Source organism: Telmatherina bonti (assembly GCF_933228915.1).
Source record: "Telmatherina bonti genome assembly, chromosome: 24".
NCBI classification, from domain to species: Eukaryota; Metazoa; Chordata; class Actinopteri; order Atheriniformes; family Telmatherinidae; genus Telmatherina; species Telmatherina bonti.
The window spans coordinates 20,495,625-20,556,572 of record NC_136633.1 but is presented as its reverse complement, the minus strand read 5'-3'; the positions used below and the strand labels follow the sequence as shown (position 1 = coordinate 20,556,572).

Genomic DNA, 60,948 nt, shown 5'->3' with positions numbered 1-60,948 from the left:
AGTAAAATAGTAAGCATGAATGTATATATTCTGACAAGTAATACAGAAGTGCTTATTTAAATAAACATAATGCAGAAATGTGCAAGGAAAGGTGGTAAGGACGATTTCAAATGAGCGGATGTGAACGAGATTCAGCTGCGGCTGGAAAGATACAGATTTGTAAAGTTGGCAAGAATTGGATTAGCTGCAACCGGAAGTTGTATCGCTCGGTGCTTTAAATCTAAGATACCTCTGAAATTGACAAATGAGATAAAATGGATTTATTAAAAGATAAAATAATAACAGAAACATAATTTCAGTTTATGGTAAATATTTTGAATGGCATTACAACGTAACATTCCAGTTTTACCCCGCAAAGATAATTTCCGTGAACCTTAATGTGAAAGCGTCCACCGGAAGTTTTAGCTTTAGTTCGCGCTGCTTTGACGGACGTCTGGAGAGCGACCAGATGGAATTCTGCACTGCCTTGTTAGCAGATTCCACACATTATAAATTGTATCTCTCACATCTTTAGCTGACTTTCCTGCTAACAAACAGCCCTGGCGCAAACACAGACGCCTTCCTGAGAGGCTTGGCTCTTCTCTGAACCGGGACAGCAGCGGTGAAGACATTTAAAGACACCAAATATCTTCTGACTGTAAGTATCATTTCTAGCTAATACTGTCGAAGAGCAATAGCTTCAAGTTAACCTTATGGTGTGATATTATTGCCCTTGACAGTCTTTGTAACTACAGCTAGGGGTTGAAGTTTCTGCTTTGTTTATACATGAGACATCTCTTCAGCTGTTGTTTCTATAATGATGCAGACAAGTGTGGTTAGCTTTGGAAATCTGTCAAACAAAAAGGGAGTTTGGCCGGAGGCTAGAGGGGTGTAGCCTTGTTAAATCACATTGTCTGGGACACTTAATGCGGCCTTATGCGCTATTTTACTGCCGTTTGCGTTGTTAGCTCTCGTTCTTCCTAACACATACATCCGTGGTATCTTTTATTCTTCAACAGCACGTACAAAGAAGATGTATTTTATGCTTGGTTTTTTTTTTTGTTTTTTTGTCCTCCTCCCTCTTATGTTACTTATGTTGCGAGCAGCGCCAGGCTAGCCTGAAGGAGTCTGTTCCGCTTCCGGTGATGCCTTTCAAAACAATATAGTTGAAAATTCGAAGAAAATATGTATTTATTTATTTATTTACCAACTTTATTGATGCTGTCAACTTTTGAAATTAAATTATTGTCATACAGGCTATGATTCATATATGTACTACGTATCTAATCTGAAAGATATATTTCTAAGTCCAAAACTGTAATTTTAAAAGCTTTTTTTTTTCTTTTACAAGTCATTTTTTAACTAAAATTGAAATTTTTTAAATTTAATTTTAAATTAATTTTTTTATTTAATTAAATTTTAATTTTTTAAATAAAATTAAAAAAAAATTACTTATTCAATCAAATGAGTCATAATAAAATTTGTCATAATTATATTCTTAGCCCTATGATAAAATATTGATCAGATATTCTAATAAATAAATATCCTGTTAAGATATTTCTGGATATCTTTGTCTCATATCCTTAACTTTTAACCAAATAGTTAATACTTAATAGTTTACTTTCAATGGAAATAGTAGATTTAAGAGACATCACCTCTTCTCCCATAACAGTGTTATTTCAGCTATCCCAAAAAGAATGACAACACCTATTCATGCTTAAAGCCTTAGTCCAGTGGACTATAGACAATGGTCACTAACGAGACCTCATGTGAATCATGACTCTTTCATCACAGCCGAAGAATCTCAAAATGTCTTCTGAACACCAAACCCAGTCTAGTTGACTTAACTAACTAATGTTGGATAACTTTTAAGTCCAATATGATGGCATAAACTTTTAAAAGATGAAAACTTGTAAAATGTTTATCAGAAAATAGCCTCAGTGAACATTCAGATTACAAAATGTTTAGTGACCCTCTGGTTTCATTTCAACAGTAAAACTACCCTACAACCCCTTGTTCTTGTAGTTACCTCATTTCGCCTTCATATATAGGCAAACCGGGATAAATACAGCAAGATTTATTATCCTAGTTTGATAAGCTCATCTCACGTTAGTTAAGAATATCAACTATGACGGCCCTGCACATAACTGCAACAATACACCAACGCTCATATGAGTAACTGTGTGTTTTGGCGAGTAAGGTCAATACCCTATTCTTCTGTTCAAACTTACTTTTGTCTCATATTACCTTTCAGTAGTAATTAAGTTGTATGTCTGTTGAATACCTATGAAGTGGCGAAACACTCATTTTTAATCCTATATGTGCAGGATTAAAAGCTTGGTTGGAGGTAATGGCTGCCACCTGTAACAAAGATGTGATTTTGAAAGAGAAGCCTGTTTGGCAGGATAAACTACAGCGCCAAAAGTCTACAGTACAAAAAAAAACGAAAATCAGAGCTGTTACTGAAATGATATGGAGGTGATTGTGCTTCAATAACAACTGTGCATAAAGCCACACTGCTAAACTTTGGCAGATTTTATTACTGAGACGCCCTCCAACTACTGCTATTTTGGCATGTCGCTTGCGTCCGGTCTCTTCTCTGACCTCTCTCCAGCACTGAGAAGTCAGTCTAATATAGACTTTTTTTCTTATGACTGGCTCTCTCCCTTTCTTGATCTGTTTTCGTCTTTCTTCAGTCATGTCCTCTTTGGGTTTTTTTTCCTGAATTAGCCATGGTGTTTGGTAACAATGGCCACTATGTAGATGTACAGTTGTTAGCATGTGGCATGATGATGTAAAAAATGGAAATGTTGCTGTGAAGTGATGTTCCCGGATGGAACAATAAGTTCAGGAAAGAATGTAATAAATGCCTCTTTGCCATCAAAACGAGTCAGAAATGCAGAGTTTTAAAGTCTGAAAGTTATGTACTGGTATTTTTAGTCATGCTGCTCTGCTGAGGCGTTTATGGTATTATTGCTTTCCATCAAAGTGAAAAAGGAGAACATTATGACCAATCTCAACAAATGAGCATGCTTAGGTGACATAAAAGTCTGTAGTGTAAACATTTCCACCTTGACAAAGTAGAATAAAAAAAAAACAAAGGTGTTTTCAGGACTTAAAACACCTCAATGCCCTGCTGCTATAAAGTACAACCAATATATTTTTGGTTATTATTACTGTTGTACATTTTTTTTTAGGACAATTCTCAGAAGTCATCCTAATCTTCAGCACAGATGACATCAAAAGGTTTCACTCTTTAAGGAGAGTTTTGATTTATTTATCATCATATTGGAAGTTACAGATACATGTGGAGAAGAATCTAGGACAGTAATGTGTTAAGGGGCCCCTCAAAAGCTTGAATGTTAGTTGCTTTTTGTCTGGAGCTGCAATTCTGTTGTTAAATTCTGTCTACAGGTAGACGTAGTACTCAAAACTGCCGTTGTGGTATACAAGGAGACATTTAGCCATGATAGAACACCAACCATGCAGTTGTTGGAGAGTAAATAACTTTTTTTATTTAGATGTTTCTAACAACTAAAGTCATGTTTACTTGTTTTTTTAAAAAAATGTTCCAGTAGCTATGTGCAAAAGTGCACGATGGGTCACTTCCCATCGCAATATGACCCTTGTTCTCACCGCAATCTCTTCAGCACACTGCTCGTGGATGAAATGTTATAGAACATGGGATTTTTCCAGACCTGACCATAATCTCACCTGCTCCTGCCTTAGATCACTACCTTTGAAAGTCATTGATTAGTCATCTGAGCCACCCACTTGCGTGCAGTTTGTGTGCATGTTTTAATCTGATGCTGCAGCTGGCAGCTGTGCTATTCGATGAGGTCAGAGCCAGGAGAGACACGACACATCTAACTGCATTAGTCAAAGATCAAAATACAAAGTAATACGATTAAATGATCAGTTAATGCTTGATGTTGTGAATGAGGAATGCATTTTAAACCATGGAGACAGAAAGGTAATCTGCAAGGAAACGGCTGTAGTGTGAAGAAGAAGCCTAAAAGCAGTGCTCCAATAGCAGTAGAGGAAATCGAAATAAGTTAAAAGATAATGAACAAAAAACTTGTGTATGTTTTGTAGAATGACCTTATGTAGATAAACCGTGCTCATTATTCTGCTGGTAAAGCTGAAAAATCAAAAGGTATTTTCTTTCTTTGTCTGATTATACATCAAGTTCATATGTCAGCAGTGGAGGTCATGGTGACAGATAATCCAGGAAAAATCTGCTTATGCATGGTTTCTGGTCCGTCTACGCTGCTGGGGTCAAGGAAGTTTTCCTGCTGGTGTTTTGACAGCAAGGCCTGGGTCAAGTCCCAGCATAATGAAGTTATCGATACACCACAAAATGTCACAAGACAAACAGCACCCAGGCTGGAAAAAACTTTTTTGTTATGCTCAGAAGAATGAGAAGAAATACCAATATCTGGTGGATAGTTTTCATACTTTACTGACATTTTATGTGAGAAATAATTAACTAGGGTTATACTTCAGATTGTTTTTCACTTGTTTAGTTAATTATTAATTAAGCACAATTGATTGTAATTTTCACATGTTGCATGTATTTATTTTCAGTGATTTATTTAAATGTGTTTACATGACATTTTTCACTATCGAACAACAGGAAGTCTCGCATTAGACCTGAATTAATCAGATTATCACCAGTTTCTAACTCATTCTGTATTTACATGATTTTCATCAAGTATGGCTGAGAAAGAAATGATTTCCTCAACCATTTCTGTTTGTGGCAACATTTAGTCTTTGCTCTTTATATCTTTTCTTTTAAAGCTAATTGAAAAATATGAGGAGCAACGTTGTAGCTTTCCAGTGTGATTACACTAAAACAGAACAGCTGGCTGTGGGTTCAGGCTCAGTGGGCTTCAGATTAATTCTTTTACATAACATTTAGTCAATCTTAAATAGGCTACAACTGGAGATGAAGGTTTCACAGTAACCAGCTGCTTAAGCTTTAGGGAATTAAAATGGCCCTTTTGGACCTTTTATTCTTTAATGATCACTAACATTTAGTGAAAATGGCAGCAGTATGGACAAGTTAGAAATACTGAAGTCCTGGACTGTTCGTGATCTGATATGTTCGGATTGTAGGGAAACTATTTCATGTTTTTTTTTTGTTACTGTTTAAAGAAATGTTTTGGATTAGTTTTCAAGGCACAGTAGCTTCAGGTGAACTTATTGCTGTTTTTTTTTTCTTTAATTGGTGCGTTAATGCAGATGACACAAGGGGTGGGAAAGTCGAATGGAAAAATAAAAAATCAGGATTTTTTTGCTTCACAATTTTAAAATAGATTTTTTTTGTTAAAAATCTATTTGTTTCTTCAAATAAAAATAATCCATAACATTTTTTCTTCATTTTTATTGCTTTTATTGATCTATTTACTTCTTCTTGGGCATTATAATAGCAGAATGATGGTCTGGCTGCTGTGTTGTTTTTTTCCTAATTTAAATCAAGAAAAATGACAAGTAAAAAAAAAAAAAGTTTTGTACATTTTTTTTTTTGTTTTGTTTTTAATCTACAAAAATCAGCAGTATCGGGGAATCATGAGAATCGCAATTTAAATCGAATCGGCACCCAAAAAAATCGGAATTGAGTTGGGACAAAAACATTTCATTACAGCTTGAATAAACACACGACTTCAACATCTGATCCACATCCACAGTTTGTAAATGGATAAAGTAAAGTAAAGTCCTGAACCACTCCTTATTTCCTCATGTATCAACAGTGAATAAAAAAAGAAAAGGGTGCAGTTATTTACTGAAATGTGTGAACATAAATGGAAATGCATTATATACAGTATACACAAAGTTATTTACAATTTTAACCGCTTGAATTCAGTATTTAGTGTGAGCCTCTTTAATTTTATTGTAATTTCTTCCAGAAGAAGTAGACTTCAAGAATAGTTCTTTCCCATGCTCTTTTGTGCATGTTGGCTGCTTTTTTCGTTCTGTTTTCTGTCAAGATGACCCCACTCTGCTTCAGTATTGTTAAGGTCCGGAGCGCCGAGGAGAATTCGTCACTCCGTAAGACCTGTTGCTGCTGCCTTTCAGCCCAGTGGAAAGATAGAAACAAGAAAGAAATGTTTAGAGACACAATGAAAAATGGAGGAAGAAGGCAGGAGAGTGGAAAAGGAGAAACTACTGAGTTGTAGAAACTAGAATGTCTGTCTGAATGCAGATGTCTGCCAAGGTATTGTCAGTGTCAGCAATTGCAGGCATTACTTTTTAGTTAAGACATCTAATGGCCATTTTATTCCTATGTCCCCATTGTATAGAATCCTTTAAAAAATTCCTGGATCCAGGCAGTGATATCGATAATCCCCAATATTGAATCACGTGTTTGTGACTGCATTCTATTTCTGAGTTTTCTGGAGAATGTAATCAAACCTCATTCCTAACCTTTTGAGTTATGTTGCTAACAAACAGAAAAGCCAACACCTCCTCCACCAAGACGGTAGTAATGACAAGGAACAAGACAAAATCATGCCAGAGGAGGAGAAAATAGATCTGCAGGAAAAGAAACAGGAAGTGGAGGATGTTCCTCATTGTTGCATCTTCACTCTCCCTCAGTACACATCAGATATTCCCCAGCTAGAACCACAAACATCCCTCCATTTCTTTTCTGACGCTTCTGATGTTTCCTTTACACTCTGCTCCCACTACAGCAGGGATCCTCAGTCCTGGTTCTTGAGGGCCAGTGTCTTGCAGGTTTTATAAGTTTCCCTGCTGCTACACACCTGACTCAGACTGCTGCTAATATCTCGTTTAAGTCAGGTGTTGCAGCAGGGAATTTTTAAAACCTGTAGAACAGGGATCCCCAATCCAGGTCCTCAGGGCCGGTGTCCTGCAGGTTTTCCAAGCGTCCCAGAGCAGAGCTCGTCTGAGTCTGGTGTGTTCCAGCCAAGCGGCAACCTCCATGGGTTAAAAGTGAAGCCTATGCAGAAGTGCATAAAACTGCAGTTCCCCCTTCATCCACTGCAGGCTCCAAAACGGAGCGAATCTCCATAGACTCCCATGTTAAAAAGACCCAACTTCACAGCAGAAATAAACATGTTTACAGCCTGGTTCAAAAATCCATTTTCGGTTTAATATGTCAGGTTTACCTTCATGACAACTGTGGGGGGAGTGATTTTTTTTTTTCTAACTTGCCCGTTTAAAAGTAATTTAATCTCGAAGTTTGACATATTTAGGGGCGTGTCCTTTTGAATGACAGGTACCCAATCTCCCGCTTTGAGTAAGAAGAACGCAGAACAACCGTGGTTTTTAGCCGGTTAACAACATGTCTTGGCTTTAGCCCGCTTACCTCCGTTAGCTGGTTAGCTCCTTTTATCTCCAGGTTAGCTCTTAGCTACAGAAACCTCAGAGTCTGCTCAATGTCAATCATCCACCATGACTCTCACAGTCCCCCTCTTAGCTCCACCTCTTTGCCCATATTTGTATTTTCTGGACGAGACGACACGCATGCCCCTGCCAAGATGGCAATTTTAGGAACCGCCCACTGAGCTTCAATTCAGCTCTTCAGAGACCTGGGTGACGTCACGGAGGCTCCGTCCATCTTTTTATATACAGTCTATGGTTCCAGCAGAGACACTAGAAGAATCTGCAAGACACCGGGCCTTGAGGACCAGGATTGAGGATCCCAGCTGTAGAACACTGGCCCTTGAAGACCACTATTGAGGGTTCCTGCACCAGAGCATCCTTCAGATTAACTAGCATCTGATCCCCACTCTTTCTCTGACACTTTAGTCTGTCGACTGTCTCTTAAATAGCCCTTTGACCTTTTGGAAACATTATAAAGTCCTCCCTTCTCATCATCTTTACATCTTCCCTCCAATATCCCTGTTTTCAGACCCGCTGCTCTGATCCTTCCTTCATCTCTGCCTCTCCACCCTTCATCAAATGTCCCTCTGACATTTGTTGTAATGACAAACCTGCGAACCTCCACCTCTCTAGGGAACATTCCTGTTGCCCTTCAGTTTTCCTTTGACTTTTATGTTTTAATCCATACACATCCTTCCACCTTCCTTGGAATCTTTTCTGGACCTTTTTTGTACATGATGCTGATCAATCTTCCACCCCGCACCCATGAGGACCTTCTTATTTAAATTGGGAACATATCATGTGTCTTTGCAACAGGCTATTAGTAACAAGAAGCCTAAAGATAATTTTAAATTAGATATAATGCAAACAATGCCTTTTGCTCTGTTTGTGTGACGTCCACTTAGATATGGTTGTTACCGGAACTGCAGAAATGTATCACTGTTACTCAGGATCATAAAGAACTGGGTCAGTGTGTACCAGATGGAAGAAGAACAATGCACAGACAGCTGATAATGTAAATATTGATAACTGTCTATGCATATTCTGAGACATTCATGCATTTATGATGTGACAGATTCATTAATACTGAACTGATGTTTTTGTCTTATTTGCTTAACTTAAAACTAAATTCATCACGGCTTGTTTTCCTCCACAAGAAACTATTTGAAACAGGTTCTTTCTAAGTTTTCTGAAACTTGTTAATGGCCAAATGGTCTTTTCTCCTCTTACCAAAATTTGACCCTCCAGTGACGTGTGAACAAAATATTTTCCGCCCTAAGCTACTTGCTGGCCACATATTTAAAAGTTTTCTCATCTTATGAGGCATCTTGCTTGTGATTTAATTTGTTAAACAAACATATTGCTCAGCCAGTAGACTTAGTCATGTAATTAAAAGCTAGAAGTCGGTGTTTATTCCCAAACTACCGGCCTGAACACTGCTAGTCTGTGGAGAAAAGTGAATACACTCAGCTGAGATTTTTTTCTTTGTCAGGTGAAAACCTTGTGATACTAATTTAGGCCATTTTCTTGTTTTTGCGGGTGTTGAACCCCCATGTTTACTCAAGAGTATTTACTTATTTTGAAGTAGCTTAGTTTTATAACGGCTGTAAGGTCACATCCTGCTCTTCATGGTACAGAAACATGTAAAGCCAGCTGTCTTGTAGTGTTTTTGTTCTCTCAATAATAATCATATTATTCTGGCTTTCAGGAAGCCAGTCAGCATGTGCGCACGTTGTAACTGGGGCTTGAGTCCAGTCCCAGTTAAGGCATAATTGTTTATGTAGAGCACTTTCCTCATAAAGCAGTGACTTAGGAGGCAGAGAAAAGAGAGTTAAGAGAAGAAGTAGATTAAATTCATTTAAGATTTAAGGATGGAGAGAAAAGAGGAGTGTAGCAGAGATGGATGGAGAGGATTGAAGGTGGGAGTTGAGGTGAAAGGGGAGGGGGGGGTGGGGGGGGGGGGGGAAGTAATGCCCTTTTACATTCCCATTCAGGATTAGCAGTCACAAGTTCTCTGGCTGTTCCTGACCTGACCTGATTTGTGAGGTTTTGAAGTTTATCAAAATGCCCCCCCCCCCCCCCCCCCCCCCCCCCCCCCCCGTTGTCAAACTTTTGTGCTCTGCATACTGCAATTCCCTTCTGACAGGCCGGCCTGCATGCTCTGTTAAACCTCTGCAGATGATCCAGAACGCTGCAGCACGTCTGGTCTTCAGTCAACCCAAACGGGCTCGTGTCACTCCGCTGCTAATCACTCTTCACTGGCTTCTGGTTGCAGCACGCATCAAATTCAAAGCTTTGCTTCTGGGTTACAAAACAATAACTCAAACAGCTTCTGTCTACCTTCACTACTTAATCCAGACCTACACTCCCTATCGACAGCTACGTTCCACCAGTGAAAGACGCCTCGTGTTACCACCACTAACATGAGGGACTAAATCACTAGCCAGACTCTTTCCCTCTGTTGCGCCATGATGTTGGGATGACCGCCCAAACTCTGTCCGCTCTGCAGAGTCCCTGTCTACTTTTAGGAGCAAGCTGAAGACTCAGCTCTTCAAGGAGCACTTAAACTCTTAGTTTAGCTATATTTGTTGGAAAAGTTGGAGAACTTAGTCCAGTTCTTTGCAATCAGAAGAATTGCAATTTAAATCGAATCGTTGCCCAAAAAAATTTGTAATTGCATCGGGACAAAAGCATCTCATCACAGCCCCAGACAGACAGAATCTTCCCATTAAAACTAGAGACAATTAATTATAAGGTCCTTGTTGTATCCCATTATTTTGTTTGAATCTGAATTTTAATAATGAAAAATAATAAATTTCTCATTCCTGCATCCAGCTTTTCACTGACTGCACTCTTTTGTGTGTGTGTGTTCACAGGTCCCAAGACGTTTCTGTTTGTGCTCATCATGCCGCTGTTTGGTAAATCGCATAAGAGTCCTGCAGACATAGTCAGGACCTTGAAGGAAAACCTGGCCATCCTGGTCAAACAGGACAAGAAGACAGACAAGGTAGGCAAGACCAAGACAAGACCTTTTGTACATCTGTAAACGTCTGGGTGTCCAGCAACGTCAAGGTGACAGCCCTCTGTGAAATTAGAGCATAGAACAGGCTGGCCCTGTCATCTCCTGACACTTTGCTGTCAAGATGGTTGGCTCTCTCTCCCACACTGACACAAAGACATAAAATCAGCCTCCATTTAAAACCCCGTTTATCTCCTTGCCTCCATCGTCTTTTCTTCAGGCATCTGAGGAGGTGTCAAAGTGCTTGGTGTCCATGAAGGAGATTCTGTATGGGAGCAATGATAAGGAGCCCCACACTGAGACTGTGGCCCAGCTGGCCCAGGAGCTGTACAACAGCGGTCTGCTGATATCGCTGGTAGAAAACCTGCAGGTTATAGACTTTGAGGTGAGCAGAAATATACTAAAAGATGCTGCAGTGCTGCTGGAAAACTAGTGAAACCCACAACTGAAGTCGTCTCATTTATCTCTGTGTGCTTCCAGGGTAAGAAGGACGTGTGTCAGATCTTTAACAACATCCTCAGGAGGCAGATCGGGACGAGGAGCCCCACTGTGGAATACTTCTGCTCCCACCAAGAGGTCCTCTTCATATTGCTGAAAGGGTGAGAGAAACACGCGTACCGCACACTGTTTGCAACATGATAACAAGAAGGTGACGCAACAACCCTCTCTGTGTGGATCTGAAGCTACGAGATGCCCCAGGTCGCGCTGAACTGCGGGATCATGCTGAGGGAGTGCATCCGCCACGAGCCGCTCGCCAAGATAGTTCTTCATTCCGATCATTTCCACAGCTTCTTCAACTATGTGGAAATGTCTACTTTCGACATCGCCTCTGACGCCTTTGCTACCTTTAAGGTGAGTCGGCGTTATTGATCTAAGCTGTGAAGTCATGCTGGAAATATGAGGGCTACAACTGCTCGTCTGACTTTGATGGATGTCGCCTAAGTACTTCTAGCTGAACGTTTTCTTCTTCATGAGCTTTGTGAAGGTGTCACCTGAGAGACAAGTCAACGTGTTCTTTGTTTTCAGGATCTGCTGACAAGGCATAAAGTTCTCGTGGCGGAGTACCTCGAACAGAACTACGATGCTGTGAGTTATTTATGTACTGGGATCAATATCTTTTATTGCTAACAAGTGGTTAAAACAGTGAATCTGATGAAACGACAAAAGAAAAGAGACAAACAGAAACAGAAGAATCGCAACTCAGAGAAAAAAAAAGGAGCAAAATGTCCAAAAATCAGTAGAAAAACTTATTAAATCCCTTTTTTTAAAATTCATTGTTGTGTGTGTGTGTGTGTGTGTGTGTGTGTGTGTGTGTGTGTGTGTGTGTGTGTGTGTGTGTGTGACACAATTAATATATATTTTCTGTTCATATATACATATTATCAATATATACACATCTGTATATAGTTCTGCTGTTAGTTACACATGGTAAAGGAATGTACTGCTAATACAGACAATATACTCGTATTATATTGGATACACATTATAATACATGGGAAATCGGGAAAAAAATTGTCTATTTGTAAATGAATTGATGGCTTTAGATTGTTTCAGCTATACATTTAGTCACACTTTACTTATGAATATGCTCAATATCAAATGTACACTGGGTCAAACTTTAAAATTGAACAAACTTGTGACGCCAACATTGATATTTATTGGAAACTCTCCCAGATATGACGACGAACCTCGTACATTGGTGGTAAATCACGTGCGTTCAGCTGCTGTGTTTCTTCTAAGGCTCTCCTTTGTGTTTTCTCTCTGCTCACGAGCTCACAAACTTTCATCACGCTGTTTTTCACAAACACTCCTTCATCGAAGGGCCGGGCTTGTTTTACTGTCTCTGCTGCAGTAACTTGAAGTTGCCATGACTACGGTCAACAGCGGAGAAGGTCCTGTCCTTTCCTGATTGACGCACCAAACCACCACCAGAGCAGTCTGGTGTTTGTAGTATAGGCAGTACATGTGCTGTATAATACCGGTGGGCCGGCTCTAGTACAGGTGGTCCTCAGGTTACGTTGTTTCAACTTTACGACGCTCATTAAATAAATGTAAATGGAAGAACTATCGAAGTTGCGAGGTTCCGTATAAGTTCTTGCGATGTGTGACGCGGAGGCTGAGTGTGTGTGTGTGTGTGTATTTATTTTGTGTTATTTGAAATGTATATTTTAATTGTCTGTTCTGTTTTTCCATTCATATGATGTGTGATACATGTATTTAGATGGTTATTAAGTGATTTAGAGGATATTTAAGGGTAAAAATTACTTATGTGGTTACACTGTGGCGTAGGAATGGAACTCATATGTAAACCGAAAATTACCTGTAATTGTTTGCAGTGTAATTATATTAAATATTACACAAGGCCATACAGAGTTTGACGCCTGTGCAGTAACTCCTTTCTTTTTTTTTTTTTTTTGTTTTTGTTCCATATCTCTTCATTTTAAATGCTACTCTTCCTCTGAGATGACACTTCTTTTCAAAAACATTTATAAGTGACATGATAATAAATTGTTCCTGACTTTATATGTAGAAATTCTGCTGGTTGAAATTCTACAATGTCACATAATTTGGTTATCTTGTAGCATGTGTACATGCCAGTTTGCCTTTGATGCGTGTTTTATCGGGTGAAACCTTCCCTCACAACTCCGTATGACTCCAAATAAGGAAAAATAACTATATCAGGGATCAGTCATGTCAAATACATTCCTTCACATGACTCGGAGGAAGATGATTCAATAGACGGGAAAAGAACAAAAAAAGTATGTTTTTTTTTGTTGTAAATGCACTTAAAATTCCAGTGAAGATGAATCAGTTGAAATCCCTCCTAATGTCATGCCGACTCTGGATACAAAGCAGTGCTTATGCAGTCAGCTTCCCCAGGCAGAGGGGCCCTTTCACTCAGAGGACCCCCACACAGAACAGCCTTCTTACCAGCTATGTTAACAGATGTCTGCGTGTTACTGGGGAGCCAACTAGGAGATGTTGCTATGGGCTCACCAGAGTGTCAGACCGAGCCAAAATACTTTGCTTACACTGCTTTCTGATGGTCTAAACCAGCGGTCACCAACTGTGATCTTCGAGGGCCACCATCTTGCAGGTATTAGTGCTGTCCCTCTGCAACACACTTCACTCAAATCAATGGCTCTTTAACAGGCTAGATGACATGGGATCAAGTTGCACCAGGGAGTCACTAAAACCTGCAGGATAGTAGCTCCCGAGGTACGGAACTGTCTGAACAGATAGTTATCTTGTGTGATATGCTATAAAATAAACCAAACATAACCCTCTCATTATGGCACTTCTGAGCCTGATGTACTGGTTTCAGAATTTGAAGCCATGTTGACATACACGCAGACGTTAGCAAGAAACTGACCTCTTTAAAATAAGATGTTGCAAGTTTGGAGGAAGTGGAAAAACCAGACGACAGGTCCCAACTCCTTCATTTCCTCTTTTATACAAGTTCATCTTGCGCACATCAAGGCAGCTTCAGATGGCCTCCGGAGTTATAAAATCGCTCATTTAATATCTATTATTATCTTAAAGTGTATATTGTTTTATTGCAGGTTTTTGCAGACTATGAGAAGCTGCTCCACTCTGAGAACTATGTCACCAAACGGCAGTCTCTGAAGGTTGGACCTTTACTTGGATATATAATTAAGTTACTGCAGATACTGTTCTTTTTTTTTTTTTTTTGCTAACAAAACATTAGTCTTCCAGACTTCCTCTAAGCTTAACTTCTTTCTCATGTTGTTCCAAATAATGTCATCCAGCTTCTGGGCGAGCTGTTGTTGGACAGACACAACTTCACGGTGATGACGCGCTACATCAGCAAACCTGAGAATCTCAAGCTAATGATGAATCTGCTCAGAGACAAGAGTCCCAACATCCAGTTTGAGGCCTTCCATGTTTTCAAGGTAAAAAAAAAAAAGTCATTATTGAATGAGGAGGTGGAGGATCAATGCAGATGCTAACTGATATCAGATTGAGTTATCTTCTTCTATGGTATTGGGCATTTTAAGTAAATGCATCAGTTAGCATCTTAGCAAAGTGGGTAACTTAAATAATTCATGCTCTGATATCAGTTAATATTTCATTAATCTTAATAAAATTAGTGTTTAGATCATTTTAATTGATCAGATCTCATGGATAATCTTAGTTTCCTTTGGTCTTTGTCTTAATTTATTTGATTTACGGCTACAATTACAAAGTTTAACTAATTGTAGATTATTATAATTCTTTCTACATGGATGTAGAGCAGATATCTCGCTCGTCTGCTGGTACAAAATCCAGACACATACTTTAACAGCAGTATAATTGGCCCCTTTTCACCAGCTTCCTGTATGTTTCAGGATTAGTTTTTACATTTTGTTACTGGTTTTTAGTACACCTGAAGATTTGGTGCTATGCTATGCTATGCTATGCTATGCTGTTATGCTATGTTATGCTATGCTATGCAAATATTGACATTATTATGATCCAGCTAGAACTATAAGGTTAACAAAATATACTTGTGCATATTCCAAGATCAAAATAAAACAAGGAGTGAATGTGCATTTGCAGCTTTGTACTTTTATCTTTTGTTTTATTGTTTTTGTTAACTTTTTTGACTATTTTTGAGTATGTTTATAAATGACATGGACCGATGGCGATGGAGTTTAACTTGCCTGTTTCCTACTACTCCTGTGTTTTAGGTGTTTGTTGCAAACCCCAACAAAACGCAGCCCATCATTGACATCCTGCTCAAGAACCAGACCAAACTAATCGACTTCTTGAGCAACTTTCAGAAGGATCGCACGGATGACGAGCAGTTTAACGACGAGAAGACATACCTAATCAAACAGATCAGGGATCTGAAGAAACCAGCCTCATAGAGACGCATCTCTCCCCACCCTTTACCCCCAACTTTTTTATCAATAGGAAGACATAGAAAAAAAAAAACACACATTAACAATAATGGTTATTCTGTTGAAAAGAGATTAAAAAGAAAAGAAAAAAAAATCAAGATTTTATTTTATTTTTTTTTTTTTTGTTGGTTCATTAAAAACTTGTGCAAGAGTAGTTTTTAATCACTGATCCTTCTTTCTAAAATTTTGCCATGAATTTTTTTTCTCTTCATCTGTAGCATGTAGTGCCACAACTTGTAACGTTGGAGGCAGCTGATTTGCTTTGTTCGGAGAACCAGTGCTTTAAAAAGAAAGAAGAAGAAGAAAAAAAAAGCCAAAATGGTCCAGTGGCTGATGGTTATTTTTGCTATTTTAATCAGCATTTCCAGACGCTCCATTAGCCGGACAGTTTAAATGAAGTAGCTACACATCAGACAAATGAAGATTTTTTTGTTTTCAAGGCATGTGGTCAACTGATTGCAGGGAAAGCTTTTGCAGAAGTCGAGCGGTCGCCCTCTGGTAGCCAAATGTCTCGTTAGCCATCACACTGCCAAAGCTGCGAATTACTTTTCTCTAACTCACTCTGAAAATCATCCTGAAATGCCTTCATGGCAGATTTTCTGGCGCCTGTTTTTCCCTCAGATTGAGCAGCTGAAGATTGATGCAAAACATCTGAAAGTAATATCGTTTGTAGCTCAACGAGGAAAAAGCTGAGCGTCGACCTGTGCCATTTGATTAAATCCGTAAGCTTTAGCGACAGAATTTTGTCACTCTTGACCAAAATTATGCCAGTATAACTATTAATTATCAATATAATCCATCAAATGAAGGGCCTTTTTTTGGATTTATTTGTGACACTGGGCTGCTGTCGGTACATAAAGCTTCAACCATAATGATCACTGGTTCTCTGCTGGTGGCTAATAGCACTTTGTGTATGATAAAAATATGATCAAGATATTTTAAGCTGATCAGTTTTCACACTGTTTTTTTTTTTATTTTTTTTTATTTTATTATATATAGTTTAATTTCTTTCCATGTACAGTTTCTGGTTTATACACCTGAAGTGAGTGCCATCGTGAGTGAGAACTTGGAGGTAACTTGCTGCGTGGAGAGCAGCAGTAAAAATGGCCGTTTTGTGGTTTTGTTTCACTCCATTTTCTTTTCTGTATTGTAACATTTTTTTTGCTCTGATTTCATTCTTATGTTGTATTAGGAAGGAGAGTCAGAGGTGCCTTTTTCTTTTGGTGTGCTTTCTCTTCTGAGTTTCCTATATCTTATTAGGGGAGCTTAATTAATATGTTGATAAAAATATGCTCTGGATAGAACATATTTGTTCTGATTAAGCGGTGAACCTCTTAACTCACTATATTTGAGTTACGCTGTCATTCAGTATGTTTTAAACTTTTTTTTTTTCCCATTGCTACAACGAAATAGATTCAACATGTAAATTACAAACTGTTGACAATAAACTTGCAGTAAAGCTAAAAGAAATCAAAGGAAATGAAAGTCCACATGTAGTTAAAGGACCATAAAATGGGGAAAGTCAATGCAGATAAAAGCACAGCTGAAGCAGGATTGTTGTTGCTTTTTCTTTTTCTTTTTTTTATATAAATATTACAAAGAAAATGTGACCACGTTTTTTTTCCCCTTTAAAAAAAAAAAAAAAAAAAAAAAGAGACCAAGAAGTTTGCAAATCATTTAGTTTATTTTCCAATAAATATGATTTTCCTTTGAAAACTTCTAGCTTTCACTCAAACTTCACCATTTACTTCCATCAGAGTTGTGATTCATAGTCTCCTAAAGCTGAATTCTTGCTTAACGTCACATGAAAAGAATAAATCCATCCAAGAAACGAAAGCAGCAGTGACAGTAACGGCTATAAACCCATGAACCTTTCTGCTCTGGCAGGAGAAAAGAAAATAACTGTTTTCTGTGTTTGTTTTGGGTGAGAAATGAGTACACCAGCTAGTTTAAACCTAAACTGTGACAGTGCTTTACCATATCAGATGCAAGTGTAAACCAACCAGCTTTAGTCTGTTGAGGCAAAATCAAGCAACTTCGGTCACTAAAATCTCCTGAAAACAGCCTCTTTGTTTCGACATTGATGCAAATGTACCATATTCACTAAAAATAAAAGGATGGAAATGCATGTTGTGTGTCTTTGCATCTTTAATTACATACCTGCTTCAAGAAAAAAATGATAAAGATGGAAGTTTATTTTTCAGCACTTTGCATAAATAACTACTTTTATGACACCAAAGCACAGCAGTTTAAGACAAACACTGTTAGACGGAGCATTTCCTGTGGTTTCTTACAGATGTTCTCCTACCAGTCTTACTGAGGTTGCATCTTATTTCCGGCATAAATGGAATGGAAAAAAAAAAACTTTAAAAAAACAAACCACATTTCATTTTATTGGAATTAACTTCAGTTAAGGTGAAATTAAAACGATTCCTTCTGAAGTGTAGAAGACATTTAAAAATTCCCACAAGCTGCACAAATACGTCATTAAAATGACGTGTAACTATTAAACCTTATTCAACTCTGAGGAACAAAACACGCCTCTTCCTCTTAATTTAACAAAACAATTTCCACATGCTTCCAGTATTTTTGTCTTCTTACCCCACCAGTCCTCGCATACATAGAAAAATAAACAGCTACATCACAGTTCATATAACTACTTGCAATATATTATTTTTTAGGGTATTGATTTCTTACCTTCTTTCTGTAAATAATTTTTCATAGATGGGTCCCTTTAAGACTCCAGTTTTGTGGAACAAACTTGATAATTTAGCAATTTAACAACTGCAGCTGTAAAATATCAAATATGTAGCACAGTCTGTAAAAACATCTTCCCGTGATAGATTTGTCTGTTCGTCAATCGACGGCTAATGCTCAGCTAACAGGAGAGTCGCTGCAGCTTTTGGTGCACAGCCTCTTGTTTTTGTAGCTTTCCTGCTCCGTCTGTCTGCCGTGCTTCCCAACGCAACCGTCTGCAGGGAGAGACAAATTAAAATGACTTATTTTAAAACAAAACTCACGACCCCTCTTCATATTTTATCTGTCTTGACACTTTTCTAGTATCACGTATAAAGATCATAATGGGAATCAGGATACGTTTTGTGACATATAAAAACAATAAAAAGGTAACAAGATGCAACTTACTGGCAAGGTGAGAGGACACTGAGGAAAGTGAAGGGCTCCTTTGCCACTGTGAAGAAAGAAAATGTCAGACCTGAGGTGAAAACTTCCCAAACTAATCCCTGCTGGAACATAAATACAAATATATATATGTATATAAAAAAAAAAAAAACATGAACTCACAATGAACTTGTTGATATCTTTCAGCAAGCTAAATCTCAGGTAGGAAATGTCTCCTTTGTCTTTGTCCCTGTCCTGGTCTGAGGTGTAGATGTGTGTGATCCCAGCTCCTCTGATCAGCGGGACACACTCATCACAAGGACATTTGGTTACAAACAACATGGCTGGCTCCTCTGGTTTGATATCTCGCATCCTAAAAGCATCATGGGAAGGCTTTAGTAAAACAGACCAGACAAGTGGCTGCAAAGCTCGGAGGTGTAAATCATTCAGTTTGTACCTGAAGGTGAGGGCGTTCTGTTCTGCATGGATGATGAATCTGTATTTTCGTCTCTGACGGTCCTCCTGCTTGTTGTCCATCTGGGGATATTCGGCGTACTTTGAGCCAGCAGGGTAAGCGTTGAACCCACAACCCACCAGATACAGACGCCCTGTTCCACTACAGCCGGCCTGGAGCAAAAGAAAGCAATTTAAAGCAATTTGAAGAACAACATAATTCACTCTCTAAAGCATGAACAAAAGAACAATGCCACATTTTTACCACATGCAATATTTGACTTTTACAGGCATGAACAGAGACACTTTTCTTTGTCTTTAATAATATTATATTTTCTATTTAGTTTTTAAACTAAATATAGATATGTATATATAGATGTGTGTGTGTGTGTGTGTATATATATATATATATATATATATATATATATATATATATACATATATATATATATATATATATATATATACATATATAGATATATATATATAATTGTTGTTGTTTATTGTTTTATTGTTCAGCACTTTGGGCAGCTGCTGCTGTAAAAATGTGCTATATAAATAAACTTGAACTTAATCTTGAACTATTATTATTATTATTATTATTAATAGTCTTTAAATAGGTGTCCACTGTAGTGGACATGATGCATCAAAGCGTTAATAAATAAGGAAATAAATAGGTAAATAAATATAAATCATCTTCAATAAGAGTTCATTTTAAATATATTTGATTTGAACAAATGTTACATTTTTCACTTGAAATGTATTATTTAAATACTGAAGAGCGACATTGTAGCACCCCCTGCTGATGAAGGTGTTCACAATTTAATCAAAGATTTGGAGTCAGTATTAGATCATGGACAATGACTTTGGGAAGGTTTGACAGAAAAAGTAAGAAAAGAAAGAAAGAAAAAAAAAAAAAGAAATCACTATGTTAACATAATCTGTCATGAATCAATTTATTTATTCCTGTTTGGATGTGAACAGAGTAGGATGATCGATCAGTCTCTAACCATCATATAACGTGAAAGGAAAAAGTAAAATTCTAATCCTGAGATCAATAAGTTAAAACAAAAGAAGGAAAAGCAAACTTACAGACTTTCCTTTCGCCCAGATAACCGCGCCCACACCCACCTTTGGGTCTTCTATAATGACACATAAAAAGACATTTTAACTGATGACAACTGCATCTGTTGCCTCAAACCTTTAAAAACCTGAGATTAATTGCAAAGTTTCTTGTTAATAATTACTAGACTCTCTTAGAATAAATATCAAATTAAGCATGCTGCCTTTGATCACTTGACAGTAACATAATCTAATCTGTAACAGTGATTCTATGGCCATAAGCAACCAGAACTAAACAGTAACCTCTGGCCAACTTGATAAACACATTACGACTCATTATTTACTCTAATCACTGAATATAACTCAACTGTACTGGTTAAACATTAAATTGTGATTTATATTTATTTATTACAGTCCCTTTCCTCTCTCAGATCTATAACAAATCATGACTGAATCAACCCAGCCTCTGGTATTGAGACAATTTTATGCAACAGGTGAAATAAATGAATAAAACAGACCGGTTCTATAAGCCAGCAGCCGGGCCTGGATGATGCAGTGGCGAGCCACCTCTTGAGACGCTTCCTCATGATGAGGAAGCGAGGTTTCCAACTGCTCCCTGGATGACAACAATTATAAAATCAGCATCAACTAACTTGGTGATGACAATACAAAGATGTGCATTCAAAAGTAAAGAGAAAATAAAAGAAGTGGAAGTGCTTCCAACCTGTAGAAACCACAGTTCTGCTGCGGCACACCAGCTGCCACGGCAGCCAGAACCTCCACCAGCTCCCTCATGTTCTGTCTCAGGTTGGAGAAGTAGGGCTCCACGCAGAAGTTCTCCAGTCCCATTTGGATCAAAATATGCTTGTGCTGATGAGATGTAGCGACCAGGAAATGTCTAGAGAAATGTCTCAGGTGTTTTACGCGCTCTCTGTAAAGCATAACAGATATCCCTTCAATTCCCTTCATTTCAATCTTGTTGTTTTTTTGTTTTTTTTAAACTACATTTTCTCTCCAAAAACAGCTTCGGTACAGGATAATTATCACGTTCATCACTCCTGTTTCTACATATGTAGCAAAACCTTCCAACAGCTTCACATTACAGCTGCAGTTACAAAAGTATGCAGGCACAGTGGAGTACCTGTTGAAGACTTCCTCTGTGTTCAGCTCTGGGTCATCATCAGTCAGTCTCTCCATAAAATCACACTCTCTGGACGTCTCGTAAACAAACTGCACCAGGCCAGGTGCCAGCGGCTGCAGCTGCACGCAGATGTGAGGACGGCTGTTGGACTTCAGCTTCTCTGTTGCCACGGCATCCAGCGCAGCCTCTTCTGTGATGGAGTGAGGTGGGCTGTGGGAGTTTGTTTGGTTTTTAGATGCAGGCGTCAGCATACTGATCTCAGGGTCCCCGGGCCAGAACAAGATCTGACTGACTCCAGCTAAAGGTGAGCAAACAGCATCATTAAGTTTATTTCTGAGTTAGACACATATTCCAAAGTCCATCATATTGCTAACAGTTCAATGTCTGAAAAGGCAGCATGACAGTGATGTTACAGCAGTTTATAACCCATCAAATACTAAAAACAATGATCATCATTTCATTGTTAAAGTGGGTTTTCAGGTGGAAGGACTGCACCACATTGCTTGTGCATCCAGACGATACCATTTAAAACACTTTATTATCACTTTTTCCAACTTTTTTCAGTCACCTCCATCCTTCCTTACCATTGATGATCATCTTGAGGCAAGTTGCGCAAGGCCTTCTTGAGAAATACAACTGACAGTCGGCCAGATTGGCACCATGTTGGATGATGGCTGCCTGTCCAGCGTGAAGGTCAGTTCCTGAACAATGGAGTCCAACCACCTTGTCTTCCCGCACCACCACCAGACCTGTGCCATGAATCTGAAACATAATAGATTTAAACACTAACAAAAAAAAAACAAAAAAAAAAAATCATGCAAAATTTCAACTTAGCTTTTATTCTGACCTGAATACTGTCATCTTCCTCAAGTTGCTCCTGTGGAAACAACTCCATCCACAAGCTCAACAAAGTAAACAGGTTTATCTTTGATAACCTGGGGCCATGACCTGATTAAAGACACATAATAAACAGAATAGATGAAAGATGAGTTACTCTGTTCATGTTTCATTTTAGGCTGCAAACTAAATGCTTTTTTTTTTATATCACAGCAGCAAATAAAGGCTATTACTTCTGCTAACACAGATAAATAAATAAACAGTATTAAGTGTAAATAAATTGTGTCTCTAATGGACCAACTTTACCACTTGTCTCTCATAAAGTAGCTGCTATATGAGATGTAGATGTACATACATTAGATGATTTTTCCTCCACCTGTCTCACCTTGTATTTTGCTATCAGTCTGGATACAGCTATCTCTCATCTCTCGACAGGGACCGGAACGGCCCGGTTCGACTCGGTTCCAATTTTCGCTATGTTCCATTCGAATCACAAGCTAGGACTGGATATCAAGCGTCCCGGCTGTCAATATCACAAGAGGAAGAGGTTTCAAGGAGAATAACCATTAGAAAATAAACAATTTGTGGAAGAACTAATACTACTTCCGGTTAAGGCTTTCAAAATAATACGCAAACGCAATTGCTTTGACAGGAATTTTATTTAACTTCATTGAAACAGTCATAACCTAAACTTGCTAAAATGCAAAGCGAAATATTAATTTTTACACTCCATTTACTGTGACTATAAGTAAATGGTAAATTAGCTCCTGCTACTTTAACCTGTAGTTAGTGGCACAAGTTTAGCGTTTACAAGTTAGCAGCAATATGTTTCAACATTTATTTTAAGTCACGTGTATTTTATGACATTTAATGTATTTGTCTTTCACGTATAAAATCTTTCAGTCGTACACAGTATTCTTTTTAAACTATATAAAATGGGAAACTTGAAGTGCTTCTGTCACTGAACTGGCTAACGTTGGTTAGCTTAACAGTTGTCAGTCATTTCCGCAAATATTTAGTGACGTTGATAAGTGGGCGGAGTCTTTGTTGCGGCATTGAAACCTGATCAATAAAAACTTCAGTTTCGTTTCTGGAGGAAGTCTTTCTGCAAAAAAGACAGATGTAAATTCAATGCAGAAGAATATTGTTCATACAAAAAATAATATGCATCCAGTTTCATTAAATTTTAGGTCATTTATTTGAAACAGCTTGACAATTAGAAAAAAAAAACATAAGAACAAAAGCTATGTAATTGAAACAAGCAGTAATAAAAATCCTAACACTTTGTGTTAGTAGTTACTAACTGCATTTATGGAGCTTTTAAAAAGCATAACAAAATTATATTCCCCTACAAAGCAAGATAAAGAAGGAAGATTGTGGTTCATGCTCTTATTTACATAACACTATGAACCAAAACCACATTTCATTCAAGCAATAATTACAACTGAAAACCACAATATGTGTGAAATCGTTTTCCACCATGAAAAAAACCCTGATGTATTTTAATCTTTAATCATAAACAAGTCAACTCCACCTAAATAAGGAGTGGTCATCAAGCTTAAGTGTATCAGGAAACAAAAACTTAACAGAGAAACAGAAACCGATCTCACCAGTCTTGCTGCAGGATGATCAGGCCATCAAACTCTTTTCCAACCACACCCACTGATGCAGCAGAAAGGGCAGGCCAAGACATGCAGGTCATATTTTGGTCATAACTCAAAGCCAAAAAAACTTAATGCAAGATAAAAGCTTACAAAAACTGTAACAGCACATACAATTCTAACTGCTGCTGTCTGTGCAAAATACTTCAACCTAAACCTCCAAATTAACACCTTAAAAAACTTTTAAAATACATTATATGTTTTACAGAACAATCAGCCATTTTTCCTCAGAAGCCACAAAGCAAAGGAGAACTTTCCTAAATGGTTCTGAACTCCCAAAACTGTACAGAACAGGAACAACAGTCACCCAGGGATGCACAACACCCACAGTATCATCTGCATTGTAAGGTAAGACACTACCAGATGGAATGAAACAGAAAAGAGTACAAATACATATCAGTATAGTGGTACTTAGCCAGTCTGTCAGTTAAAGAAATACCACCATTTCTTTCAGCTCCTAATCAAAAACACAGATACTTCTTTGGAATATCATTCTACTACATTTTGGTCTTAAACGTGAAATTTGTTGTGAAGTCAAACAAGAGTGCCCAAGAAAAACAGCAATTCAAGAACACGCAGCATTAAAATATTCATAAGCATGCAAATTCCACAGGTACTGGCCAAAGTGCTAAATTTAGAACTGCAGATAATACAGGTAGTCTGCAGTTCATTGTGTGCAAGATGCTGGACACTCCAGTGAATATAGAGGAGATGGGCTGCTGCTGTGCCCTGACATGGGTCAGGATTTTTAAAGCTGCAGTTCATTCTGCTGCTGAAGCCATGACACTGTTGCTCCCACTAGCGCAGAATATCCTGCAGTTTCTAAACAGCAGGAAAGGGAGAGCACATCTCAGTTTTTGAAGGCTCCGCAGCGGCTGGCTTTGCCGATGAACTCCTTGAGCATCGCTCCATCCGTTTCCCAGAAGGCCTCGGTCTGAGTCACCTGAGTGAGATGGTTTATGCAAAACCTGAAGCAAAACTTCTCAAGGTCCTGGAAAAACAACACAAAAAGAAATTAGAATACAAAAAAAGCTGATCAGTTTGGTTAAATAGATATTATTGATATGTAAATTATTACATTCAGCAGTTGTTCGGATGATATTTCATACAATTGTTACCATCGAAGAATGAAGTGCCAGCATTGTACATGTTAAGCAATTCTATAGAATGACAAGTTTTTAGGCAAAGTATGACATATTCCTGTTAAACACTTTATCCAGGCATTCTATAAAAATGTCTTGACATGATAAAGAATGACAAACACACTTTAGGTAATGTGTAAAATGTGGACATTGGACGGGTCTACAACAGCTAATGCTGTTATTTTGACGGCACAGGAATCTACGCTGTCCTGTTTCTCGTTTCGACGTTCTGAATCAGATGACAGGGAATTATTCTGATAAGCGTGGTGCACTTATCGTGGTAGAAATGACTCTGTTCTGTATCTATCAACACACTGAACTTTGCAGCTGGATGAGGAACCTAAAGCAGAGTTTAGAGAATGAACAGCCAGCAAGGCGAGTGGAACAAAGTGGACCACAGCACGTGGAGCATAATTCAAAAGGATGCAGCAGGCTGCTTAAGGGAGGCAGTAGCAGATGGAGAAGCTGCAGTAAAAGTAAAACCTTTAAACAGGAGCAGAGATGTGATCTGAACTACATAAACCTCTCTGTAAATAAGTACGTAGTTGGTTGGTTCCTTTCGACTTCTCCCTCTGAAGGGATCGTCATGGCAAATCATCAATCACAGTTGAATTAGTACATGTTTTACACTGGATGCCCTTCCTGACATCTGCATCTATCCAAGCTTTGGACCGGCCTTCTAGAGAAAAACTGCATCCCCCATAGAGCTGCAGCAGCGTAGAGGGGGGAGGACTCAAAGCACCGACCATCAGGTCACAAAACAAGCGCTACCACCCGTTAATAAGTACTTAGTAAATAGTTATAAATATTGTTAGTCCTGTTACTGACAAATATTTAGGTGTTGGAAATTTATTAGTTTTGTACGTTTCTGGCAATTAAGCTACAACTGAATAAACAGACAAAAATACTCCTGTTTTTTTTTTTTTAAGATGTTGGACATTAAATTTAAAAAAAAAAAAAAAAAAAGCCAAATTTATAATTAACTGTATAAATAGTGTATTTTGGGGTCATGTTTGCCAGATTTCATACTTTGACCCAAACAATATTATAATTCACACATTATTTATAATAATTTAGGTATTTTTATAGACACACAAACACACACAGGGTGGGAAAATCGAATAAAACAAACAAAAAAAAAAATTAAAAAAAATCTGTATTTCTTTGCTTCACAACTTGAAAATCGATTTTTTTTCCCAAACAAATAAAAATAATCCATTATAAAATTTTTGTCATTCTTATTGTTTTTATTGATCTTTTTACTTGTCTTCTTGGGCATTATAGCAGCAGAATAGTAGTTCGGCTACTGTGTTGATTTTTCAAGAAAATGACGAGCAAAAAAAAAAAAAAAAAAAAGTTTAATCATTTATTTTGTTTTTAAATCTACAAAAATCAGCAATATTGAAGAATTGTGAGAATCGCAATATAAATTGAACTGACAGCCACATATTATACATATGTGTGTGTGTATATATGTATATATATGTATATGTATGTAAATATATATATATATGTAAGAAGTTCTATTGAAAAAAAAAAACTGCGAGAGCTGCTCACAGTATGGAAAATGATAATTCTTTGCAAAATGGAGAAAACACCCTTATGTAGCAAAATTGTGAATGTTTTGATAATGCAGTACATTAGATCACAATAGAATTGCAATAATGGACAGTTTAGAAAATTAATACTTCAGTTTCACATCAGTCCTAATCATACATTAAGAGCTTAGAGTATATCATCGAACATGGCTGCAGGTAGATGTGTGCATATGTTATTGTTATGATCATAATGGAAAACTAACCTTTCCAACTTCAACCCTGACGAGAGTAGAGAGCATGTGTCAGCCTAATATTACCTCTGCATCATACCGTATGGCGGCACACAACAGGGTGAAAGCGTTTTCCACGGTGATTCCTCTCTTGATGATTTGTTGACACAGACTTTTAAGCCGGTTTTCACAGTATGAGGTTGCCAGATCCAACAACCCTGCAGCCAACGCATAAAATACATTCCATAGAAATCCACGTGTCCAAACACACACTCACAAAAAGCACAAAAGCATACTAACCGATGGCGTCCTCAGGCGGCAGGTCAACAGTGTCTGTGTAGAGAAACTGCAGGAACGATCTGTAGACGGGATAAGAAAACTGGCTGATCTCGATCACCTCCTGCTGATCCTCTGTCCACTGGGAGCGGAACATTGAGCGGAAATGCTCACATCTACTTGCAAAGAGAAGATCATCATTTAGGCTTTTTAAGGCAGAGACAGGATCAGACATTGAAGTTGGCATCAAATGTCTAACCTAGTGGTTCCCATTTGTTTAACTTAATAACAGAAAATAGACTTTCCAAATACCACCGTATGATTGACATAATGAAAACACTGCAGAATAAGGCCGAACTTCATCGGGCACGCTTCAGACAGAGGTACGTTACTTCCAAATGAAAATATGAATTAACTTTAATTTAACTTTATTTGTATAGCAGTTTTCATTCAAAAGAATATCTAAATGCTTAAAAAAATAAAAACAGTTTCACATGTAAAAACACACACTTCCCCCTGACCACTAATGCCAAAATAAAAGCTAATAACTTTAGGATTCTGTTATCTGTATCCGGCTTGACACTGCTGGGATTTATGGCAGAGAGGTTGAAGCAATAATTGTAAAATGGTTTTATTACCCTGAAGGGTCATCACTTAGCAAAGGAATTATAACCTTACGGGGTCCGAGAATATTTTGGTTGTTTGAATACTTTTGATTTGGTCTTTATATACCCTGCACAAGAACGTTTCTTCAGGACAACATCAAGACGATCTGATCAATGTTTCCCCGCCAACTTATGAGGCACAAAATGCCAAATAATAAATATGGATGGAAAAATGTCATTGATGACAAAAAAAACAAAAAACAAAACAACACTTTTCCATTCAGTTAAAAAGAAAACAACATATTTTAAACCACACACACCTGATCTTCAGCACGGTCTTGTGAACATGGATGAACTTGCCATCAATGCTGAACTTGAGGTCAGCCGTTTCTGGACTGTCAAACTCTTTTCTGAGAGCCTCAGCAAGTGTCATGAAGTCATCAGACTCTAAATAAAAGAGTATTGTTCAGTACTTAGAGTAAAGGACAAATTTATTTTCACTCTCCATTCAGCAGAGGGGTGAGATCCTAACTCTCTCTCACCCATAGAGATGAGACGCCACATGACAGAGGGTGTAGCGAAGCAGGCGAAGACGTCGTCAGTGTTTGTGAAGTGTGTGAGGTGGGGCAGGACAATGGACTGGCCCCGGCACTGACCCCACATGTACACCTGGAAAACAACAACCACAACTTCAGAACTATGGACAGTTTTTATTCATTTTTGTTTATTTCAAACCTGCACACTTTACACAAAAAAACAAAAAGGCAAACTATATACATCAAAATGCATGGTTTGAAAAGGGAGTGGAAGAAGCAATGCTTTTAAATTTCCACATCCCCACCCACCAACATTCATCCATGCACAACACAGTAACATTAAGACGAGACAAATACACACAGACACAGGCCCCACCCTCTCCCACCACTACCCAACCCTCCATCTGTAATATACATCTACACAGTATACCCTCTTATGCTAACAGCATCGGTCTCTCTCCTCCTGATACCTCTTTATGGCTTCTTTTTTAAACATTCTTTTAAACTGAACAAGGTTTGTACAATTTTTAATTTCTTCTGCAAGACTGTTCCACAGAATGACTCCAATCACTGTGACACACACAGATTAGAGTGGTTCTTACTTTTGTTTGATACAATTTATGCTTTCCTCTTAAATTATGTTTAAATAAATACTGTTTTTTGAAACAGGAGTGTAATGGGGGGTAATTTAATATCTTTCTTGGTCTAGTTTTGCATTAAACAGATGATTGTGACCAAAATAATAACTTTAACAAGCAAGTAACAACAGATATTTGGGTGTTTAAGCCAAGTACTGTGCAATTAGAAGGAAATGAAGCACATGATTTTACAATTTATATTTATATATATATATATATATATATATATATATATATATATATATATATATATATATATATATTTATTTATTTATTTAAAAAAAAACAAAAAAACAACAACTTTCCCCTCTTTATTTTAAATGTACTTTTATACCATTATCCCTAAATCAAAACTTCACATATGCAATATGACAAATAAAATAAACGCATGTATACCTTCCCGTTTTGGGTCTTTGCTGCTGAGGTATGTGTTGAATGGCATGCTGCAACCTCTACAACCCTGCTGAATCAAATACATCAGTATCAAGAAAAGTTTTATCAACTATGTTCATACACATAGTTAAGACATTTTATTAACAGTAAATGCAAAACATTGTCACAGGGGAGCGAATGGCCTTTTAGTGCAGCAGTAACTGGTTTATTGTCTTGGTTTATAAAGAGGAAGAGCTCCTTTCCCCCTCTGAAAACACTTTATGAATGAGGTAGAAGGTGAAATATACAGCAAGGAAGCAGGAAGTTTACATTTTAACAGGATGGGAGAGATTTCCCTCACCACTGTACCTCTCTGTGTCAGCCATGATTTGCACTGGACTGAGGTTGTTGCTTTTGTTGCCAGTTCCCAGTTGACCGCAGGCGTTGGCTCCCCAGGCATACAGCAGCCCCTGATCTGTTAGAGCCAGGCAGTGTCCGTATCCTGATACAATCTGGAAAGCAAATGATTTAAGATTTAAGATGTTCAAATCAGTTCCACCATTACAGCAGAATTCCAGTGGATGTTTATCTATTAAATAAAAATGCTAAATATGTCTTCTTCAGCCTAAAAGCTGGATTCATGCTGGTGCAACGTCTGCTTAAGGTAGGGCTGATGTAGTTGATGCTGGTGATGTAATTCTGCGTAGCACCGGTGCACATAATGTCTGGAAGATGCCTTCGTGGACCTACACAGAGCCTACGGCAGAGACATCTTTTCCAACCTCACGCAGATGCCTCATATAAATCCACGTTAGGTTGCTTCTGATGCGAGGTAATAACCAGAAACAGATTAAGTGCCCTACCTGCTGAATACATAAGCCTTGAAGTGCAGTAAGGTGGCAAGGAGTCATCACATTTCCATTACTCCCAATACCCAACTGGCCATTTCCATTGTATCCCCAGGCATAAACCTGAACGCACACACACACACACACACACACACACACACACACACGCACACAATATAGCCCCATTAATAGCAGCAAGTTCACATGACTTCTTGGGAGATTAAAGTGTCTTTATCACCTCTCCATTGTCAACCAGAGCCATAGAGGAGGTCTGACCACATGTGATGCCCACCGCTGTCTTGCCCTGCAGGCAGCCGGAGACTCTCCTTGGGTAAGGCTGGTTGGATGTGGAACCTGTACCCACCTGGCCACAGCTATTATAACCCCATGCAAAGACCTACCAAAGAGATATAATACATTATGATGAGAGAAGAGACTATTTCCACTTCCACAGCAGTTCTGAAGTCGTTTTTTGTTTTCAGTGAGTCTTTGAACTGGTTGGAAGTACAAAGACTCACAACAGCTCTTAAACAGAACAGAGTTGTTATTTTCAGTACCGTGATCTTACATGTTTTGCAAAGAGGGCCTGTATTTATTAAAATACAGACACAAACATACATGCATATCACACACATAAATACCTAAACCCAACATGTAACAGTAACTTTAACATTTAAAACCAGAACTGCAACGCTGATCCTACATCAGCAGGTGTGAATGATGCTCTCACTGGGAGAAACTTGACCAGAGACTATTGTCTCTGGTCTATTTCATTGGCTTGATATGATGTGTTGAATTGTCAGAGGCATAACCTGGACAAATTAATCCTTCTGGTCATTTTAATGTTCTCTGTAGCCAAAAAACCAGTAGAACGGTCCATGCTGCTTGTAATGTTTAGTAACATCTGAAAAGGTAGCAGCCCTGCCTGTTTACCACACAGACACCCAGACTGATAAGCTTTAATTCCACTGGGTTAAAAATAAGCTGCTCAGAGACACCAGGAGACGGCTGATGAAGGTATTTGAAAAAAACAATCCAAGGCCAAACATAAAACACAAGCTGGGATCTCCAAAATGTTAGCAATCCAAAGATGCTCGCAATTTAGGTTAAAATTTTTTTTAAGCATATCAAGTTTTTCCACATGCTACAACTTGCCTCCATTTGTCTTTTCTGGATTGTTACATAATAAAAGGATTATATGTTGTTTTGTTTTCATTTTCTTATTGGATAATAATCGCAAAAAAAAAAAAAAAAAAAGCCGTTAACAAACAGTTAAAAAGGCAAAGGCATGCAAAAAATAGCATTTAAAATAATAAAAAGGTACTTGCTTCTCCATCCTGAGTCCGAGCCATGGAGTGATGTGAGCCACATGCAACTTCAACCACCTTCATGTTCTGTAGGTTGGCAGTGATCAACACTGGAGACAGTCCTTGGTTTGTTGTGCCATTCCCCAGCTGGCTGTAGCCGTTGTGTCCCCACGCAAACAGCTGGCCATCTGTAATAAATCAACAGAAAGACTGAACAATGTTCGCGCATTTATCCCCACATTCTCTCATATTTCTCAAAGTGAAATCCAAAGACTCAAACATTTTCATGAAAATAAAAATAAATAAAAATTTCTGCAATGACATTTTGAGGACCTCATCTGGTCTTCAAAATCTACGATCCTGCAATCTTTAGATGCAGCCTTTCTCCAGCACACCTAAATCAAATCATTCACATAACATATAACAAGCCAGTCGTTTGATTCAGGTGTGCTGGAGAAAGGATGCATCTAAAAGTTGCAGAACTTAAGCCACTTACATTAAATCTTAAAACAGACATTGCTGATTAAATAATTTAATTGAATTACATAATTTTAGGTGATATTTTGTTGTGTCATAATTTGGCTTCTTGATCTATTTTTATATGTATTTCATACATTTGTTTTTAAATTGATCTATTGGTTCAGATACAATGTTTACATTTTTTTTGTAACTCTTTTATGTATGCGGACCCCAAGAAGAGTAGCTACCACCTTTCTGGTTCCACATGCAGTTTCCTAAACTGACTAAATCAAATATGACGGTGCTACAAAGATCCAAAATGTTTTGTTGTCGTGTTTTACACAAAGATGGCAAATGAAAGAAATACAATCAGTTTCTGTTGTAGCCTTTAATCAAACAAATCTGTATTTTTATAGAAGCAGTGAACATTTTTTCTGTTTCTGACTGGATCATCCAGGTCACATGTTAATACCAGATCTGAACAGGACTTTCAGTGTTTCAGTGTTTAGATAGATACTGAGCCTCAAGGCTTTGCGCTGGGGTAAAAACAAAAACTAAAAACATACCCTCTGTAGCCAACAGTACATGGGGCCCACTGCCATAGCTGAGGCTAATAACCTTCTTCCCTCCCAGTGAATCCAGTTTCTTTGGAACAATAGTGTTTGCAATGTCTCCTGTACCGAGGCAGCCACTGTAGTTCAACCCAAACACAAACACCTGGAAAATAATCAAACATACTTAACTGGATACGTATTAAAGAATGAGAAACCAATGTCCCTAATAACTGTTTCACTACTTAAAATACCAGTATTATGAACCACTTCCCCAGTGTAGTTTTATTCAGAAGTGTACAGCAAATAATATTGTTGATGGTGAACCACTGTTGAACTGATAATCCAATAAATTAAAACAGCTCTGGATTTTTTGTAGCATCCTATTGGACCTCAACCCTTTGGCTATTGTTTAGGGTCCTAAAATACATCAGAATTAAATGCTAGATTCTGTTTTGATTTGTTAAGTACCTTACACCAGCATACATAAATAAATCACATGACAAACACTTCCATCTGTAAAGGCCTCTCGTTCTACTAAGAGTCTTTTAAAGAAGGATTAGAAATAAACTATAATACTAAAAATTAGAATGACAATAAGTTCCAACAGAAAAGCACAGTGAACACAAACTCACCTCGTTTCCATGTGTGATGTAGATTGCTTCACTACCAAAGAGTCCAAAGATACAAGCTTGTCGGATAGCAGCTTGTTCCTCTCTGCTTAACAGAGAAAACAGGGGCCACTTACTGACATCTGCCATGACCCTTCCAAAATTCAGCCTTCCTTGTTGACAAGGAGAAGTCCTCAGGGATGATGGGGGAGAAGAGGGTGGAACAGGAGGTGGGGAGTCAGGGGAAGGGAGGAAATTAGGAGACAGGGAGCAAGGAGCAAGATCATCCCCGCTGACACTGCAAATGGCACAAGAGAAGAAGCGGTTGAAGGTAGAAAACCTCTATTCTCTAGAGTGATATAAATAAATACTGTTCCTTTATGAAGATCTTACCAAAAATAACTCATGAATGCATTGCAAGGCTGATATATACCTGTATACACACAGGGATGCATTAAAACTACATGCAAAATAAACTGAATCTACATCTCTATGTTAGGACCTTGCGACCGTCTCAAAGAAATTGTGTTTGTTTCTTTTTTTTTCAGCTTTTAAGGAAGAAAAATGAAGCATTTTCAGTTTTAAGCACTCATCTGATGGCATACAATGAAAGCACCAAAAGTATTCTATTATTACTGGGAACAATGAATACTTCATTTGGTAACTAAAAGAAAAAAAAGCAAACAAAAACAATCTCACAGTTTTATGACTGGTTATGTATAATGTTAGCCAATCTCTACTGAACACAAAACCAATGAGACCTTATTTAATACATGCGTTTTATGTTAGGAGGTAATCCTAAAAATATTCTTTTTCTTATGTCAATCAGTCACAACATTACTAGTATGGAACTATGCTAAGAAATTTCAGTCACAAAAAATCATTTCCACCAATTGACAACTTTCAACTTTTTTTTTTTTTAAATTTCACATAACTTTATAATTGAACTTTCCTTTTAATCAGTCCTGTGAAGGACCATGAAAAGCTTAATCCAAATGTGAAGCTAATAGCCTAATTAAGCGCTTTTCTTCGCTCTTCCTACCTAAAATATCGCTCCATAACAACGAGTCAACTGCGAACAGACAGACAGGAACATTTCAGCACAATAACATCACGAGGAGAAAAGTCTAATCCATAAAAACTTTGAAAACCGCGTGGAAATACCTGAGTGAAATTGTTGACCCGGTGTTGTCAACAGAGAAGAGCTTTTCTTCTTCTTCTTCTTCTTCTTGTTTGTCTTCTTCTTCGTCTTCCTTCATATCCGGCAAACGAAACACAGCATTGGTGAAGTGCTGCCACCTCTGGAAAGGTGCCATATTGCAACAATTATTATTGCAATTTCAACTTTGGTAGCACATCTGATTTAGATCAATTAAAGTGCTTGTCTAGCCTTTTCAAGCATGGTAATGTGTCAGGCTGTGTTTGGTTTGTTAAAGCAGGGTTACTTCTAAAACATGCAGGCAGGGAGTCTTTGAGGAACAGGGTTGGGAAACACTGTTCAAAATAACATATTAGCTCACCATCAGATATGGTGGCCTTTAAACTATGCACTGTTCCTTAACTCCTAAGTCAGGAATGTCATTGTTAAATATCAGGCCATTTTTAAAGTAGATTCAATAAAATTTTGGTAATGATTTTATAAACACAAGTAACACAAGTGTTTTCATATTTGTATCACTCAGACTTATTGTAACTGAAGGTATCAATTCAGTCTGCTTTAGCTTGAACAAAAATGAAAGGACTCAGAATATTCTCCCTTTTATATAAAAGAAAAGCTAAGGCTTTCCAGAATTGTCTTGCAGCCTTCATCAGTTTGCATTTCAGGAGCTGCAGCGCTACATCTCAGGAGTTGGTCTGAGCTCTCCTTGGTGCTCAAGGGGTGAGAGGTTCATGACATCTACGATTAAAAAAACAAACAAAAACAACACATATTTTTAATATTCTTCATAATTAAACCATGGTTATGGGGTATTTATAGTGATATAAAAAACTAAAGTGTGAGAATTCAAAACAAATCATCTTTAACTAAACATCTTTTGTCAGACTCATTCAGCTTCGTAATACTGGATTTATGTAGGCTGATGTGTTTGCCACTAATAATCTAAATAACTTTTTGGCCAGCCAAATTTTATACTCATTGAATGGGTAATTTTACAGTCATATCTGAGAAAAAAATGGCAGTAACTTCACCCTTCCCTTTCACATGTAGTTCACCTCTATGAACAGCAGGGGGGGCTCTGTCACACGGTACTGAGCTCCCATCAGAGAAATAATCCAGGCAGAGATGGGTGATAATTGCTTGTCGTCAAAGCGGATACAAGATCAGATACAAGTTTATAAATGGTTCTGTTCAATTGATTTAATGACACTGACCATCATCCTTCCTATTCTGTAATGACCAGAGGGGAAAGGTTTAACTAAACAGGGAGATAATCTGTGTCAAATCTAAAAAAAAGTTAATTGTAAACTCTTGTCTTGTAAATTGTTTTATTTCAGATTGGATAAAGGCATCAAATTCCAGCTTTAAAGACAGGCACATTATTTCTGATTTGATGTTTTTATTTATTGCTACCAACAGTTGCCTATACTTGTGTTACAGTCAGTTGTGGTTTGGCTGGCAGACACATGATATTCCCTGGATGCTGGTCATAATGGGATTTTCACTCCAAGCCAACAGATCAGTACATCCACAATCTCATGCAAACCCGCTTTTCAAAATCCTGTTGTCCAACACAGACTCTCAGTCGACAAATCTGCCACTTAGAAGAAAGCGCCATCGGTTGGGGGATTATAAACCGTCTGTTTATGTGCCAGATATTTTACATTCTGCTAAAGCAGCGGATGTGAGCCACTCCAGTGGCAGTACATGATGATTTCCCTCTTATTGTTTTTCCTTTCCCCAATCCATTGCTTGTGTGTTTATGCTGTATAAATACTTCCTTCTGCTTTCACACTGAGCTGCAGCAGCTTTTTCATATGTCCTCTTTGATGAAAGCAATTTCAGAAGACTGGAGCTCCTCAAAACAAAGTTTGTTTCAGGGAGTTTGATGAATAGGTCAGAATTTTATGTGCCTGACAAATCAGTCTTGTTATAGCTTACTGAAAGAGAGTCTGATTAATTATCATGGCTTCTTATGACTAATGGTATACAAGGATATAAGTAACATTACATTTCTTCAAGCCCTAACTTTTCGCATGATCCGCTTTGAAACCTTGACTTCAAACTTGAAATTTAACCTTTTCTTTGCTAGAACACCTGTGTTTGGATTGTTCTCTTTCTCTGGCATTTAAGTCGATATTTTCCTTTTACAAAAGTTTAGAATTACTTCTTCCTGAAATGAACGGAGAAAAAGGACCCAAAAGCAGCACAAGAGATCCAGACAGGTTAACAGTCTTTATTTAACCACTTGGTAGGACGTTCAGTGCTGGGGTTGAACGCTAGTTCCCAACATGCCCAGCAGAATATATTTCCTCTGAGCCAACAGACCAGGTGAATAACACAATGTGATGACAGAAGAATATCCACTAACTCACTGGTGGTTGTCCTCCAGGACAGAAACCCAGTAACCACTGGGGCGCAGGCTCCTAAGACGAGACGCTGTAGTCGGGGACCGATCAGGTTGGTAACGGGCAGGCAATTCAGATAGGAGTGCTGGAAGGTCAGGCATGAGAGCAATGACAATCTGGCAGCGAGTGAATGGTGGAAGCTGCATATATACACATGTGTAATATGTATTATTATTAGCCTGCAGGCTGAACTGATGGGGATGATGAACAGGTGGCAGGTGAGGGCAGTAAACTGATTAGGGGTGTGGCAAGCAGCAATGCAGAAGGAAGCAGGGTTGATTGTGACGGTTTCATCTACAATTAACAATCTGTCCTGGTCCAGATAAAGCCAAACAGACTCAACCATGATACTGCCACCACCATGTTTTACAAGTAGTGTAAAATTCTTTTGCTTGAACCCAATAATTGCCTTTTGTCTTGCCCTTGGTATAGGTCTTTTCCACTTTATCAAAGTGTAAACCTGCAGAGATTAGCAAAGTATGAACTCTGTAACATTGTCCAATATGAGGGAGAGGTTAAGTTGCTTAAATTTCACCCTGTGGGTTCTTTTACATGATCCTTGTTGGTTAATCGCTTCTGATTAGGACTTGATTTTCTCTGCTTGTACTCAATCTGTCTGACTCAGATTGGACAGGGGGTCTCACCATTCAAGTGATTTTGTCAGGATGTGATGTTTTGTGTTCTCTTTAGTTGCTAGTTTCCTGTTTTAGTTTTTGTTTTCCTGGTTTAGTTCCCTGATGTCTAGTTTCCTGTTTTGCTTTCCTGTTCATCAGTTCACCTGAACCCATTAGTTAAGTCATTCCACCTGTGTCTTGTTCTGTTTGTGTGTGTGTGTATATATACAGCTTGGCTTCTGTTTCTAGTTGCTGGATCATTGTGTTTCATATGTTTTTTCTGCCTTCGGTTTATTCCCAGATTATAATCTCTTAGTTCTGCATCTCTGACTCCCTTCTCCTGCATTTGGGTCCACACCTCTACCACCACCACTTGTGACAAATTTAGAAAATTTTCCAGTTTGACGAGCATAAACATTTTTCCAAGATCCCTAGAAATGTACCTTAATCAAGCAAAGCACTTCCACAGCCTAAGCTCAGACTCAGACGCCTGTTTTCTGAATATAACTGGATCCCCCCCCCACTCCTAGTCATCGTTACATCAACTGAAAATATAATCCTGATACTACATTTACCGGCGGTGCCGGTAAAACTGGCTGCGGGGCCTACGAGGCTTCAGTTCGGTTCTGTAAACTTGCCATAAATGTTAAATGTCTGTATGTCAAACCTTGGATGAGCTGGCTTGAACCTTGAATTGCGCATTGGGGATGAATAAAGTATCTTTGATTGATTTGATTTAATTTGATGTGACATGCTATTAAAACAATGATATTTTTATGCTGTGGTGTATACTTAGACTGTTGTTAGTTTTGTTTCAGTAAATCGTTTAAGATAATCATTATATGATTCTAATTAAATTTTCCAACATTCAAAATGTAATTGTGTAGCATGAAATTTTTACATTTCCTGTAAAAACTTTACTTTAAAGTGAATTATTCCTAACATTTTGTGAGTTGTGTACAATGCAGTTCTTTAACAGCAAAATACTTAGTGACATTACTGAGAAAGCTGCTGAAACAGGGCACTATCTTTTATTTGTTATAGGAAATTCAGTCAAACATTATGTTGGTTTGACATAATGGCTTTCTATGGAGGGAGACTAAATTCCTTTTCAAGCTTTAAACGGAGGTCATTAAATAAAAATCAAATCAAACTTTATTTATATAGCACTTTTCAGATGAAACTGACTCAAAGTGTTTCAAACAAAGCCCCACAATGTTCATATTTATACAACCACTTCCTTTCTTTAAACAGATTTCTTCCATTTTGAACTTTTAAAACCCAAAATTTCATTTTATGGTAGTTTGGCAACAGAAATGATTCACTTTGCAAACATAAAAACAATTTGTTGTTAATGCCATTTCTTTTCCACAACTTAACTACTTTTTTAGGCTTTAAATAATTAAATAGTCTGATTTTAAATGCAAATGAACCTAAATGTAGGTTGTGTTTTACATCATCTCTCTCTGCTAATTGAAGAATTTAATGAACATGTGGATCCAGTTAATAGCTTGCCAGTTTTTTTTTCTTTTCTTTTATCTGTTTTAATTTAGAAAAATACATTGTAACAGTGTTTTTCAATCACTGTGCCATGACACACTAGTGTGTCGTGAGAGATTATCAGGTGTGCCCTGAGAAATTACCCAATTTTCACCAAATTGGTCTAAGAAGCAACTCTCTGTTCATCCAAACAGGTCCGAGTGAAGGACAGTAAAATTCCTTTTTCTTGTGTTTATCTGATTTCTATTCAAGAGGCTTTAACAAGATGGACTTTATATTGATTATATGGACTTAAAAAAAAAAAAAAAAACATTTATGTTTGTGGTTGGTTTGTGATTTTTCAGAGAAAAAAAAGTGTGCCTTGGCTCAAACAAGGTTGAAAAACACTGCATTAGTAACACTGCAGCCTAGAAAGCTCGCGTGTAAGTCAGTAGGATAAGTGAGCTGTGCGCTGATAAGGTTTCCCTGGCGCGTGCTTGTCTGTGTGATGCGACTTTGACCAGCTCGTGCTGATTCAGCTCCCTGGACAGCGCCAGCTCTGGCTCGGAATTAAAAATCACTGCAGCACTGTGAGCTGAGCTTTAACCTGCAGTCTGCACCCCACTTCCCACCTCTAATAATCTCTAAATATGAATCCCAGTCGATATTTTTATTCAGGATAAATTAAGTTATTATAAAAACGTTTATTTGTTTATTTTCTAGAGGCGAAATGAAACACGCACGGCATAATAAATAAATAAATAAAACGTTAAAGCATAAGGCGAAGCGACGGCAGACAGCACCCTGTTGTATGGAAAGGAGCCACGCAACAGGTGCGTGGACTGAACACCGCATCAAACAGGACATTTCTGAGCGGAGTTTCGCGGAATTAGGAGGGAATTCCGCATCAGCAGGAAAAGAAACAAAGAAATGTTGTTGTTCAAGTCACTGGTGATGCCACCTCCCTGCCACCACCCGTCTCTCAGAGATGTTGCCAGTCAGATATACTGACGGTGTGGGAACCACGTGTCCACACAAACTGGAAACTGTTTCTCCCAGTTGGAGCTGCAGCAACCCGTACATGGAATCCGGAAGTTTAATTTCACTTCAAATTAAAAGTGATTTAAGGAGTCTTTTGAAAGTGTGGATTGGTCTAACTGTCTAAATGTAGATTAGTGAAGTCAAGATTATTAAAAATGTAATTATTTTATTTTATTATGCTTTATTTTATTGTCGTGTTAGAACATTACCTTCTTTGAACCAAAGCGCCATTGTGTTTGCTTATTTTAAGAAGTTTTCTATCCATCTATCTATCTATCTATCTATCTATCTATCTATCTATCTATCTATCTATCTATCTGTCTGTCTGTCTGTCTGTGTGTGTGTGTGTGTGTGTGTGTGTGTGTGTGTGTGTGTGTGTGTGTGTGTGAAAGAAGTATAAGTTTACATGAACTGAAGAAACTTACTAAGAAATGCGTCTTTAGTCTTAGTGTCACTTCATACTTCATTATATTAGATGATAATATGTTGGTACATGCAAAAGACTATGGTCTTATTATTACCCACCATTGATTATTACTATTACTGGTCAAGCAGGGACAGATATGCTCCATCATAGTTTGTTCTCCTTTTTTTAATTTTTTTTTAATTATTACTTGAAGTCTATCTTGTGGATTTATCATCATTTCCTGTGAGTGCTTTTACAAATTCATCCAGTGTAAAAACTCCCAAGTGTTTTGTAGCCCCCTTAGTGATCAAGGCTGGATTATCAAGGCATTATGGGCGCAGGCCCAGGGGCCCACGCCCACTTGGGGCCCATATAGGGAAAACACCAGCAGTTTGGACATAAAACAAAATGTACATAAAAGCCAGATAGCTACACCACAGTCTCCAGTGTGTTGCTACTGGTACCACTGGCTGAAAGATGTTAGAAATGTCATTTCACAGTGTATCATTCAGAATTTCCACAATGTTGCGAAGGGGAAGGGGGCCCCTGGGGCACTCTGGGCCCAGGAGCCTGTGCACTTTTAATCAGGCCCTGCTTGTGATAACTCTGGGAGCCTGCCTCCCAGTTTGGGAACCACAGAGCTAATGTAACATGAACCGGGTTAACCTTTGTCAGTGTAAACGGACCTTTACCTGTTCATCTTCACAGTTTAGTTAGCTTTAGCTTTGCACCCGTAAAAACAAACAATAAAATAAAACATAAAACAAACACAAGTTACAAACAACTGGTTCTGTCTTTTAATTTGAAGCTGCGGACCGGAAGACATTTCTCCCCGTATCTGCTTTTACTTTGTCACTGGTTGGTCACCAATAGTCAGTCAAAGCACCTGCTCGCGCCTCACCGGCCGCTGGTCGTCTCGAGCGACGCAGGAGAAAATTCAGACAATCCTCCTCAGACAGAGGTTGAACCACGAACCGGTCCCGGTCTCTTTCCCGTCTAGTTTCTGGAGTCGAGGCAGCGGAGCCACATTCCAGCAGCTTCTTTTCATTACCAAGGTGAGGAAGAGTAGGAGGAGGAGGAGGAGAAGGAGGAGAAGAGAGGGGAGGAAAAGGAGACAGGAGCACAGCAGCAGTATCTTGGCGCATTGGAGCTTATGGATTATTGAGAAGTGAGGACCGAAACGCGGATGAAATATTCATAGGGACTTTTTTAGAAGACAACGTAGAGTGGGGTAGTCCTCAGATTCCCTGCAGTGATTCACCTGTGCGCGCGCACACACTGACCTGAGCCCACAGAAGCAGTGGAAAAAGGATTTAGCATCCATTGAGTGTGTCGAGTGTGTGTGAGTGTGAGTGTTTGGAAAGGAGCCCCCCCTGCTGCAGTACTTTCCTGCTGAACGAGTGATGCCACCGACTTGCTGACGGACACCGGGTAGTTATCCGCAACCCTCCCCTCCTCCCTTCCTCCTGGACGGACGGACGCATCGCCCCCTGCCATCATCCCCACTAATATGCAATGGTTTTTTGTGCAGAAGCCGACAGCCGCCGCGTACCGCCGACTTCCCGCTAGCGCCGCCGCATGCCTGTCAGTCGCTGCCGCTCCTCTCCCCGCGCCGCGCGGCAGACGACGCCATTTGAAGCGGAGCGCTCGGGGGCTTTTCACGCCGCGGCGGCCGGGCGGCAGCAGCAGCAGCAGCAACAGCAGCAGCGACCGCTCTTCCGCAGCTGAGGACCACCGGCCGCTGGGGCAGCCGGAGGCTGAGACCAAGCAGAGCAGCTCCGCAGCGGTTGCTCTTTTCCTGCCGCACGAGGACGACGTCGACTCGGAATACGTGCAGCTGGTGGTCGCAGAGCTTTTGAGGAAAGCGGGTGAGAATCCGGGTGAGGAGCCGGGCTTCCTGCTCTTATTCTTGTCTATGGTGCAAATTGGGGGGGCGAAGCACCTCCGAACTGAGTCCAACAGCTGGCCGCATCTGCTGGCATGCAAACAGGGGGGTGTTTCAGCCCCCATGCGGTGGGTGAATTTTAGGCTGCCGCATCCGGAGCGCTTCTCGTCCCCCACCTCCTCTTCCTCCACCCCCTCTTCTTCTTCTTCCTCCGCCTCCTCCTCCTTCCCAGTCTCGGCCAAATCCATGCGGTTTATTTGGAGCAACATCTTCAGCAAAGGATCGCATATGCTGCAGTGTCTTTGTGGCAAGAGCCTCAAGAAAAACAAGAACCCAACTGGTGAGTTTCTTTCACGCGCACGTCTCCCCGTGCTCTTTTATTCTGTTTTCTGTGTGTATAGGCGTGTGGAGGGGACAGAAAAAGACTTTATTGGGTGTTACGTGCGTGTGCGCGCGTGCCAGGGTGGTATGCGCTGGTGTATTCCCTCTCGAGACTGCACAGTTCGACTGGTTGCTGGTGTTTCTCTGCAATCGCAGTTGTGCAGCAAGTGAGGGCACTACAGGGAGGGGGTGATGATGGAAAAGGAGGGGTAAGGAAAGGAGGAGGAGGGGGGGGGGGGGGGGGGGGGGGGGTTGCTAACTTCTTAGCACAGATACTGACTATACAGTGACAGTGCATGCGGGGGAAAAAGTGTGCGTGCTGCTGTCCGCGGAAGAGATGCCGCAGAAAATCAAGTTTAATGCAGCATACAGACTCCAGGCTCCTGCAACCTGCATGATTAAACAGCACATGGCCTTATTTCCATTTCCACTGTGGACTTATACTGTCCACAGTGAGGAAGGAGTGGAAAGAGTCCCCTGCTGCAGACAGTGCAGCCACAATGAGGTGAACACCAGCAGCACTTTGTGTTTATTCCACCTTTTCCAAGCAACAAATTCAAACAACGTCCTCAATCTACAGTTTCTCATCACAAGTTTTTTTTATTCTCAAGGCAAATTTAGCTTTGCAAGGATTTTAATTTAATTCAATTTGATCAAAGATTTAATTAAACTGGACTGTGCTTTGCTCTCCAGATGACTCCATCAGCTTTGTGTGAAGGAAAGATGGACGAAGGGAATTATTGGCATTACTGGCGTATTGATTCTTGACAGGGCAGCCTGCTGTAAGCCACACAGTATTTAGTGGGCACAAAGACTTCTTTCAAGTTCTTCACTATTCACCGAGTATCAGAGGTGGCAATTCCCTGTCCAGAAAGTAGAAGTCCTGCCCTGTTTTTGGACCTGTACATTTAGAACAGATGTTTTTACCAACAGGCTCGTTTACCTGGCAAACATTCAGCTCGTTTGGTGACTGGTTGGAAAAGCAGCCGGACAGGATTTTTACTTTCTGGACCAGGAATTGCCACCTCTGTCATATGCTAGAGCTCTGTTTAAAACATTTAGTCTGCAATAAGGTTATAAGTCAGTGTGATTTCTCTCCTTGCTTTTAGATTTCGGTTTAACAAAGAAAATATTTGCTTCAATTCAAGAAATTAAAATTGGATTCCTGTTCCTGCCAATGCATGAAGCCTTGGAAGAGCAGATGGGCCAACATTTAAGGGAAGCTGAACGCAAATTTCAAATCCATAGACAGATTGCAATATGAAATGACAGAAAAAGTTCTAAAATGAGGCTAAAAACAGCAGAAAAGTCAGATTAATGGCATAGTTCAAGGTGGTAAAAGATAAAGCAAAGTTTTCAGTATGTAGGCACTTTTATCTTTCTAGTTCTTTGCTCCTGAGAGTTAATGGCAAAAATGAAAATGCACAAAGTCTGTCTGGGTGTATGATGAGGTCAGTCAGTGATGGTGTGTCTTCTCTTTGCCCTTGAGTGGAAAACAGTCATCTTTCTGTCGTTTGAGTGATCATGAAGTGCTGTCCTGTTGTTTTTTGGAGCCGATTTGTGAAAAGGACAGATGTGCAAAAATTTCAGCACCGTGGACAGCTCCAGTAAATCAGCTTTAAGGGTAGCAAGTTTCTAGTCTTCTATATTCTGTTTCCAGCTTTTATTGGGCATTTTGAACAATAAGCAGCCGACAGTTTGTCTGGCGAATAAGTTGGTTTGTAAAAATTTGTTATTGTTTGTCAGAATATCCGAGGAATCAGAGAAGAAGCCAAATGAAGGTCTTTGACGATGATATGTCTTTTCTATGAGCTATTATTGTACTTCATAGGGATGCACCAATACCAATACCAGTATCAGTATTGGCTCAATACCAGGCACATGAACTCGCACTTGGTATAAATAAAAATGAACCGATACCACACTAGTCAAGCTACCGCGGATGTGTTTGATGACATGCTTCAGACATGTTTTAAAAGAAATAAATGCCTTGAATGTTAAAATGTGACATTTTTTACACTAAAAGCGAGATCTTTGTTTCAAAACCACACATTTATAGTTGTATTTAGGTAAAATGTGCCAAAACTTGTTGAAATTGTTAGATCTGTAATTTGTTTTGGTGAGGTAACTTCAGAAAGGATGGGTCATTTATTACAACATAATGAAATCTTACACAGTTATAACAGCAATAATAATTAGGGCTGTGACGATATGCTTTTGTCCTGATTCGGTTCGATTCCGATTTTTTGGGTGCTGATTCGATTTAAATGGCGATTCTCACAATTCTTCGATATTGATGATTTTTGTAGATTAAAAAACAAAATAAATAAATAAAACTTTTTCATTTTTCTTGATTTCAATTAGGAAAAAACAACACAGTAGTCAGATCATCATTTTGCTGCTATAATGCCAAAGAAGACAAGTAAAAAGATCAATAAAAACAATATAAATCACAAAAATTTTAAAATGGATTATTTTTGTTTATTTAAAAAAAAAAAAAAAAAGTCAATTTTTTAACAAAAAATCAATTTTAAAATTGTGAAGCAAAAAAATCCCGATTTTTGATTTTTCGATTAGATTTTCCCACCCCTAATAATAACCATAGTCACAGTAATGTTCACATAAACAGATTTGGTATCAGCAAATATCGGTATCGGCAGATATTCAAATTTCAGATATCAGTATCGGATCAGAACTTCAAAAAAGTGGATTGGTGCATCCCTAGTACTTTATCAACAAACGTTTGAAGAAAAAAAACGAATATTTTCTAGAATAAACTTAAAACAATGGGGTAATTCATTTTTGGCACCAGTTAAACCAAAAATCCTCCAGATTAAAGGGGAAAAAACAACCAAACAAAAAGAAAAAAACAAACAAAAAAAAAACACGTGGACATGACTAGACTGCTCATAGCTCATATTTTCTCTTGCCAAAACATCACAGCCTGTAATTTACAGAGTGTCACATGCATGCTTATGTTTTTTTCATGCTAGGCTTTGTTTTTATTCCTTTTTATAATGAACCAGCTTGAAGTTTGATTTGCTGGATTTATGAGTGAAACGCTTTCAGTCCTGGGATTCACCAGCAGAGACTTTACAAACAATGTCCCTAATTTGTGGATACAATGTTCTCCCTCACACACACACACACACACACACACACACACACACACACACACACACACACACACACACACACACACACACACACCTTTTTTGTAAAGTAATATTTTATTGACAGATATCAAAGCCAATTAAAATTCCATTTTGATTGAAAGAAAAGAAAATGCAGCATCAATAATATGAAAGTTTCTGTATATAACCGACTGTATATTACTGACTGATATTTTATTTTTCAGTGATCTGATGAAGACATTTAGTTACTACTTTAGATCAATAATCCTTTATTTAAACGTTATTTTTTTATTTAACCTCAAGGTAGTCCTTGCCAAGACAGGCAGCAGAAAATACAATAGTTAAAAGATTACACATTTAAAAACACAACTAAGAGACAAAAAACAGAACACACAAAATAAAACATTCAGTGTTTCAACCCAGCAGTTCTCTGATTATAGAACAGAATAGAATAGAATAGAATAGGCTTTTATCGTCATTGTAACATGTCTCATGTACAATGAAATTAAAGTACTGATCAGTTCAAAGTGCATATTATACCATATAAATACAAGAGTAAGAATAAAAATGTTCAAAAGGATAAAAGATAAAACTTTACTGATTAAAAATAAAACTTTATTAGATAAGTAAAATATTTGAAACGAGTTAGCCCGGCCTGACCCACCCTCATACCTGCTGCACACCCCCCTGTGAGCAGCCTCTAGTGGGTATGATGATGATTGTTCAGTACAGTTATGATGGTGGAATAAAACCAGTTTGTCCGTGCTCTGATTGTTCCGTATCGCCGTCCTGATGGTAAAAGTTCAGTCAGACAGTCTCTAAGGTGTGACGTGTCCCTGATGATATATGTCTTGAGACAGTGGGAACTGTGTTGTTGTGTAGAGGGAGGGTAGCAGACGATCTTCTGGGCCGAGTGTATGACTCTACGAAGCGCTTTCCTTTGAGCCACTGTGCTGCTGGTGAACCATATGCCGATGTAGCAGAACCAGTGGAACCAGTAGAACGACAGCAAGTTTCTCAGATGTTATTCTTCCTCAGCACCCTGAAGAAGTAAAGTCTCTGCCGGGCCTTTTTCAGCAATTCCGACATGTTTGTGTTCCAGGTTTAACTCAGCTAATTTCCATTTTTTTTCCTACAATAAATACTGTTTTCAAAAGTTATTGAAACAGTTTTATTCTCTTTCTGTTTGTTTTTATGTTCAGCTTAATTACCTTCATTTTATTGAATTTGAATTTAATTTAGTAAACTAAATTCTATGTCATTTCTTCCTTTTTTCCTTCCTTCCCACCACATCTAAACTCCTCTTCTCTGCTTGTTGGCTTGTGTGAATTTGTACATGGGACGTGCAGCATTTCATGAAGTGAGGTGGGAAGACCTCAGCCATGTTTTACATCAGAACTGCAACAATCCTGAGGTCCCAGAAGGCTTATTTGGTGTTTGTGAATGCATGCATGGACATGCATGTGTGTTTGTGCTGTATTTGCTGTCAGAATAAAGCTGAAAGTTTAGTTTTTTTTCCCCGACTGCAGCACAGTCGCTGCTGCTAGATGACCACATTGTGCTGACTAATACCGATTTAAGTATTTAGGATTTAAATACATTAATTTTGGTCCAGCTTGTTTTCAACGTAGAGCATCAAAGCCAGGAAATAAAACTTTCCTCATGCGATCAGACTGAGTTAGGCTGTGATGTTATGGAGTGTTATCAGTCAGAAACAGCTAAATGGAGTGGAAGTATTGTCAATGGGGCTCCTTCCGTCTCCAGCAGATGAACCAGTATCATACATTGTTAAAAGCAATGAGGCACAGTGTTACTCAATGTCTTGCATCCCGGCTGGCGTGCCCCAGATAGAGACATTCACCTTTTATAGCACATGTAGGTGTGCACTCAGTACATACACACACAGTCGCCTGCACATCTTCTTTTGAGAGTCTCAATTAAGGCATCATACTTCATAAATGATTTAAACTCTGGAGTATGGCAGGGAGGCTTGTGCTAAGTTAGATATGTTGCTGGAAATATTAAATACAATATTTAGACATATTTAAATATATCCTACGTAAATTTTACTGAAGTTTCTGATCTGGAGCTTCATTAACGAAGAGAAAATGTTCAAAAATGCAGATTTCTGGATGAGGAATTTTAGTATTTTTCTACATTCTTGCACCAAAGTGCATGTCACTCCTTTTCCTTTTCAAGTTGCATGCAGCTATATCGTTCAGAGATGATGACGTGACAAAATGGTGACAGTCAGGGCGATGTCTGTCCTCTGAAGTCACCCGTAGGGTTTTGGTTTGGATGTGTATGAGTGTGCTCATTAGTTCATGGCCTCATTGTCCAAACACACTGAGTCTGCAGAAAGATGGGTGACTTTGCCAGTCTCAACTGCTTTTGCCCTGAACTCACCATGTACGTCACACTGCACGAGAAAAACTGTACAGCGAATCAGATCATCTTATATAGAATAAGCTGAGAAAACAAATAAAGCAAACAAACAAAGATAAAAAGCTAAAACAAAACTCATCAAATTTTGCAATGGTGAGGCATAAAATAGGGAAAAGAAACGCATGTCATCAATGTTCATGAAAATTCATACGCATGTTCTACATGCTAGGGCGAAGAAAAAAATCCTCTTAAAGTCAGGCTGAAAAGTAAACAGGAAGACGACCATTTTAGGTCAACGTTGCAATTTTGGCGTTTTACTCACATTGCACTTGATCAAACCCGTCCGGCTTTTATCCAACTGACACCGAAATTGGTCAGCATCCTCAGGAGACACATGTGATTAAAATATATGTTAAACGTTGACATAACAAAACAAAACTGACCTGTAAAGCTATTTAGATTTCTTACAGAATATTCAAACAAGTACATTTATCTAGATTTTGTTGATGTTTTTTCACATTGTAGTAATTTAGTAAAATGCACCATAAGGTCATTACAAAGTCAGATGCATCTAGAAACAGTGATGGTCTATATTAAATTCAAAATAATGTAAAAACAGCATTAAATGGTAAAACACAACAGAACCAAAGCGATACAAGCGACAGGTAATCAGCATGTTTTGCATCAAAGGAAGACAATGTGGCTGAGTTTCATTATGAAAAGTAGAAAAAACTTTAATGAAAACTAGTACTGACTGATTGTGGTGTTTGGATCTCTCAGGCATTGCTGCATTAAAAAAAGACAGAACTACTGTCATTGACCATGTGTCAAACTCTCAGCTTTAAAACTTTGTTTAGTAGGCTTTGCAGCACCGTTTGGAATAAGAAAAGCCTTACAAGAACCACAGAAGAAGACAGGACGTATGTGCGCTGTGAAGTAGTTACCTGTCGTGAAGTCATCTCCGTATCTACTCAGAGGTGGAAACATGTTTGTGTCTGGAGCAATTTTGCTCACCATCCATTCACAGCTGTGCTTGGCATTTTAGGTTATCTCTATACCCCTCTCTACCACTGGATGCCAGTCTTTTTTACAAACTGTACCTTTAAGGACGCATTACGTAACATTCCAGACAGACAGACACTGTCCAGACAGACAGACAGAAACTATCCAGACAGACAGAAACTATCCAGACAGACAGACAGAAACTATCCAGACAGACAGAAACTATCCAGACAGACAGAAACTATCCAGACAGACAGACACTATCCAGACAGACAGACACTATCCAGACAGACAGACACTATCCAGACAGACAGACAGAAACTATCCAGACAGACAGAAACTATCCAGACAGACAGACACTATCCAGACAGACAGACACTATCCAGACAGACAGAAACTATCTAGACAGACAGAAACTGTCCAGACAGACAGACACTATCCAGACAGACAGAAACTATCTAGACAGACAGACACTGTCCAGACAGACAGAAACTATCCAGACAGACAGAAACTATCCAGACAGACAGACACTATCCAGACAGACAGAAACTATCCAGACAGACAGAAACTATCCAGACAGACAGACACTATCCAGACAGACAGAAACTATCCAGACAGACAGAAACTATCCAGACAGACAGACACTATCCAGACAGACAGAAACTATCCAGACAGACAGACACTATCCAGACAGACAGACACTATCCAGACAGACAGACAGAAACTATCCAGACAGACAGAAACTATCCAGACAGACAGACACTATCCAGACAGACAGACAGAAACTATCCAGACAGACAGAAACTATCCAGACAGACAGACACTATCCAGACAGACAGAAACTATCTAGACAGACAGAAACTGTCCAGACAGACAGAAACTATCCAGACAGACAGACACTATCCAGACAGACAGAAACTATCTAGACAGACAGACACTGTCCAGACAGACAGAAACTATCCAGACAGACAGAAACTATCCAGACAGACAGACACTATCCAGACAGACAGAAACTATCCAGACAGACAGAAACTATCCAGACAGACAGACACTATCCAGACAGACAGAAACTATCCAGACAGACAGACACTATCCAGACAGACAGAAACTATCCAGACAGACAGACACTATCCAGACAGACAGACACTATCCAGACAGACAGAAACTGTCCAGACAGACAGACACTATCCAGACAGACAGAAACTATCCAGACAGACAGACACTATCCAGACAGACAGACACTATCCAGACAGACAGAAACTATCTAGACAGACAGAAACTGTCCAGACAGACAGAAACTATCCAGACAGACGGAAACTATCCAGACAGACAGACACTGTCCAGACAGACAGAAACTATCCAGACAGACGGAAACTATCCAGACAGACGGAAACTATCCAGACAGACAGACACTATCCAGACAGACAGACACTATCCAGACAGACAGAAACTATCTAGACAGACAGAAACTGTCCAGACAGACAGAAACTATCCAGACAGACGGAAACTATCCAGACAGACAGACACTGTCCAGACAGACAGAAACAATCCATGCACTTTAAGTTTAAATGATGAGAGAATTGTTAAGGGGATGAAGAGACAAAAAGTAAGTTAGAGCTTATTTTTTGTGGAAAGAGAGGAGGGGGTTGTATTCGTGTATCGTGTAAATGTGAGTTTGATGTGTGTGTGTGTGTGTGTGTGTGTGTGTGAGAGAAAAAGAGAGTATAATCAGGTGTGTTAATGAACTATTGATGTTTTATACTTGAGGCTGTGGAGGTTATATATATAGCCAAAATTTGTTTTTATAATGAAAAGCACTTTGAGCTGCTTTTGTATGAAAAGTCCATCCATCCATCCATCCATCCATCCATCCATGACGGGTCTTCCCAGGGATCTCCTCCTGCAGCGTTCTGCCTGGAACGCCTCACCAGGGAGATATCCAGGAGGCATCTTAACCAGATGCCCTGAACCAACTTAACTGGAGGAGAAGCAGCTCTACTCTAAGCCTCTCCCAGATGACCGAGCTTCTCACCCTGTCTTTAAGAGAGACCCCAGCTGACCTGCAGAGGAAACTCATTTCAGCCACGCGTATTCACAATCTCGTTCTTTCAGTCACTACCCACATTTCGTGACCATAGGTGAGGGTAGGAACGTAGATCGACCAGTAAATTGAGAGCTTCACCTTCTGGTTTAGCTTCTTCTTTACCACAACAGACCGGCGCATATGAATAAAGTTTGATGTAATTTCAATCTCCTCTATAATATAAATAAACAAGAGATACAGTCAGTATGCATATTTAGTTCTTGACAGCTTATTTCCAACCCAACATGTGTAAATAGGCATGTGCAATCCAAACCTGTCACTTTCCGATAACGTATGGTGCTAAATTAAATACATGATTTTGAAATTTTGATCCATGCTTTTGTAACTACACGGCTTGACTATTGTAACGCCCTGTACTGTGGGATCAGTCAGTCCTCTCTCGCACGGCTGCAGCTGGTGCAGAACGCTGCAGCGCGTCTTTTAACTGGATCTCGAAAGTCTGACCATGTTTCACCAATTTTGTCTTCCCTTCACTGGCTCCCTGTCCGTTACAGAATTGATTTTAAAATTCTTTTATTTGTTTTTAAATGCCTGAACGGTCTGGCCCCTCGCTACCTGTCAGACCTGCTGGTGAGGTATTCCCCTACACGCTCTCTGAGGTCCACAGACCAACTTCTGCTTGTGGTTCCTAAGACGAAGCGTAAACTGAGAGGTGACCGAGCTTTTTCTGTTATTGGTCCCAAGTTGTGGAATAAGGTGCCCCTGTACATTAGACAGGCTGAATCGCTTCTTGTTTTTAAGTCTTGTCTGAAGACTCATTTTTTCTCTTTGGCGTTTGACTAATTTAAAAGGTTGTTTTACTATTAACAATGTGCTGATGCCCCATTATGATGTAAATATGTATGTTTTATTGTTTCTTCTGTACAGCACTTTGGTCAACTTTGTTGTTTTTAACGGTGCTTTATAAATAAACTGGATTGGATTGGATAAATAAAAAAAGATAAAACAAAGAGAAGATCTAAGTGTTGAACAGATACTTCTAGCAAGAATGCAAAAACAACATTTTAACTATAGTAAGTGTTCTCTTCAGCTCCCAAGGATTATTCGTTTCCACAAAGGAAGTAATGAAACACAGTAAAATTTTCAAAGTAGAAGTTTTGGAGTGATGTTTTATATGCTTTTGCACTACTTTAACCCTTTAAGGTCCTGGTCTACCATTTGGTAGAGGTATATTTGCAGTGACTTTAATGAGTTTCTTTAAAAAATTTGGTAATAAACTTGCCTGAGCATCTCTACTACTTTGTTCAGTAAAAAGTGTTTGTTAAAACACTACTGTTTTAAAGTTCAACCCTTTCACTGTTGTTACATTATTATTAACTACTTCTTTTGAACATCTCAAACATTTACTAAAAAACATTTATTATGTTTATTTTTGTCCAAAAACAAGTTTTGTCCAACATTTTTCTCTGACCTTTTTGGTATTGTAGATGTTGAAAGGGTTAAGTTAAACACTGGGTTTAGCAAATCCCGTCCTTATTTTCCTATTTATGTCCGTTGTAGCTTAAAGGGGGAGTATGTAAGATTTTCAACATTTTCAAAATAAATTAACTAATAAAACAACTACAATCATAATTAGATAGTTTTTTGAACATGTAGGTTCCAGTCTGTCCATATTTGATGCGTTATTAAATTACAAGTTTAATTAATGACAAATGACAAAAAGCACTTTTTTTTACTGGTAGGCAAACATTTAAGAAGGGTCTTTGTCATTAATTAAACTTGTAATTTAAGAACACATCAAATATGGACAGACTGGAACCTACATGTTTAAAAAAAATTATCTAATTATGATTGTAGTTATTTTTTTAGTTAATTTATTTTGAAAATACTGGAAAATCTTACATACTCCACCTTTAAACTTGGCTTTGATGCAGAGCTCCTCTACAATGCAGGGGCTAAAAGACACATAACAGGACACATTTAGTCAGAAACTCATGTCAAGATGCTGACGTTTATAAAAACGTATTACTTGAATATATTTGTCAGAGAGCAGGCTCTGGTTTTGAGGGAGCAGCCAGAGGGTCTAATTTTAACGGATGTCCTGTCAGTGACAATATGTCACATAGACGTGTGAGTCAGTGGGATCGGTTGATACCAGTAAGCTTGTATTCAAAATGCAAAGACTGCATGAAGCTGCTGATTCCCCTCAAGTGTCATATTTGACTCTTTTTATTCCTGAGATAAAAATGGTTGACTTGTGTCATGCCTGATTAAATTGCATGGAATAATTTTACATTTTGCAGTGAGGGAGCAGGTAAGGACCCCAGTCTTTGTGGTCTTTTGGACATACTTGGAAGTGAATGAGAGGAATTACAGTAGGGTGTCTTCTGACTGCAGTGGGAATAGTATTCTAAAGATGAAGCAATGAGTCAAAGAGCGGCGTTAGGAAAGTGTGTTTGTTTGCAGGCATGTGAGTGTTTTGACAGTTCTAGCTCCATGTATCTGCCATGAGAGGTTGAGTGTTAAGTGCTATTTTTCCAAGTGCACTTAGAAAGCAGTAGGGCATCAAAGGCCTCGCCGAGAAGTGTTGCACAGACAGAAGAATAAGGACTGGCGAAAGACTCGACAACAACTAGGTATGTATTTGACTGGCTGAGTGCAAAATGTTTTGTTGAGATGCAACACTGCAGCGGTGTAAAACCAAGTGTAAAATCCAAATTTATAGCTATTAAAATGGCAAAAAATAATCACTGAAGTCTCACTCTGTAGCTTTTCTTAGCACCTCTTCTTGATATCTCTGCTCTCCTCTTCGTCCCTTTGTTCTCCTCCTCTCTCACACACACTTGAACTGACTTTCCTTGTCTGTGTTAACCTTTTGCCTGATGAAAGCCCTGCATGACATAATCGCCATATCTGTGTGTGTTGATGTGTGCATCCACATCTGAGGCCCCACTGGGGGAGTCCAGGGGATTTAAGAGGTGGGTCCTCCAAAGAGGGCTACGGATCTGTTTACAGGTGTGTGTTTGTGTGCCATGGACTTTGACTCTTTACTGAACATAGCGGAAAGGAGAATTAAGGCTGCTTTGGGTAAAGTAGAAGGAGGTAAGGTTTACAATTCAATAAATATCTTTAAGGAAATAATTCAGTACTAAAGGTTGATTTATTATAACCTGAATTATTTCCAGGAAAAAAAGATTAAAAACAATAAAAAACAATAACATTACACCCAAATATCTCCCCACAGTTGGATAAAACTTACCATTTGCAACACCCCCTTTTTTTTTTTTTTAAATGTTTGTTTCTTTTATATTTTGCTATTTAACTTTTAGAAACTTTCTTTGACTTTACCTTCCTAAATTCATAGGGTTAATGCAGCACTGTCTGTGTATTTAAAGCAATGTTTGAATCAGCATGGAAATGCAGGCTGTATGTTGTTCCCATCTGCAACTCAGAGAAGCATTTAATCAGATTGATTTGGCTTAATAAACTTGAATGTTGTTTGTCAAAAGAGCTGCAAAAGAAATTCCCATAAAACTTGTTAATGTGTGCATATTTCTAAAGGAGCTAGTGTAAAACTCATTTATTCATTCATTATCAGAACTGCTTAGTCCGATTAAGGGTCGCGGGGAAGCTTGAGCTGATCCAAGCAGTCTTTGGGCAAGAGGTGGGGTCTGGTGTAAAACTGATGGAAATAATTGTCTTATTGGATTAAATGGGGATTATTTTTTAATTTTAGCTTTTTTTTTTCCTGCTGAAGCTGTGTTGAAATAATCTTAATTTAGATGGAACCGGCATTTAAAATTGAAACACAACCTTATTTTAAACAAAGTAGAGTAATTGAATTGAATTGAATTGAATTGAATTGAATTTACCCAGATCTCACACCATGTATGACTAAAACATTAAATGCTCAATGTAAGAAATGGTATACATATTGAAAATGTTAAAAATAAACGTTCTCCCATTTATAAAAAGCCTCTTTAGTCATTTCTTTTGTTTCATGACGCTCCAAAAATTTTTAGTGAGTAACAGGTCTGGACTTCAAACCTATTAGTCACCCACTTTGTAGACACTTTGTAATATCCTTACAATATGATTTGAAATAGTCTTACTAAATAAATTAGATTTTCCCTGGAAAAAAAAGATGGGTGTGAACGGCATGCATGGTGATCATGTACTAAATTATAAACGATCTTTTGAGAACCGGATCTGACAACAGAACATATAATAACTATGTTTGTTCACCCCACAAAACATTTTAGCTCAAAAATCACACCATGAAGTTTAATTTATTTATTTTCTAAATACAGAATATAGATTGCCTGTTATTCTGTGGTGGCGGTTCAAACAGTGGCACTTCTGTGTGTAATTTGCATGTTCTTACCCCGTATACGTGGTTTCTCTCTTCCACCATCCAAAGACGTGCATGTTAGGTTAACTGATTGCTCAAATTGTCCCTACCCGTGATTGTGAACATACATGGCTGTTTGTCTGTCTGTATTGGCCGTATGATGGACTGGCGACATATCCAGGATGCACCCTGCCTTTTGCCCAATGACTGCTGGGATAGGCTCCAGCAACCCTGAATTGGACTAAACAGCAAGACAGTGGATGGAAGCATGTTGATTCAGCCACAAAAGCATGTAAGGAGGAAGGATGGCTGGTTTTTAGTGTCAGTCAACTAAATCCAGTAATCCATACTGTCTTTTCACTGTCCTTTGACTTTTTCCTTTTATTTATTTCAAATAATCTTAGAGGACATATCAATCCATGATTAGATATAAAGATGATAGTTAGTGATTATAGTTGTAGATACACTTCTACATTTTGGAGATGTGATTACACGTACCTGTTGGTTGTTTGTTCTCTCATGACGCTGCTTTTGAGCTTTGCTAATAGCAAGTCAATGTTCTTCTCTTCTAAAACCAGGAGAGCACAGCCTCAGTTCAGCTTCCAACTTGAGTTTCAGAGTTTGATTCATGATCCTACAAGACAGTTTTGCAACTCAATGTCATAAATAAGTTCTGCCCTGAAGAGGGGTGCAATTTTTCTGTATATTGTTTAGTTATTTTGTTTCTCTTCTTTTGCACGTTTTAGACAGCAAGTAGCAAGAAATGTTGAGTATTAAAGACGGCAGCAATCTGCTTGTTGGACAGTCCTGCTGTTGCATGTTCGGGATCTATTGTCATTTGTCATTATCAGGATCTACTGTGGCTACAAAAGCAGCTTACAGTCCTTTTCTTTTAAACATATCTTTTTCCAGGTAAAAATATCTGCTGTGAAAAAGATTATGGATGTCAGACGTGTGCCTCAGAAAAACATCCTTTACAGAAAGAGTCTGTAGTTTTTAAGTCGACCACCTAGCACCTGCGGATCATGGGGACTCAGTTTTAGGGTTAAATTTCCTGCTGTGAAGTGTTTTCTTTAAAGAATATGCAGCTTTTACAGTTTTCCTTAAAACTTTGTTGCGTGACATTGGTATGAAATTCAAGAGGAGCTCTTGTACGGAAAAACAAGACTAAAACTTCTTTTCAATTATTATTTAATAATTCTACAGCTTACACAGGAAATGTTTCTTTCTTACACACTTCATGAAAGTGGACTGAGAGTGCACAATGACACGCTTCATAAAATACCTCTCATAGTATTTGATAAGTCAGGCGTCGCTCTCTAGCATCTGTCTGGAGGACTCTTACGTAGCTGTCGGTGGAATGTCGGCGTGCGTGTTCATGAGTAGCGATCAGATGAGGTCAGCTGCTCATCTGTTGCTTTCTGAATAAGTATAATGAATTAAATGTAGGTTTCAGACATTTATTGAGAGTAAAAGATAAAATATCTACAGCTTTATTATAAATGAAGATGAGGAAATGTAGTTACAGTCTCTCACACTAGAAGCAAATCTTTTCGGTAAAGGATTACCAGAAAAATGGCTGGATAGATTCAGTGTAGTTAAACCTGTTAATAACCGAGACTTCACCTCAGAATAAGCTCATTTTCAGAGTTTTGTGTTGCTCAAGCTTTTGTTGTCGTCTTGATCCCTCTAAAGCAGAGGTGCCAAAGTCCAGTTCTCGAGATCTACTATCCTGCAACAATACCAGATGGAAACAATATACCACACATCTGAATCATTCATTCAGGATCCAAACCGCTAAGTCTGATTAAGGGTCGCGGTTGAGCTGGAGCCTATCCCAGGAGTCTGTGGGCGAGAGGTGGGGTACAACCTGGACAGGTCGCCAGTCCATCGCAGGGCCAACACAAAGCGGCAATATAGAGTAACCAATTAACGTAACATGCAAGTCTTTGGACACGACTCAATTCAATTCAATTCAACTTTATATATATAGCGTCAAATCACGGCAATGCCATCTCAAGACGTTTTACAGACAGAGAAAAAAACATAATGAGAGCCAATTCATAATAGCCTATATAAGGAAACCAACAGATTGAGTTGGAGGTTCCAACTCAATCTCCCATCCTGAGCAAGCACACTGGCAACAGTGGGAAGGAAAAAACTCCCTTTTAACAGGAAAGGCTGAATTCCTCATCCACATGTAATTCAGCTCTTCAGAGGCCTGGTAACGAGTCGTTCATGTGATTCAGGTGTGTTGGAGGAGGGACGCATCTAAAAGTTATTATAATGGCAAGTTTATTCACACAGGGTGATTCAAAGTGGTTTAAGCATTAAAACATTAGAAAATAAGAAACACAATTTCAAATTTAAATAAGAAAACAAGGAAATAACATTAGATAAAAACTATTAAAATCATGATCATTTCCAGCTTAAAGAAACATTTAGATTTGGACTTTAAATAGAAAGTATTTCCACGCAGCAGAGACCAGGAGGGTCTTTAACCTGAGTGTTTCAGCTGATCTGAGGCTTTCTGGGAGTTTGTTCCAGACATGTGGAGCAGAAAAGCTGATTCACCATGTCTCAATCTGACTCTGGGAACTGATGAAAGACCGGATCCAGATGAACTGGGTGGGTCTAACAAGTTTATGCTGGGACAGGAGGTCTCTGATGTACTTTGATCCTAAACCATTCAGAGCTTTGTAGACCAGCAACAGAACATTAAAGTCTATCCTCTGATGGACATGCAGACAGCGAAAACACCTTAGAACTGGACTGATGTGGTCCAGTTTCTTGGTTTTAGAGAGGATTCTAGCAGCATTTGTGTGTAATAGATTTTTTTTTTTTAGGAATATCCATAAAAACAATGTTACAGTAATCAAGCTGACTGAAGATGAAAGGACTAGTTTTTCCAGCTCCTGCTGTGACATCAGATCTTTATTCTCCATATATTCTTAAGGTGACAGTCAGCTGACTTTGTTGTTCCCTTAATATGTTTTTCAATTCAGAATCCGAATTTTCTAACATCAGCAGGAAGTCGCTTTATTAGTTTTGCTCAAGTCCTCCAGAAATCTCCCTTGGTGTCTATGAGCAGTCCCTCTTTGCTGTGTATTGTGGTGCAGTGAGGATTAGATGCAGCCCATGTTGGAGCTTCTCAGGCTGAATGAGATCCCTTAATGCACCATGTTGCTGAACTCTTCATATTGTCTGGATTACGGCACACAGTCATACACACTTGCCCGAATCTCCTTTAATGCAACACTGTGGCTAAAACGAGATTAGTCACAGGTCTCTTTGGTGTTACTGCTGGCCTCAGAAATGGGTGTTCTGCTATCTGAAGCTTAAAGAGTATTGGCTTCATATTCTATTGACGCTGCCATTGTTTACAGCTAATGCTCAAAATGAATTGGTTGTAAAAGAGGCAGAAGCGCAGAACAACTGTTTACAGCAATTTATAATCTTACTTTCATTATTTTTTTTATAATTATATTAAAATATAGGCAGTAGAGGATTTAATTTCCTTTTTGTTTCTTTTGTTTTTACTCAACAGGACTTAAAAATCACACAATAATGTAAATGTAGTCTTAATCCTTCTTCATTTACAGGGAGTGAAGTTTAAAAGCTGCGAGAAATGACAACTCTCCTCACAACAGTAGGCAGAAATGAAAGGCTCAGTCCTTCCCTGTATGTGTGAGACTGTGGGTGGTTCTGGAAATGTTCTTTGTTCAGCTTTAACTGCCTAACAAAATAGTATCTGGTCATAATATTTACTGCCATGGTTCATGTCCATGATTCAACATTACTTGCTCATTCAGTAACATACAAAGGATAAAAAACTGCTACTGACATTTTTAGATGTCTGCTTGGATGCATCAAAATGAAACAAGTGGAGAAATTATTTTAAATCTTCAATTATGTGTTTTTACAGAGGTTTAGTTTTGAACTTAGGGTGTATTTAATCTGGATAGTCCGCTCGACTCGGCTCAGTTGGGGGGGCGACATTATTCACTTCTTAAACAAATTGGACCTTTTCAAAACGTGTTACACTCTCTACCAGAGGCCAAATTAAATGGCGTATCAGTGGTCTTGTTAATCAGATTTCTGTCAGAATGTTGACCAAATTCTTCCACGTTTTCCACGTGAGTTTTTTTTCTCCCTTCCAGAGTCGAATTTTTTTGTTGCATGTTTGAGTTTCCCATGAAGCAAGTAAAGATTGTATGATGCACTTTGTTTTGTAGTAAACTTCCTGCATTTGGCTTGAAACGGACTGAAACCTGCATTTGTAGGCAGACCAAGTCTCCTTCTTTGATATTTTACATTTATTATTTACATTTTCCCAGATGAAACAGACTTTACGTACAAACAGGCTTGGATTCAAATCCGATCGACTGAATGTGTCTTTAGTTTTAGTTGCCTCCCACCTACAGTGTTCATTCTGCATGTGTTAATTTCTCCTTAAAGCTCTAGTTGGTAATCTTGCTGGAAGACATTTTTTTATTACTCTAGGTGAAGTGGTTCCTCGTCCTGATAGTAGTCTATACGTTTTGTTATCATGAACAATAAGAAGAAAAAGCTGCAAATAAAAAAGCCTCGGATCACGGAAGGAGCAAAACCAGAGGGGGAGGAGCCAAGACAGGGCGCCACTTTCACAACTTGCTACAGCTACCTAACATTACCTACTCCAGCTTTAACCAGGGGTGTCAAGCGTCGGTTGCAGGTTTTAGATGTTTCCCTGCATCAACACATCTGACTTGTATTAATGGGCCATTGGGCAGAACTTTTTGGATCCCTTTAATCTGAACCAGGTGTGTGTTGGAGCAGGGAAGCACATAAAAGCTGCACGACAATGGCTATAAAGAACTGGAGTGTGACGTGCCTAACCTGAATAATCACTGTGAGTGACAGTGATTAAAAAGACGTTGAAATAGGAGCCCCACTTTGACGCCGACTTAATTCTCTCACCCACTGAACTTGAGGTTGATCAATAGCTTGTGCCTGAATCGTATTTGAAGAGAACAGACTGCACAGTTGCTGGTTGGAGGTGTACTCTCACCCACCCTCTAATTTTTCATTGAAAGATGCATCATGGCTTCTCAGTGGCAATCATTCATGATGCTTTTCATTGGGAATTAATAATTTGTAATTGAATAATTCGTAATTAACGTATTCTCCTACAAGTTTAGATGGAAATAATAATTCTGAATGAAGGTTTACATGAAACACGTCCTTACTTAATTCCTCTTTAGAGCGGCGGGTTGGGAATTGTTCTGATTGGACAGAGGGTGCACGTAACGTATGACATATACCAGAAATAAACAAAGCTGGGTCCCTGCTTCTCATCTTTTCAGTCATAACTTGTAAAAACTACATAACAAGTACCAGTTTCGCTGCTATTTTTATTATAAATGTGAAGTAGCAGCTCAACACGAGCATACAATTTTTGCAGCAACCGAGAAGGAGAAGAAAGATAGACCACCGAACACGGGAGGCAAAACAACGCGCGTCATCGGGACAGGACAAGGTAACGAGCATGCTCAGAACGACTGGAATTAACGTAGAGCGGAATAAAGGTTTACATAACAGAGGAATTAAATAGATGGGAATTAAAATGCGAATAAACCAACCACTTACATCGGAATTAAGTTTAATTCCAAATAAAAATGTGCATAAGGAATTGAGTGTTTACATGGTCATTTTTTTATCAGTTTAAAGCGGATGTAGCTGCCGTCAGAAGCACCTGTCATAAATTTAGTTGATTTAATTTCACATTCGATATATATTCACATCCAAGTAGTAGTTCATAAAATGTTCAATATTTATTTATTTATTTTTTCATTCACTAAGTTCATGTAAAAGCATGTTGTTTATTTGGATGGAAGTGTATGGAAGAAAGGGAGGACCATTTTCTTTTTGTTCCGCTGGTCCACATTGTTGCTCCGGGGATGTAGTTGATTGATGGACTCTGGGAGCCTCACGAGGCGCTGTGCACGCGGTGTCTGGTTGTATGTATGTGCCAGGAGAATGGA

At 38.7% G+C, this 60,948-nt stretch overlaps 4 protein-coding genes across 4 annotated transcripts in view; 2 read left to right on the top strand and 2 right to left on the bottom strand.

Moving 5' to 3' along the window:
- The first annotated feature begins 449 nt into the window (after positions 1-449).
- On the top strand, positions 450-17,526 carry cab39l (calcium binding protein 39-like). Its single transcript, XM_079263982.1, has 9 exons — positions 450-637; positions 10,203-10,333; positions 10,566-10,730; positions 10,826-10,944; positions 11,029-11,197; positions 11,372-11,431; positions 13,909-13,974; positions 14,116-14,259; positions 15,037-17,526. Exons 2-9 carry the CDS (start codon positions 10,232-10,234, stop codon positions 15,214-15,216), a joined length of 1,005 nt encoding a protein of 334 aa, XP_079120108.1. The 5' UTR covers positions 450-637; positions 10,203-10,231; the 3' UTR covers positions 15,217-17,526.
- Positions 17,527-17,983: 457 nt separating this feature from the next.
- On the bottom strand, positions 17,984-22,374 carry cdadc1 (cytidine and dCMP deaminase domain containing 1). The gene is made up of 11 exons (XM_079264039.1): positions 22,248-22,374; positions 21,873-21,973; positions 21,610-21,787; positions 21,026-21,323; positions 20,609-20,815; positions 20,403-20,500; positions 19,915-19,964; positions 18,827-18,996; positions 18,553-18,742; positions 18,394-18,439; positions 17,984-18,221 (listed from the first exon to the last, which is right to left on the bottom strand). The coding sequence occupies exons 1-11, from the start codon at positions 22,345-22,347 to the stop codon at positions 18,124-18,126; spliced, it is 1,536 nt and encodes a 511-aa protein (XP_079120165.1). The 5' UTR covers positions 22,348-22,374; the 3' UTR covers positions 17,984-18,123.
- A 1,305-nt stretch (positions 22,375-23,679) lies between these two features.
- On the bottom strand, positions 23,680-33,856 carry LOC306773772 (RCC1 and BTB domain-containing protein 1-like). Its single transcript, XM_079263674.1, has 13 exons — positions 33,801-33,856; positions 32,661-32,934; positions 32,041-32,191; positions 31,037-31,203; positions 29,947-30,105; positions 29,724-29,831; positions 29,230-29,372; positions 28,885-28,948; positions 27,857-27,983; positions 27,635-27,761; positions 26,734-26,885; positions 26,521-26,651; positions 23,680-24,514 (listed from the first exon to the last, which is right to left on the bottom strand). Exons 2-13 carry the CDS (start codon positions 32,784-32,786, stop codon positions 24,374-24,376), a joined length of 1,596 nt encoding a protein of 531 aa, XP_079119800.1. The 5' UTR covers positions 32,787-32,934; positions 33,801-33,856; the 3' UTR covers positions 23,680-24,373.
- Positions 33,857-41,874: 8,018 nt separating this feature from the next.
- LOC306774198 (fibroblast growth factor 14-like) overlaps positions 41,875-60,948 on the top strand; it is a gene marked incomplete at both ends in the record, with an annotated part of 87,498 nt that continues 68,424 nt past the window's right edge. Inside the window, one exon of the mRNA XM_079264181.1 lies at positions 41,875-41,968. Within this exon, the coding sequence (XP_079120307.1) occupies positions 41,875-41,968 (94 nt within the window). The remainder of the gene's footprint in view (positions 41,969-60,948) is intronic.

Bases quoted from the DNA above. Each gene is read 5' to 3' on its own strand.
- cab39l (XM_079263982.1), top strand. From the start codon at position 10,232: ATGCCGCTGTTTGGTAAATCGCATAAGAGTCCTGCAGACATAGTCAGG. The intron at 10,731-10,825 runs GTGAGCAGAAAT...GTGTGCTTCCAG, and splicing joins TGCAGGTTATAGACTTTGAG to GGTAAGAAGGACGTGTGTCA. The intron at 11,432-13,908 runs GTGAGTTATTTA...GTTTTATTGCAG, and splicing joins TCGAACAGAACTACGATGCT to GTTTTTGCAGACTATGAGAA.
- LOC306773772 (XM_079263674.1), bottom strand. From the start codon at position 32,786: ATGGCAGATGTCAGTAAGTGGCCCCTGTTTTCTCTGTTAAGCAGAGAG. The intron at 29,832-29,946 runs GTGATAAAGACA...GTGTGCGTTCAG, and splicing joins CTCTGGTTGACAATGGAGAG to GTTTATGCCTGGGGATACAA. The intron at 26,652-26,733 runs GTTAGTATGCTT...CGTTGGCTGCAG, and splicing joins GCCGCCTGAGGACGCCATCG to GGTTGTTGGATCTGGCAACC.
- cdadc1 (XM_079264039.1), bottom strand. From the start codon at position 22,347: ATGGAACATAGCGAAAATTGGAACCGAGTCGAACCGGGCCGTTCCGGT. The intron at 20,501-20,608 runs GTTGGAAGCACT...GTTGTCATCCAG, and splicing joins CAGAACTGTGGTTTCTACAG to GGAGCAGTTGGAAACCTCGC. The intron at 19,965-20,402 runs GTCTGTTTTATT...GTGTCATTATAG, and splicing joins GCTGCTGGCTTATAGAACCG to AAGACCCAAAGGTGGGTGTG.